This window comes from Camelus dromedarius, chromosome 12 (assembly GCF_036321535.1).
Source record: "Camelus dromedarius isolate mCamDro1 chromosome 12, mCamDro1.pat, whole genome shotgun sequence".
Classification (NCBI taxonomy): Eukaryota; Metazoa; Chordata; class Mammalia; order Artiodactyla; family Camelidae; genus Camelus; species Camelus dromedarius.
In genome coordinates, this window is record NC_087447.1 from 69522264 (window position 1) to 69583211 (window position 60948).

At 40.0% G+C, this 60948-nt stretch overlaps 3 protein-coding genes and 1 non-coding gene across 4 annotated transcripts in view; all 4 read right to left on the reverse strand.

Moving 5' to 3' along the window:
- Window positions 1-6374, reverse strand: part of MMP1 (matrix metallopeptidase 1) — an 8711-nt gene extending 2337 nt beyond the window's left edge. The window contains exons 1-7 of the mRNA XM_010977788.3: window positions 5941-6374; window positions 5258-5502; window positions 5017-5165; window positions 4357-4482; window positions 3477-3632; window positions 3227-3344; window positions 1069-1202 (exon numbers count right to left, since the gene is read on the reverse strand). Coding sequence (XP_010976090.2) covers window positions 1069-1202; window positions 3227-3344; window positions 3477-3632; window positions 4357-4482; window positions 5017-5165; window positions 5258-5502; window positions 5941-6048 — 1036 coding nt within the window. The 5' untranslated portion in view covers window positions 6049-6374. The remainder of the gene's footprint in view (window positions 1-1068; window positions 1203-3226; window positions 3345-3476; window positions 3633-4356; window positions 4483-5016; window positions 5166-5257; window positions 5503-5940) is intronic.
- A 20076-nt stretch (window positions 6375-26450) lies between these two features.
- Window positions 26451-34606, reverse strand: LOC105087168 (stromelysin-1). Its single transcript, XM_010977787.3, has 10 exons — window positions 34330-34606; window positions 33267-33511; window positions 33022-33170; window positions 32736-32861; window positions 30974-31138; window positions 30647-30791; window positions 29663-29796; window positions 29104-29263; window positions 27871-27974; window positions 26451-26860 (listed from the first exon to the last, which is right to left on the reverse strand). Exons 1-10 carry the CDS (start codon window positions 34432-34434, stop codon window positions 26760-26762), a joined length of 1434 nt encoding a protein of 477 aa, XP_010976089.1. The 5' UTR covers window positions 34435-34606; the 3' UTR covers window positions 26451-26759.
- A 1857-nt stretch (window positions 34607-36463) lies between these two features.
- Window positions 36464-36535, reverse strand: TRNAA-GGC (transfer RNA alanine (anticodon GGC)). The gene has a single exon. It is a non-coding gene; the product is annotated as a tRNA-Ala (tRNA).
- A 14240-nt stretch (window positions 36536-50775) lies between these two features.
- On the reverse strand, window positions 50776-60320 carry MMP12 (matrix metallopeptidase 12). The gene is made up of 10 exons (XM_031460649.2): window positions 60167-60320; window positions 59449-59696; window positions 58350-58498; window positions 58132-58257; window positions 55149-55310; window positions 54344-54467; window positions 53425-53558; window positions 52880-53039; window positions 52079-52182; window positions 50776-51240 (listed from the first exon to the last, which is right to left on the reverse strand). The coding sequence occupies exons 1-10, from the start codon at window positions 60269-60271 to the stop codon at window positions 51140-51142; spliced, it is 1413 nt and encodes a 470-aa protein (XP_031316509.1). The 5' UTR covers window positions 60272-60320; the 3' UTR covers window positions 50776-51139.
- Window positions 60321-60948: the final 628 nt, after the last annotated feature.

Consider the following 60948-nt stretch of genomic DNA (forward strand, 5'->3'; position numbering starts at 1 on the left):
ATGGGCTGTGGAAGTTCACACCAGTGGTGCCCTAAAGGCCAGAGTGCTGTAATGAATCGCAATCTGTAACGACTTGCAGCCCGGCGTGAAAATCATTGCATCTGACTAGAATACCGTTCCAAACACTTGAATTTCAGCTGTGTCCACATTCTGCATGTTTATACTTAGTAAACCCCGTGTCACGTAAAACTGGCCTTACATCTTGAAGCCAGGATTGTTCATTGCACAAGTATGCTCATTTATCCCTCAGGGAAGAGCAGTTTGAAGCTTTGTGTATCTACAATCCTATTTAATTTCATTATATAAGCATTAGAAAGCTGGTTTCAATTTTTTTGCCCGTCTGAACTGGATTCCGTTCTTTGCCCTGAGTGTATGACTCGATCAGATGTCTCAGTGTTGGCCTGTAGTCTGCCAAACGTATATTTGCAGAAATACTGGTGTTTGGCATTGTTTCTTCAAAGTCAGGAGCTGATCATTGGATTAGGTTTCATTCTGATAGAATCAGAGACATTTGCCCAGTTCAGTTCACGGTGATTCAGACTTCTCATGCTTAAATGTCCATACAAATTGCCTGAGAATCTTGTTAAAATTCAAGGTCTGGGATCTGATGACATGGGTGGGCTCTGTGGGCATTACGCTAAGAAAGATTCTGTATCCCTAACAGACAACCAGAAGGTGTCAGCGCTGTGGGTCTGAAGACCATACTATGACAGCAAGGCTACAGCGCCCCCATCTGGCTGCCCTGCAGGAGACACCCCCTCTCTCAGGAGAGTTAGTATTGGACAGTGTTTAAAATACATAAATAATTCTCACAGAAAACACTTTCGTAAGTCCAGATTCTCAAACAGGTCAGAAAACGTGTATATCCAGTCAAATGCCTTTCACTGAAAATTATTCAGAAATGCACTCTGCAGTTTTTAACTTAGGTGATGACCTCCCGCTGATTTGGTAAGACGGCTAGATTTTCCAAAGTCCGTGGAAAGAAAGTAGCCAGTAGTCTCATATATCAGCCCAAAAGCAGGAGAAAAACTTAATTTGTAAAAACTGCAAGAAAATTGGAAGCATTACCTTTGAAAAAGCGGACTTCATCTCTGTCAGCCACCTCGTAAGCAGCTTGAAGTCCATTTGGCAGTTGTGGCCAGAAAACAGAAATGAAATTGAGCTCCACTTCTGGGTAGAAGGAATTTGTGCGCATGTAGAACCTGATTTGGAAAAAAAAAAAGGAAGAAGATTTTGATGTAATCCACAGCATGCCCTGGCTGTCACCCAGGTCCTCCCATTGCCGGCCCTGGAGGTGCGCCAGTAAGTGTGGTATCTGGCTCTCTGAGACGGGGGTGGGGAGAGTCCTGGCTGGTAGCATTTGCCCCTTTGCATGGTGGAAATACTCCCACCACTGCAGATTTCAAGAGATTTGCAGCGGTGCACTGCTGTATAGTATTTCCACATGCAGATTTCCACGTACCTTAAGCATAAACAACCTCAGGGACATAAATAGTCAAACGTAGCAAAATAATTACAAAGGGATAATAAAAGCATGCGTTTTGATTACTTTTATTACATTTGGTTTAAGTGTAATTGTAAGTTCATATAATTTCTAAATTGCCACAATCAGCTTGGGCAAGCACGCCTCTGGCTGGAACACTAATATCCTACACTTAGTAAATCCTTCTAACGCACGAGCCCCTAAGCCACGCCCTGCCTCCCAAAAACCGTAGGAGAGAACATAACTCTTATCTCACAGATAAGAAATTGAAGCCAGTCCAAGGCCGTGAAACTGATAAGAGGCAAAGGTTAATTTTAAACTCAGATCCAGCAGCCCCTCCCTTTGTCCTCCTTTGGTTGGTGGTTTAGAAAGTGGATGCTGCAGTCCACTGAGTCCAGGGTGACAAGAAAGCACAGACTGTCATGTGAGCCAGCAGAGGGCCTGCCCGAGTCCAGGCCACAGAAAAGACGAGCCGTGGGAGTCAGATCGGACTTCTAGATCCAGTCCTGCCTCTGCCTGGCTGTGAGACCTCGGGCAAGTCAGTTACCAGGACTGCTTCTTGCCTTCTGTGTCTTCTGGACCTGGGGACATTTAAATGACCTGTGTCCTTTCAGTTCTTGCAAATCCTAGATTTGGTCCTGTTCTTTGGAGCGGTCCCCCAAATGGTTGCTTTGATAAGTGTGTCCTGCTGTATTGAGACCTTTCCTTTAAAACCAAGGATTTTCTGAGCACTCCCCAGCAGTGGGCCACACCCTGTGTGGTCTACGTCCATCCTTGCCTTCCACGGTCAGAAAGAGCACAGCCCAGGCTGAGAAGTAATCAGGAGCCCATACGCTGCTTCCTGGGGTAGATGGACCCACAGGGAACAAGACAACACCAGCCACTCGCCCGGAAAATTGGTAAGGGCAAGGGAGCCTTTCAGAGCAACCCTACTTTCTCCATGCTGTGGACTGGATCATTCAGAAAAGATTATACGATTATTTGGCCTGGTTCTTTATGAATCAGAACTGTATGCAGAGCAGGCCTGTTTCTTGCATGTGGGGGGACCCTGGAGTCCTTTAGGCCACACATTGCTGAGAAAGTTCTGGGACCCTCCTCTGAGGACGGAAACCCTTTGTGACTGAGCATATCACCCCAAGGTAGGTCCTCATGAACTCCTGGGGATTCTTCCCGCAATAGCTCCTACCCTGCTTTGGTGTCCCCCTCCAGGAGAGGGGATGGAGGGACACAGACCTGTCCTGACCACAGGCTTTGGAAGGGCTGTCTTTTCCAGGATGGTACTTCAAGGGGTCTACACAACCCTTTTCGTGCTGCTGTGAGAAGAACTGATTTCTCCTTTAAAAGTACTAATTGCTTATTATCATACAGAGAGACCAAAATGCAAAGAGGCCTGGAGTGGGGGTCAGAAGGCCAGTGAACTCTGTGCCCTGAAGCATCCCTTTCCTTCTCTCTGCCTTACTCTACTGATCTGAAAAGTGGTATTAGATTTACTGATTTTCTACTTCAGTGGTAATTTTTCTGAGAATCAAATGACAGAATACATGCGGGGAAAGAAGTTGTTATAAGTTCATTATGCTGTGCAAGAGCAAGCAATTGCTTACATGTACCTGTAATTATAATTATGCACATGAACAAATGTGAGAGAAATGATGTGGGAAACACAGCAGAGGTGCACGTGGACCCACAGCAGTGAGTCCGGCTATTATTCCAAATGCGAAGCACAGAGAAGAACTGAAATCTTACCTGTCTTTAAGGAACATGACTTCTCCCCGAATGGTGGTTATAGCATCAAACGTCAGCTTACTGTCACACACTTGTGGGGTCTGTGGGCCAGTGGGCTGAGTGGGATTTTGGGAAGGTCCTAAAGGAATGAGAGACCTGGAGTTAGTCCAGCCTGGCTTTGGAAAACTGCAGGCCAATGCAAGCTTCTTAGAGAACACAGCCAATGGCTGCTCTGACAACCCCTTGTCTTAATGCTCTTCTTCATACTCACCGTAAATGGCCTGGATGCCATCGATGTCGTCCTGAGACAGCTGAACGTCACCGCTGAAGATGTAGCTGGGATACATCAAAGCCCCGATGTCAGTGGAATGAGAAAGCCCAAGGGAATGGCCCAGTTCATGAGCTGCCACGCGATACAGGTTATAATCTAAAAGGGCCAACAAACCCATTTGCAATTATTTGCAGTGTTTTCAGTTTTGAGACATTTAATAAGGCTCTACAACTGTACAAGGATTAATGTTTATATTTTCTCGATAGCTTTTTGAAATATATATAAAAAAAACTTTTCTAAAGGTGAGAGGAACACATTTATTAATAGTGAAGAGATGGGTTAAAGTCTAAACTCTATAATTACAATGAAAAAGCAAATTCAGCCAGCCAAGAGCCTAGCCCAGATCAGTCAATCTTGTTGGGGTTAAATAACTGTATTATTTTACAGAGACACAATTGCCTATTAACACAGTTTTTTTTTTCTATTTACAGACTGATACATGCTTAATGCTGGAAATTTTGGAAAACAGATACAGTCTCTCCTTTAATTTCCACATATCTTAACTAACATTGTTACATTTAGATGGGTTCTTCCAGTAAAAAAAAAAAAAAAAAGTAATATGTAGATGCCCACAAGGAAAACATTAAGATTGTTAACATTTTCTCAACAGAAATTTTAGAATGGCTTATTTGTAACCAATAAGATGCTCTTACTAATAGAAATAATTTTTCTCTTACACTTTTCTAAATGTGTCATCAATTTTCTAAGTGGTATACATAATTCTATTAATGCGTTCTTTCAGTTAAATCAACCAATATGACAATGAACCAAGAAGGTGGAGGTGGGGAGGAGTGGAGAGAGGCGAGATTAGTTGACTTACTTCTGAAATTGTTGGTCCACATTTCATCTTCATCAAAATGAGCATCCCCTCCGAGACCTGGGCCTGGCTGGAAAGCATGAGCTAGCATTCCTCCAGGTCCGTCAAAGGGAGAATTGTCACGATGATCTGCAAGAAGCAGAATTCAACAAACGTTCCTCTTGGTTATTATTCAGGCTAACCCAGGAGGGGCCAACAGATTTCCAGCAAATGCTATATAGTTTCCTTCTTCTTCTTTTTTAATTGAAGTATAGTAAGTTACAATGTGTCAATTTCTGGTGCACAGCACAGTGTTTCTGTCATACATACACATACGTATATTCCTTTTCACATTCTTTTCCATTATAGGTTACTACAAGGTATGGAATATAGTTCCCTGTGCTATACAGAAGAAATTATGTTTTTATCTATTTTTGTTTTTATCTATTTTATATATAGCAGTTAATATCTGCAAATCTCGAACTCCCAATTTACCCCTTCCCACCCTCTCCCCCCCCCCCAGTAACCATAAGTTTGTTTACTATGTGAGTCTATAGTTTTCCTTCTTAAGCCCCACAAATCCACACTCCTCTTAAACAAGGAAATCTAGCTGCGAAGCTGGAGAGATGCAGGGGCAGGGTGAAGTAAAGGTGGGAATGCTTTCATGCCACAAGAAGAGCTTACCTCCCCTGACAAAGGATATCATGATGTCCGCTTGACCCTCAAAGACCCTGGTGAAGGTCAGGGGCGAGGCATTGCTCCAGAGTTGAAAGGCCTTCTCAATGGCGTGGTCCACATCTGCTCTCGCCATATCTGGGGTGTAGTTTTCAATCCTTCAAGTGAAATAAATAGAGTCACGTCAAACCTCATTTCTGATGGCTGTGATGGGAAATAGCATTCCCACTCTGATGCTCAGTCCAATTACCTGTAGGTCAGGTTTGTGCGCTCCCACCGAGGGTTCCCCTGAGTGAGAACAAACTGAGCCACGTCAGGCACCCCACATCTGGGCTTCTTCATCACCTGCAGCGTTTCAGCATCTGGTTTCCCAGTCACTTTCAGCCCAAAGAATTTTTGCATTTGCTTTAGTTTTTCAACGACTGGGTTACGGTTTCTCTGCTTTTCAACTTGCGTCCCGTCACTTTTCAGGTTGTAGTAGTTTTCCAGGTATTTCTGACAAAAGACAAAATGATCGGAACACCGGATGGGAACTCTTTCTAATTTTTCTGAAGATTGACAGTATGAACTTACGCTTCATAAACAGAGAAACGACCTTTAAATTGTGCTTGTGCTTAGGTGCATGATGCTGAGTATCCTTATTATTGGTAGAAACTAATTTTGGAGTAGAAAGCTCCCGACTAATCATGACTATGAAGTCAGAATCACAAATTTGCACACTGTTCCTACCACTCTAACTGGAAAAGGAGACTCTAGGCATGGCTAGATATATTTAGCAGGGAGAGTGCCCCTTCTGACAACAATTTCTCTTTGTAAGAAATCCACCCTTAAATAAACTCTATGATTCTGCTGTTATTCCGTTATGCCACAGGAGAACGCAAATAAAGGCTTTTGTATCTCTGGCAAAAGCCTCCGGTGAAACCCAGCAGTTACCTGCACCATTTGCACATCTCGCTCTTGTGTTTCTGAAGTCCCTGCTGGGAAGCCGTGAGCCCCTGAGCTCCAGAGCAGAAGCAGCAGCAGCAGAGGGAGGCTGGGCATGCTGGCGTCCGTCTGTCTTCCTTCTCAGCTTAAGGAATCCGAGGGCTCCCCACCTCTCTGCTGCTCCAGTGTCTCCAGTAGGAAGCTCCCTCTTTATATATAGGGATCCTGAACTTCCAGGAAGCCAGAGGCTGTCTGACTCACGTTTCATAATATCCTCTTGATTAGCAATGAATTGCCTGAGGAGTCATCAGAAATGGTGACTTCAAGCAGAGTATTCGGAATCGTTTGATGTTGCAATCTTATGATTAATATCAAACAGGACGTGGGTGTGTAGGAGACACGGCCACCATGTAAATAGCTGTTTTCTGCAATTCGTGTCTAGCCTATGTAATTATATGCACAGATTGCAGATCCACGGGCTTTTTTTTTTTTTTTTTTTTTTTTAAGGAGGCATTGCTGTTCGATTCTGCTGATCATAAAGTACTCTGGGTGGTACACACACCTTGTTCCCGGAGCAGAGGCACAGCTGCTGACCTGTATGCCCAGTGGCTGAAGTTTAGCTCTGCAGGCACTCCTTTTGGGGTGGCTCTCTCGGGTTCAGGGGGTTCCCTTTCATCCTGCTAAGCTGCCTTGGACACTATTTCCACAGCCCCATAGCTTCCCTTAATCTTCATTCAGGCCCAGGATTTGAGAACCTTGGCTGAAAAGACACCCATCCTCAGCTGGGTTATGAGGTAACTCCCCACCCTGCGTGGACACTGCCCGTGGGCATCATGGGACACATAGGGTCCCTCTCTGGCACCTGTCAGAAGGTACCAGGTGAGCCAGGGGCTAGCAAAAGACCAAGGCTGAGTCTGGACTCTTATTTTTAGTTATCCTTGCTCCCTGCAATGTGAGCACATCTTTGCTGCCTGGGGCAAGGCAGTAATTATTTATTTTTCATGTATGCATTCATTCATATACTTATGCACTCATCCATTCCAAAGATCTTATCTAGCATCTTCTGTGTACCATTCTTATGGGAAGGGATTAATTAGTAAAACATCTTACCGGACACCTTAAGATGCTTTACCAGAAGTCTGTAGTTTTACCAGAATATGGTGGGATAGGAGACTCTAAAGCCTAAATTTCGTGACCTTCCTCCTTAATTTTTCTACCTCCATCATGATTTTTGCCAGATCTTAATGCCACCTCCAGTATTATTAAATTTACTCTCAAAGTTTTATCTCATTATAGGCTATCCTACCTGTAAAATCATGTTTAATGGGTTATTTTTTTGTCTGCACGTTAAACACATGGCTATGGAATGAAAAGTGTACATTCATTATTCTTGTTCCTCATTAAAGTGTCTTGGAGACAGTGGTATCCTCCATTCCACTCTTGATGAGGAAATATGGTCTCAATCCGTAGCTTCCTGTACTCATGCCCCACCCGTCTTCTGTGAAAGTGTCTCTATGTGACATAAAATAGAGAAACATTAGCCCACGTTCTTCCACGTTAGCACTTGACGGCGTCGCCCACCTTTCCCACCATCTCGAGTTTGCTTTCTCAGGGCTTTTCTCACTTTACCAATTGCTGTTTTCCTTGCCACACTAAGAAAAGCATTTTATGCATAAATATTGCTTCCGTATTTGTGGAATCCATGTGAAAGAGTTTATTTCCTCTCTAATCATTTAACCACAAGTTCCTCATCTCAGTGGAGTAACATGGGCGTTCATGGTGGTAAGAGAAATTGGAAGAGGCTTTTAGGAAGATGAAATCCTGTCTTTCTCACAGGCATTAAAGGGAAGGTGAGGTGGGGACCAAAAAACACTCACAATTGAAGGGACTTTAGCACAGGCAAGGGAAATACTGAAAGGTGCTCTTTTTTTTTTATTAGAGGTTGAACACAGACTGTGTTTTCAAAGTCGAGGAGGGGCAGACACACCCTGACTGTTAGGGAATCTGATCAGTGAGGAGACGTTGCCCCCAGCTGCACTGGGGTCTGGGAAATAAGTGTCACCAAGTTAACTCGAGAGAACAGCTTTGTGGCCATCTGGGATTGGGCAAGAAATTACATAAGCATCACCCTCCAGAGTCTCAGTAACTCTTCAGTCTGGCAAGAGTCTCTATAACTTACGGTCTAGAAGCTTTCAAACTTTCGTAAACTACTGTATCATTTAAACAAAATTCCTTTTGGAAAACCAATTTGTAAACCAGATGACAGCAGAGATGCTCTAATGGAATGGGAAATGAGGGGGCCTGGAAGTCCCACCTACATGACTCCCACTTTGTCCCCCAACCCCTCTTCTTTAGCAAAATCCCAATTTCTATGGGACAATGAGGGTTCAGTGCAGTGATGCTCAAAAGCCATGGATCTAATCCAGGACTCCGATTTTCCAGTTGAAACTAAAGGACAGAGTATTTGCCTACTGGCCTGGGGTCACACTTCTGCGGGGATGGGAGGACGAGGATGGAGGAAAGAGCAGATAGAGTTTGGACTAACACCTTCTTCTCCTGGTCTGAGTCCAGAGCTGGTGACTGAAAAGCACTACGTATTTTGTCACAACATCAGGGATGTTGACATGGATTGGAAATTGGATACCTAAAGTACCTTTTTGTTAGATTTTTTCCTAAATTAACAAAGAGTTACAAGTTTTGTTTAAGCAACAAGCCTCAAAGATTCACGTGGTCCTGAATCTTAAAATTTCCCATTAGGTATTCATACCGGAACGCACGCAACTCCTGGGCTGGCGCTAGTGAGTGATCCGAGGGTGAAAAAGAACACATAACAATCTAGAACAAAAAGAGTGATTAAATCCTACCAAAATCCTAGCAATGCTTGCACTCAGCATAGTTTCCAACAAAAACTCAAAACATGTTAAAAATTGTCTTGCCCTTCACATCCAAATGTTTTTTTTTTTCTCTGTGAGCTTCTTCTTTCCCCATAATCTTCTTTTGGATGTAATTTAGTGGAAATTATCCTGCTCCCCTTTGTCCCCCGGGAGATGACAGGCTTCCGAGGGCTCTCATGAGGGTGGCTATGCCAACTGGTTCCTATTCCCGAACAGGCAAAGTATTTCCATGCTGGCTGCTCTGTGGAAAGAGGACTCAAATGTATTTGGATTTTTCCATATTAAACTCCATTTGGGAATTTTACTTTTGCTTTATTTTTTTATGTTGGGAAAGTCAATCTTTTTAATTTTATAGTTCAATTTGAGTGTCAGATATTTTTATTTTTTACTGGTTTTTTTTATTTTTTTCAATCCTACAAGTCTGGAAATGGCCTTTAGCCAGAAGCTTTAAATATTTAATACTGTTTCCTTTTGGGAGCAACATGAGGGAAAGATTTGTCCCACCCCCAAATTTTCTCCCTATCTATGGCCAGGTAGTGGCGTTATGGACAACCACTCTGTCCCAGACACTTAGCAGACACTTTGCACCTTTGGCGACTTCGGTCCTCATGGTTATCCTCTGGATACAAATGATTGACATATCAACCCTACATCACTCACTGATATGTGTCTGTGAGACTCCAGTCCACCTCTAGCAGTCTTCATGGAGCTCTTGTCACCAGACATGACATACACACTCTGGGTATAGAAACTGCCTCCATGACAGAGAGTTAATGTTGTGAGATACTAGGCTGTCTAATGTCATGCCATGTCTACAGCAATGTCTCTGTGCCATCACCCAGTCCCTAAGGGCTGATAGAATCTTCTCCTTCAAGCTACCACTCCATCACCCTTATTTCCTTTACCCAAATTAATGAAATTGCAGCTTATGATTACTATCTCAACTTAGCAACTGTTTACAAATGATTGTTGAATAAACTAATGAATGAATAAATAGATACTCAATGACACAAACAAAAGGGTCATTTCTTTTTAGGCTCAATTGCCTGCAAAAAGTAACATACGTACCCATGATTGGATTTTTATCTCTTTCACTCTCCTAAGATCAAAATGATTGAAAGGATCAGAGGAAACATTTGAACATATCTATTGAGTGGAGATGTTGAATGAAGCACAGCACGGTTACTTTTGGCTACTTGCATGTCATGCTATAACCATTTAACCTCTGATTACTTTGAGCATTTTACTAATTTGTTTGGAATAATATTTCTCCATCTAAATATTTTTATTAGACATTATGGGAAAGGCTTCTCAGGAACACATCCTTCAAACCAGCTTACAGACTTTTGCAGCTGTTGCTCTCCACTGAGGATGCTCAGACCAAGGGCCCTGGAGGGGACACGTGCTGCTCGTACCATGGCTTTGCTCATGTCTGTGATACGGAGTTCAGATGCATGAGGAAGCTCAGGACATCCTTATGAGATTTTGATAATGCGGCAGTGCCCAGGCTATGACTTGCTCATTTGGGAATCTCTGATGTATATGCCTTTGTTGCCTCCCGATTTTTTTTTTTCCCTGTTATTCAGGTTTTAAATCATGTTCTATTGCAGCAGAATTTTTCTGTGTTTTTGGCAAGGTGGAATGTTCACTGTGCCCACAAGTCTTTTATCCAGTTCTTTTTCATTTTTCTCAACTACTCATGCCCCTGCTACAATTCATTGCAAGGAGAGCTGGTTTTCTGGGTCAGTCAACACTTCTAAGTGGTAGGCAAGAGAAACAGCAATTAAAACATTTACTGAGCCCTCAACAACTTTAACACCACGGTAATTTATCCTCACGATAATCCTGTGGAAGAGTCGGGGCAGATAGTACTATTTCTATCTTATGGCTGAAGAAACTGTGGCAACTTTCCATGATTAATCCAGTTCAGGTTGTCCCACTCACAAGTGGAAGAGGTAGAAACGTGAGATTAGGTCTTTGGTTACAAAATCAGGTGGCTCCACTCCATACAAAACATTAAACCACGCAGACATCTTTATATACTTGACTTTGGAATGTATTTTTTAGTTCTAGTAGAAAATTATTTTGGAAACAGCCAATGAGACAGCACAGTCCCTTTTTGGCTAAAGTCCCCTTGTGAGTTCAGCCCCTCTCTCTTCCATGTGCGTGTTTCTTTTGGTACAGATTTTTCCTCCCATCCTGCGAGCAAGTCTGCTCTGAAAGAGCCTGATGATCACAGTGATAACTATGATTTCAACTGGCTGCTCCTCAAGCATCTCTCTTCTCTTTACCATCAGTCTCACCACTAAGCTTAACTTTGACTTTAACTCCTTGTACTGAACTCTCAATGGCTACAAATAACACCCACCATCAAGTCAAACGGTTTTTTCTCAGTTCACATTCTCATTGATCCTTTTTTTGTGTTTGATCTTCAACTTGGAAATCCTTCTTTCCCTGGCTTGGGAGTTTCTGTGCTTTGCTTTTTCTCCCTGTACCTTTCTGATTACTTCCTCACCTTTGCTGGCATCTCTTCCTTTTCCCTCTTCCTGAATCTAGTCATTCACCGAGGTCTTGCTCTGAGTTCTCCTTTTTAATCTCTGGTCATTTTTTTTCCCAGGACAGTTTCATCTACTTCTGTAAATTTAACCAGCATCCTTATTCACCCTGAACTAAAGTTTTTCCTGAACTCCCACCTCAGTTTCAGTTGCCACCAGGGCATCTCCATCTGGACAGATCTGGCATCATTTTCTTCTAACCGGGACTCCTGTTCCTCACTTTCCTACTTCTCACCTGGCACAGAGCTTCCTAAACCACAGACTTGAGCTCACATACCTGCTCTCACAATTACTAGCTATAACCTATTACTCAATCTTCTTATGTCTTGATTTTTCTCATCTAAAAAATAGAAATAATAACAGCCTCTCCTTAGATCATTTTCCTGTGGCTGAAATAAGATAATTTGTGTACAATGTGTTAGTACAATGACTGGAATATGGTGAGCACACGAAAGGTGGATCTCCTCCGCTACCACCTTCGTTTGAACCACCGCCATTTCTTGCCGGGACAATAGGCCTTCTCGTTTCTATTCTGGCTACTCTGCAATGTACGCTCAATGCAGTGAGCATACGCTGCTTTGCTCAAAACACGGCAAGGGGTCCCCGATTTTGATTTTACTCAGAGTGAAAAATGAAAGTCCGTGTGGTGGACTACAGGGACCTTTCTGATCTGGCTCATTTCTTACCTCAGTTCCTACTCTTGCTTCCCTCGCTCTGCTGGAGCCACACTGACCACTTGCTTTTCCTGAATCCATTGTGTCCATCATATCTTTGCCTTGGCTCTTCCTCCTTCTTGAACACTCTCCCTTGGGTGTTCACGTGGCCAGTGCCCATTCTTCCTTCAAGCCTTCTCTGAAGGGAAGCCCCTCAAACCCTCCAGAGTCCTCTGTTTTTCCTCTTTCCTAGGGCCCTGCTGTCAGGTTGTAAGAGCAAATGTATGTACATACTAGGCTGTTTTATACAAGGGACTTGAGTGTCCACGGATTTTGGTAACTGCAGGGAGTCCTGGAGCCCAAACACCTGCAGATACTGAGAGACAACTCTTTTCATTTATACTGAGGGGTTTAAGCAGTCTCTGTATACAGAGGAACCAGCATCTATTGCACATTTTATATAAATGTATCTCACATCTACAAACATATGTATCTATGTAACAATATATACATAAATACCCTTAACACAGTGCCTGCAAAAGAAGATGTACACCTAGTTCTATAGAGAGTATATGTCATAGGGTAACATATTGAGATGTAAAATTGTATTTTTTTTATTCTGTAGTTTCTCCTGAACTTGCCAAGAACTGTCTCAGACATCCCTGCAGGACTATAATCAAAAGCCACTTGATTTGAAGGCAATCTCTCTTTCCAACCTCGGGAAAACCTAAGACCATTTGAGAAGGTTATGCCAGGCGTCCTCAGCTAAGAAGGGAAAGGAAAAGTGTTTGAGGGAAGCATGAGAGAGAGGGGTAATTTCTTTAACCGGAAAGGGGAATTTTGGGGCAGTTCCCACCAGGCGTGAATCTTGCTCCTTTCCCAGCTCCCTGGAAGCTCCTGAGGTGGCCATGGGGTGGGTCTTGGGAGTCCGGATTCCTTAGAGCTGCTGAATCCTTCCACAGTACAAGTAAGGAAAAATGGAAACTCAGACATTATCTTTTCCAAGGCACCAGCAGATGGCAGAGTGGAGATTTAAGCCCAGAGCTGTCTGTTAGAAAGTCATTGCACGTCCTGTTAGAAATATCAGTGCTTTTTGCACAAAACTGTGGCTTTCTAATGATAGTGAGCGATGAAAATTACCTTATATATGGGGAGGGGATGTGTAAGAGAATGTTCTTTCAAGTACTTTCCAAAGGGTGTGGTAGATAAAGCACCAAATTTTGAATCAAATGAGGTAGGTTTGAATCACAGATGAGCAATCTTGGGTGTTATCAAATGCAAAAAGGAAATAAAAGGAAATAAACATGCCCAGCCTATTTGTTTATGATGTAACTGAACTGATAGGCACTTTGTAAATTGAATGACTGCATATTGTAATTATTACCTCTTGACCTTTAAGACTGTCCCTGTGATCAAGTCCTGTATAACAATAAGGGTTCACAGACATGAAACTCACTTTCTGGATTTATAGTTAGTATTTTTTGAAATAAAAGATAAATTTGTCCCTAGAACATTAATTAAAATTCTACACATGCATTACAAATTTAATATACCCTCATCGATTGATATAGGCAGCTTGATTGCCAAAGTAGAATTATCAGATGTACATTAACTCCTCTAAGAGTGCAGAGATATCCCCGATCACTTACTTTAACCTTCTTACATTGCAGATGAGAAAATTGTGCCCCTAACTTTTCATTTGTTTCCTTTCATTGGAAGCAAAACTATTGGAATGGTTGCAACCATAAGACCTGACAAGAATGTATCAATATGCTAAATATTGCTAGAAAATAAATATCTATAATGTAAATTAAATATGATTCTTGAATAAATTGTTATTATGTTATGAGATAAAGAAAGTCAACAGGAATGTAGTTTTTGGCTAAACGCACAGCATAGACCAACACAGTGAGTTGCCTCCTTTATTAATTTTGGATCCTTGCCCAAGAAACAGCCACATTATACAGTGTTGTATCATCACCGTCACCTTCATTGCCGGGAGCTAAACGTGAGTCTAAAGGTAAATGTCAAGGTGGCAAATTACTTAGTTGCATAAATCATGGCCAGGAAGTCATGGATCATACACACCCACCTTTAGTTTTATCTTATCATTTTGCTTTCAATCATGCTGAGGAGTTTTACTGATAAACATAGTTATGTTAAGGATCCGTTGTTACTCTGTGGCCTAACACGTACCAGGATCATACCCCAGGATGGAATTTTTCCTCAAAGCAGCGTTTGTTTGTTTGTTTGTTTTCTGCTGACTGATGGGGATTAAATGCTTAGGTGGATTTCCAGCACCTCTCTTTTGGTAAATCCTTGGACCACCAGGGGTTTAATCCCCCTATATTCTTTGCTTTTCTCTGAAGCACTTTTATTCTACTTCAGAGATACTTAAGAAATTTACTTCGTGTGCAGGAGGTAATGCTTGTTAGCTGAGTGAGCTAATAGTTTAATTTATTGTTTATAGCCTGACTACTTCCAAAAAGGATTTATTGCTGAATTATTCGCTGACTGAATTAATTAATATGCTTTGGGGAGCATTTTCTCAGTTGTTATATTTATTGGATAAAATTTCATGTTTTTTGAAATTTAATGTTAAAATATAATTAGCAAGTTGAATACTTAATATTCTTCCCTCTACAATTTAACTCAGAAGAAAATCTTCTCTTCGCATTAGTCCCCAGATATGGTGTGTTCTCTCATGGTATCACACTTCTGTACGTGCTCTCCCCTTCCTCTCCACACTTGGCCCGAGAGGCTCCTACTGGTTCATGACATCCACAAGGAAGCATTGTTCTTTAAGAGCATTGTTCTTTAGGAGAACAGTGTGAACAGTGTGTTTGTTTTCATCAGGAACCATCTGATTGGGAAGAATGACAAACTGAATTAAAGGGAAGTTTATTTTAAAGAATCAGGGATCACGTAGACTCTGACAATGGGAAGTGGTTTTGAGGGTGGGTTGGCAGGTGGAATTAGATTCCTCCAGCCCCTCCAGCAGCTTTTCTCGGCTGGCCCTACCCCATTTCTCACCAGGCAGAGCCCTGCCTTTCCTGTTAGCGCTCGGCAGAGCAGAGCACCGAGCGGCTGCTGTTCAGCAAGGCGCGTGATGAATTTCTGGACATGTTTCACAGTCCGTATGTGAATAACAGGCTGTAAGGGCTTCTGCCAATAGAGATAGTTACTGTTTTTTCTTATTTTCAGTAAGAAAACCTGGACTGTAATATACCCCTTTCCTTGTAGACTGTAGATGACAAGGTGTGACCAACAGCTTCAGACGCTTTAACTTTTCATCCCAAGACCCTAAAATTTGCTCTCAGGGAGCCCCTGGCTTGAGCTTCAGGAGACAGTTTAACACAGATTAGCCACTGAACAGCTGCTCCGTCTCCTCCCCTCGCAGACTGCTGGCCTCACCTTGACGTGGCGCTTTCCTCTGCCCTCCTGGGACCCCACAGCCAGTTCAACATATTCTCTGAAGGTCTGTTGGCTGCCTGGCCGCTCCCAGCTTATGTCCAAGCCAAGAATTGTTTTGTTGGGAGAACAATTACAGTGGATTTATAATAAGGAACGTGGAGAGTCTCACAGAATCCAGTCTCAGGACAGCCTTCCCGAGAAATGGGACGATCACGGCTCTGTCTGTCTCCGCCCTTCCCTCTCAGTCTGTCTCTCCCTCATGTTCTCAACCTCAGCCTGAATGTGTGCTTTTGGTTCTCTTTCTGTAGGCCAGTTTTGCTTCAAGGAGGGTGCTCCCCCATAGCATCATTCTGAGCAGGACTTTGACATGTCGTGGTCCTGATCCTGGTTCCGACCCCAGGTGATCTTACAGACCCTGTCCACACCATGGCCTGACTGTGTGTTCTGGGTCTGTTGTTTCTAATTCTGGGGAAGAACATCAAACAGACTCTGCTTTATTCTTGTGCCCTCTCTAATCCAATCGGCCTTGGGCGCACCTTTTGAGACTGTTGGTAAAAGTGTTGCCAAATGCAAGTTCATGTGCCCAATGCACAGTGAGGCCAAACAAAACAAAATGTCAGAGTTTGGAGGAGAGAAAGATTTACTGCTGGGCCAAGGAAGGAGGACAACGGGGTAGCTTATGCCCAAGAAAGGCCCAGACTCCCCAAAGAGTTTCAGCAAAGCATATTTAAAGGTCAGGTAAGGGGGAGGCTTACAAGGTGCATGATCAGCTGTGCATGGCTCCCTGACTGGTAGATGTTGAGTTAACAGGGCAGTCAACTCTGTCAAACCCTAGGGGCCAGTAGGGCTGGGGACCATGTGTGCTCCATCATCAAACAGTTCATTTTTTCCCTTTGGTGGTGGATTTAAGCATCTGAAAAACTCAGGAGATGTACATGAGATACTATTATCTGGGTACTTCAGAGAGGAGCTGCAGCAGAGGATATGGGGAAGGGGTCTGTCCCAGGAAGGCCTCTGCAGTGTGCCAGGCAGTGGGTACAGGGAGCATATGGGCTGGGGGTGGGGGCAGAAAGCTTGGCATGTTTAGGGAACTTCAATGGTCAGAGTGTAGCATTCAGGATCGGCCGTAACAAGAGACGTCATAAAGAAGTAAACAGGGCTAGAATTATGAAGGGCCTTGATGCCATGCTAGGGAGCTGAAGGAGGTACAAAGCCAGGCTCTCCCCCTTTCAGACCCTGACAAGTCTCCTACCTTCTACCTGGAGGAGGCGCCGTCCCTCCTGCCCTTCCCCAACTCACCATTTGCCCTGTGGGTTTCAGCTTAGATGCACCTCCTCTGAAATCCTTCCCTCACCTCCCAGATCTTGGGTTGGTCGCTGTGTGTGTCCCCAACTCTGTGTGCTTGGTCTGAGCCGTGCGTGTAACCCACCCTGTGTCCCGACTGCCTGTTCACTTTGCTGTTTCTTCCCCTAGAATATAAGCAGGAAACTTGTCTGAACTTATCTTCATCCCCTACCGTAGTACCTGGCAATCTGGGACACTCGGTAAACATCAGTGTAAGAAATGAATAGATCAGTGCCTGAACGGGGTGGAGATAAGGCAAGCCACAGCAGCACTGCCTTCCTTGCTTGAAGGTTAAGTCTGGGTCAGCGTCTCAGGTAGACCAGTTGGTGCTCTCTTGGCCCCTAGTCTATGAGGAACGAAAGCTCTCCTGTGGACTGTCTGGTCCCAGCCCTGCGACTCTGGATGAGAATTCTCTCCAGACAGCCCTCTCTTCCTTGCTCAGTATCCACTTCCTATATGACCAATCTTGATTACTTTCCTGATGTGATTCTGTATTTCATCATCTCAATCCTTTCCCTTCTTCACTCGCTTCTCCCTGATTTCCTCCCCTGACCTACTTAAACACCCCTCCACTCATCATCTGCTCATCATTGGATCATCCATGAGGGTTCACACATTCCTGTCCCAGACTGTCCACACCTCCAGCACGTCACATCCTCTTTCCTATATAAATGTAATAATTCACATCCTTCACTCTCAGCAACAGCAAGAAGAGGCAATCTATAATTGTAGATGAGGATACACCTAGTATCCGACTTTACCTCATTAACGACTGTCATGCTTCAAGTCAGCACCATGGAAGAGTGGTCAAATACATATCTACCGTGCGTGTGCTCTATACTCGACATCGCAGGGCCCCAGGGCTTGGTTTTGGGGGCCACTTCTCTTCTCTATTCTTACTCCATTGTTAAGCTCATCCAGTTTCAAGACTGTAAAACCATCTATGTGCTGATGACCCCCACATTTGTTTCTAAGCCAGATCTCTTCCTTAAGCTCCAGGCTCATATATCGGGCATCACTGTATGGATGTGATGACAGACATCTCCTCTGCCAAAGCCTGCCCCACCCCCACCCCTCACATCTCCACTGACGGCAGCTTAGCAGCTGCTCCCTTCTAGTTGCTTGGTCTGAAAGACTTGAAGTCCATTCGAAACTCTTCTCTGTTTTCACACTTCACAGCCCATCCATCACTAAGTCCTGCTGGTTCTATTTTCAAATATATTCGGGATAACTTCTCTCCACTTCCACTGCTGGTTGGAGCCACCATCCTCTCTTGCCTGGAACACTGCAGTAGCCTCCTAACAGGTCTCTGTGCTCCCACCTGGCTCCCTCCCCTACAATCTAATCGAATAGAGCTTCCAGAGGAGCTTCTGACCCAGTCCCTCCGATGGCTCCTTCCTTTCACTCAAAGTGAAAACCAAAGTTTCACACCGGCCTCTATAGCCCCACTTTGATTCACTCCCGTCTCAAACCTTACCTCTCTGACTGTATCTCCTGGTACTCCCTTCACCACTTACTTCCCTGCTGTGAGCAGTCTTCTTGCTGTTCGTTGAATATGCTGAGCTCAGGATTCGCCAGAGCAGCTGCTCTCTCTGTCTGGACTGCTCTTCCCCCCGTTCACCTGCCAAGCTCTCTCGCCTCCTTCCTCTTGGTTCAGATTCCACCTTCTCCGTGAGGCTCACTTGACCACACTGTAGTATTTATATTGCAGCCCATCACCACCCCGGCCCTCTTCACTTGAAATCCCCTTACCTCACACTGCCTTTTTTCTTTTTTTAATAGCATGTATCTCCTTCTAACAGTGTATTTACAGTCTATAATTCTAGTTTCTTGTCTGCTCTCTTGTGAATGTAAGTCCTAAGAAGGCAAACATCTCTGTCCATTTTGTTCACGGATGTATCCAAATTTATCCAAGCTCTTAGCAGTGTGCTCAGCATATAGTGAATACTTAGGAAATATTGCCCAAAAGAAGGAATGAGTGAGGAAGCAAATGAATGTCCCTCATCCTGTCTTTATTTCCATGTCGGCGGCGGTATCATCCCCAAACTGTGAGCCCCAGAAAGGGTAGGAGGGGCTCTTGTCCTTCCTTAGCAGAGTTTTGACCTAGATTTCTGCAAACTATAATCTTGTGGTTGTGACTCTCCCTGCAAGTCCTCACTTGCTCACGAGGAGGTAATTTGAATCTGATTAATCACAAATCTGACTTGGGCTGAGAAAAAGACTCTTTGTCTGCCTCGGAGTCAACATGTAATACACACATTTCTAATACATACATTTGTAACGTACAGAAGAGTTGCCGTTTTCAGATGTAGACCTTGTCAGGGATGTTGATTTGATGTTCTGTAGCAGATCTGTAAAAGAATTTCATGCCTTTAAACATTTATTTGTGGTCTCATGTATCACATGCTGTCCCAGGAGTGGGGAAGCCCTCCACAATATTCTTTTATGAGTCACCCACGCCCTTTCCTCCGGTATCAGGTTTTGCAGTGATTTTTTTTTTAAATGGATTAATCCCAATTGAAAAATCATCAAGTATTCTTGAATTATGAAATATCTACTTTATATATTAATAACAAACCATATTCCTATACACTTAGATGCACATGAAATATTTTATTACATGACATAACACTCTTTAAGTGGAAAAATAATAGAAAGTGGCACTTATAGGAACTACTCAAGTTATGAACCTTTAACTTGTGAATGTGTGTGTCATACATCCATTCCTGGGTCACTCCGACCAACTACAAAGTTGCTCAACCTGCTACAAAGAGCCAACCCCTTTCTCTGTCTGTATCCCAACTCCTGCCCTATTACCTCCATCAGTCCTCTCTTTGTTCTCTCCCTTTGCTTTCATCACATTTATAGATCAATTCACATCAACGCTAAGAGTAGGGAGGCAGCAGAGTGGGATCAAACCTAAGCTTGGTGTCGGACAAGGTGAATTCGATCCCTGGCTCAGTCGTTTATTACCTGTGTGTCCTTGAGGACATGGCTTAACCTCTCTGAGCAGCCATCCTTGTATTTGTAAAATTGGTTTCATAGTCTCTATTTTGTAAATAAGAACCAGGTGAGATGGTATATGCAAAGTATTTGTTTCTGCATTAAAATTGGACTAATAATATGTGTCAGATTTTCACTTCGATTTGTTAATGTCTGAGGGCACCTTGTTTACATGCCAATTCATAGTTTTATGTTTTATAATTAATATTCAATTTATTAAATACAAGTCTTCAGGTTTCGTAAGACTTTAACTTTCTAATCTTGTTTATTAATCTAGTAAATGTATATAAAAATAAGTACAATCACTTTCACTAGCTTTTTAATTAACATTTAATTGAATTATCCTTAAACACATAACACTATTTACATTCATAAATAATATTTTCACGAACATTTCAAATTACAACTATGATTTTAATATAACTAATTCTTTCAACTAATCCAAATCTATTGTGCCGACTTAAATAAGCAAAGTATTTCTAAGAAAATTTATTACTGTGGTACAGCAAAGAATTGAGTGCCTTAAATAAAATTCTCATACACTTTTTAAACTCTTTAAAAACTGAGAAAACATATGTGAAAAAGTCAGGATGAGTACAAAGCATACCAGAGCATAACACTGTATAAATAAAATTCCCTGTCTTGTGTATATTATTATCATCTTTATGCGTGCTTAAATACCCATCTTCTAGAATTGGCTAGTTTGCTCCCCAACCAAAGAGAAGCTAATGACTATTTCAGATCTGCTACAGCCACTAAAGTGATTGTAAGTCAAGGACAAGGACGTGTCCGCTGCTTCTGGGACGATTCTACCCACATCCCGGTTAGCAAGCCAAATACTTTCTTATAATTAAGCCCTGCCAGCTTCTTCAGTTTTACAGAAAATTGCTTCCACAAGTTATTCCTGCAGGATTTGGGTGGATTCAGCACACTCTTGCCATTGTTTCTTTTCACAGTGGGATCAAAACGAATCTCCGTGTTGCTTGATTTCTGCTTCTGAGCGAGCAACCCATCTCTTCGCTGACTAACGAGACTCTGTAACTGGGTTAAACCTACCATCCCATGGATTTATTGCCAAGGTCCAGTCTGATTCTCAGCTTCTGCTTTTCTCACCTGCCCGCCTCAGTCTAGTGTCACCAGATCCCTTCCTGTAAATGCAAAAACGTATTCCGCATTTCCAAGGAAAAAGGAGCTAAGGCAGTCCTTGAGCACCATCTGGGAGTCAGCAACATGGCACCATTATTGCTGGACTCGTCCTGACAAGGGCCACGAGTCTGGACTGCGGTTTTGGGCCTCTGGTTACAGTCAAGACATATGAGTGACTGTCTCGTCAGCACACAAATGCATTCCAGCCCTTGGGTACAAGACTGCTTGGGGGAAATTTACAGAGGGGAACAGCAGCGGGTGTGAACTTCCCCGTTGTCCATTATCATCTAGGATTGCACAGGGGAATTTAAAGTGGCCAGCTGTCACATGCAAAAAGAAGAACCCAGCCCTTGGGAATTTTAAATTTCAAGATTGAGAAAGAATTAGCTCCTTCTTACTGTGGTCATATAGCAGGGCATCTCGTTCAGGATGGAGTCAAAGCTAAAAAAGATAAGGTCAACCAGGCTAATTTCCAGTCTGTTACCCTAGATGAAATAAAACCTTTTCTTCATGATCTTTGAAATCAGGAAGATATGAAATGAGATCTTGACTCTGCCACTCACCCTATGACCACGGCTAAGTTACTGAATTTATCTAAACTTCTGTTTCTGCACAACCGAGGCAAATCACCAACTCAATAGTTACTATGAGGACTTAGTGAACAATATACATCAAGCCCCTGTTGTCAAACCCAAGTTTGTGTTCCCAATGAACACGGAGGCCAAGCAAGCCGAAATGTTGGCGTTTGGAGCACAGAAGGATTTATTAGTCGAGGAGGTGCCAACCCCGAGGATAGAAGACCCAGACGGGTCCCAAATCCATCTTGTTGGCTGGCCAGGCTGTAAGAGTTTTGCAGGCAAAAGTGGGGAGGGAGGAAGGGTCTCTGTGATGCCCGCTTGCCAGTAAGGTCTCGGCTGCAGACTTTTTGGCACCACCTTGTGACTTTGTCCCCAGTGGTCATGATTATTCTACATGTTTCTGCAAAACGAGCTTGTAAGTCATGGTCTGGTGACCCTTTACCTTCCCTCTGGGAAAGAGCAGAAGCACTAGCTGAGGAGTTTTATCATTTGTTTAGGGCCTATATGATGCTTCAGGGGTTTCAGTTCTCAACTGACCCTCCCAGTGTCATGAGTTCTTAAGTCCCCTTAAAGACAATATCACAACAGTTTGGGGTTGTCAATCAAGGCTTTGGTTTAAGCTAATAATCACAGAAAAACTTGTGGTGGGCTTGCTTTTTCCTTGTTTCTGCTTTCCCTCACTTCCCTGATTAGTAACTGCTTGAATCTGCTCTTTGAAACTCAGAGATGGTGTAGGAAACCAAAGCCTTTTTCTGCAAATGAAAAACAGGGCACATGGAAAGGATTTTGCGTCCGGGACAGCCCTGCTAGCGTCATGCTCTGTTTCACCCTTACTGCAGCGCCCAACAGAAAACACGCAATCAGGAAGCAAAAAGTCCCTTAGTTCCTTTTTCCAATCAAGCAAAGGCATGTGTAAGAACTATGAATCAGGTCTGATGATACAAAATAAATTTATTTTGTTTCCTTCCTGGCCCACCTTCTCCTAAGAATTATCTGATCTATAATTTCTACTTTCTTGTTTTTTTTTAATTGAGTCATAGTCAGTTTACAATGTTGTATCAATTTCCAGTGTAGAGCACAACTTTTCAGTTATACGTGAACATACGTATATTCATTGTCACATTCTTTTTTTTTTTACCGTGAGCTACCACAAGATCTTGTATACATTTCCCTGTGCTATACAGTATAATCTTGTTTATCTACTCTATATATACCTGTCAGTATCTACAAATCCCGAACTCCCAGTCTGTCCCTTCCAAATTCTCTTCATGGTAGATGGAGAGAGATTGGTGCCTCAGTATATGTTCCTTCACCCTACTGTGTAACAGCAATGTGGCTGGGGTGAAATTGACCCATTCTCCTTGCCACAGTGATTGTTCCAGGATGACCACACGGTCGGAGATGATCCAAAAAAGGGGAGGCTTGTTTGGATCAGAAGTGTGGTTTGATGGTTGAGGGTGGTGATGTATAAACCTGATGACCTACCATAGATCTTACGCTGCCACGAGGAAAGCCAGCCCGAAAGTAAAGCTGACCCAGAGGACAGAGTCAAGACAGGAGTAGCACGGAGGAGGACATGGAACCATGATCACCCTACAACTAAAAACTGCCTGACGGCTGTACTTTTAAATCATATGAATTAATAAACTCCTTCGTTTTTATTACTTTAAAAAACTTTCTCCAGCTTTATTGAGGTATAATTGACAAATAAAAACTGCACATGTTTCAGGTGTGTGGTATGATGATTTGCCATACGTCTACATTGTGAAATGATTACCACAATCAAATTAATTAACACATCCATCACCTCGCATAATTTTTTGGGGGGTGTTGAGAACACTTAAGATCTACTCCCAGCATATATCAAATATATAATATAGTATTATTAACCATGCTTTACATTAGATCTCCAGAACACCTTTCCCTGCACAACTGAAGCTTTGTTACCTTTGACCAAAAACTCTGTTTCTTCCATCTACCTAGCCCCAGGCTAACTCCATTCTACTCTTTGCTTTTTTGAGTTTGACTTTATTTTAAATTTCATATATCAATGACATTATGTAGCATTAGCCTTTCTGTGTCCGGCTTACTTCACTTAGCATAATGGCCTCAAGGTTCATTCATGCTGTTGCAAATAGTAGGATTTCCTTTTTTATTTTTTTTTAAAGAAGGCTTAATAATACTGCATTTGTATATACTCCACATTTTCTTTATCCGTTCATCCATCAGTGAACACTTAGGTTGTTTCCATGTCTTGGCCATCATGAATAATGCTGTAACAAACGTGGGAGTGAAGTTCTCCCTTTAAGATACTGATTTCGTTCCTCTGGATATACACCCAGAAGTTGTTTTGTTGGGTCACATGGTAGGTAGCTCTCTAGCTGTAATTTTGTGAGGAACCTCCATACTGTTATCCACAGTGGCTGCACCAATTCACATTCCCACCAACGGTGCTCCAGGGTCCCCTTTTCTGCACATCCTTACCAACACTTATCTTTTGTCTTCCTGATAAACACTTTTCTTTTTAAGCCAGTTGGCATTTTTTGCTACCTGTAGCCAAAAGTATCCCAACATTGATATTTCAATCCAGTTCAATCAGAATTCAACTCCATCACATCACCAAGACTGCTGTTGTTAAGAGCACCCAGTGGCCCACACGATGGAGAATCCTGTTCCTCCATCTCTGCTCAGGGTTAAACTTTTCACCAGATATGCAAATGTACTCAAGTATATTCAGTATAGCATTGGGAATAACAGTAAAATATTTAAAGTAACCTACTGGTATGTTGAATACTGAAAGTCAGCTATGGATGCACACAATTTTATTTGAGTTATTTTTCATTATTTTAACTTCAGATGTATTATATATTTTTCAAATATATTTTTTATATATCATTAAATTATTATTTTATATGATATTTTAATTTACTTTAAACCTATTTATTTTATTTTCATTTTTATGTTTAAATTGTATTTCTTTGCTGTATGCGCCTACTTAATCACTAATTTAGTGACCAAGATGGGACTGAATAAATAGATTACACATTCATTTCATAGAATGCAGCCAATGAAAGAGTGAAGCAAATTCTACACGTACTAATGTGGATTAGTTGCCAAGCTCTAGTCAGTGAAACTAGCAAAGAGCAGAGCAGTGTGAATTTTCATGCTACCATTTCACTTTAAAAGATAATATTTTTGCTTGTATATGTAGGAAATAGCTCTGGAAGGATTCCTAAAAATCCACTTGGTTGCCTCTGAGGAAAGGGACTAGATGGCGATGATAAAGGTGTGAGGAAAATTAACGTTTCATTGCATAATGGCTTTTTTACCTTTTGAATTTGTGCTGTGGCCACGTGGCACCTATCCAAAACATAACAAACCAAAATAATTTGGTTAATTTTTAAAATAAAGAAATGTTCAATCTCTGGCAAAATATTGCTAGTTAATAGGGCTCCATCTTAAAATTCCCCATATGGTGTCTCTTATCCTCATAGTTTTAAGGATAATCCCAATGCTGAAAAATCCCACATACTTACATCTTCTCTCTTTTTTTTTAAAGAAAAATTGAGATATAATTGGCATATAGCGTTGTATTAGTTTTAGGTGTGCAGCATAATGATTTGCTCTACGTATACATTGCAAACTGAGTATCATAATAAGTTTAGTTGACTTACTGGCTGCGTCACCACACATAATCACTGTAGCTTCTCTCTCAGGTTCTAGACTCATTGCCCTTGTGGCCTTACTTGGGTGTCTCTCAGACAGTTCAAAAATTGGCAAACCTGAGCAGTTCTTCCTAACTCCAGCCCTGTCCTCACAAAACTGCTTCTCTCCAAGTCTTCTCCCATCAACCCTTATTCTCAGGGAAACTCTCTGGGAATTATTCTGGTCACCTTTCTATCTCTTAAACTCCCTGTCTAATCCATCATAGGGTTCTGTGGTCTCTCGTATACGTACAGTCCTGTCTGACTCGGCCGTGTGACCGCTTTAGTCTAAACCACCATCTCCTCACCTAGCTTTCATGTCCCCCTTCAAAACCTTCTCCAACGCCATTCCCACAAAACTTCCTCTAAAACCACCCAGTTCAAAGCAAGTCCTCCTACTATTTTATCAAAGAAATCCATTTTTTTCTTTACAACTCTTATTAATATTACAGTTGCATATTCACGTGTGTCACTATTTGCATGGGTTCTTTCTTGCTGGATTATGATCGCAATGAAGCAGGGACAGTTCCCGTTGTCTCAGGCTCCTATGCCCGCAGCCTAGCACAATGCCTGGCACGTGGACTATGATTAATCAGTTACTCTCAGACGAATTGGTAAGTTACATGTGAATGAGCTCTTACTGTGTAGCCGATACTGTGCTGCACACATTACTTGGGGACAATCAGTCTATTTCAGGATAAGCATTTATGGCCCGTGGACTTCTCGGGGCACAAACGAGTACAAGAGGGTATTTTCGTGTGCGAATCGGGTGACCAGGAGCGTGTTTGTTTGCTAGAGCAAGGAAGGGGGCTCCATTGAGGGAACAGACAAGGAAAATGAAAAAGATGAAGAACAGGTTTGATTTCCTCACCTGGAAAATAAGGTGTGTGGAAGGAGTGATTTGCTACAATTATACCATTCTGCTTCATCGTTTTTTTCAAAACCTGCCCTGCAAGGTGACAACTCCCTAGATCTTTCTCCTTAGGAATGTCAGGAACACAAATGATGTCTGGGTGGTGGAAAAAGCATCCCATTTGTAGGACACCTGGGAGGGGAAAGTGGTAGACTGTCTCTAGTTCTGGAAGAGCTCACTGTGAACCTCCAGCCATGGCCACCCTAATCCTGCCCCCTCCATGGGCCGAGCATCTCAGGCTGTCTGCTCAGTCCACAATGTTCCCAAGACTGTAAGGGCGACTCGTGCTTGAAAGAGACAGACAGTACAATAAGATAAAATAACTGGCAAATCCTCTTTTATTAAATATTAAGCAACCATCTATATACAGTGGCTTGTCTGTTGCAGGACTGCTTCCGCCAGCTCCCTGGGACGCTGCTCCATGGAACCAAAGTGCAAGCTCACAGCCCGTTGTTCGAATGCCCTGCAATACATGAAGCTAACTGGCCAGAAGCCCAGTCCACACTGGAGTGCTCAGTCACGGCACACGCAGGAGAAAATGAACCGTCTCAACCCACAAAGACTTAGGTGAAGAGTGGTCAGCCTCGCTTAGAATATCCATGTTTTGCCTTCTAAGCATCGCCCCTAACAATTCAGCCAGCTGTTACTCTTCAAGACATGTGTCACTTTCTTTGCATTTGGGTCAAACTCCAGCTGCAAAGATCCATTGAAGAAATAGAAGAACCCTGCAAATCCAGACAGGGGAAAGAGTGAGATATTTTTTCGAATAAATAACTTTGGCAACATACAAACCTCAGAATAAGAGATAACCTAAAAATAGAGAGTGTTTATAGAGTTTTAGTCTATGCCAGGGATTCTGTTAAGCATTTCACATAACTTTTTTTCACTTATTTCTGCAACAACCCTAGCAGGCCAGTGTATCTGACTCCACGTTACAGATGAACAGTTGAGGTTCAGAGAAATTCCAGTGTTTGCCCAAGGTCACTCAGCAAGGAAAGGATGGAGACCGCACTCCGCTGCAGCTCTGTCTGACAGCAAAGCCTGGCACTGGGTGAGTGGGTTACTCTGCTTCCAATCAGATACAGTTCTCTGCTTCTTTGGACACTGTGGTGTCTTTGTACACTTTCTCCCCAAGACTCCTCCTCCCTCTCCTCTCGTTGCAGCCTGAGGGACACTTCTGGTCTCCGGGCAGCACAGTGGCTCTTCCAGAACACCAGAGGATCCTTCATGGCTCTGCCATCACGGTACCCAGGTTCCCTTTCAGTAAAGATCATCTCTCGCTCCACCCATCTAACCTTGAATAGGGAAAAAAAAAATCTTTTTTTTAAACTTTGGTCTCACGGAAAGTTAAATATTGGCCACTGACCCGTGTAAGCAGTGCCTGACTCCTCAGGAAAGATGGAGAGAATCACCCTGAGGACCAGCAGGAGCAGTGGGATGGAGGGGACCAGAAAGCCAGTGGCCAGTGTTAAACTTGACCCACCATTCAAGGGGATTCTTTCACAGCTCATTATGTGAAGCAGTCACCTCATTGATACCAAGTTGGTCAGTAGTCACCTAACTGACACAAAATTGTATCAGTCACCTAGCTGATACAAAATTGAAATTTGGGGGAGGGAGAAGGGAGCGGGCTAAAGAAAACCTGTTATTAAAAATGATTTCAATTTTCCTCTTCCCTCTGGTACTGTAGAATGTTTCAAGTGCCCCACTGCCAACAGAATAAGTATCCTCTTACCAAATGCTTCAAAAACTGCATCCACGTGGGGGCCAACCCCTGGAAAGTCTTCCTCTATCTGCCTGGGAAAGCCTGGCTCCATGGATTGTCTCCTCTCATCAAACCTGCACCAGGTGGAAGAAACCAGGTGGAAGAAGAGCTCAGCGTCGCCTAGAGGCCACGTTACCAAATTCGTCAATCATGTTAAACTTAATGTGGAATTCTAGTGAACTTTCCAAGGGCAGCAAACAAATGTCCGACGGGTTTAGCACTGCAGAAATGTGTGACTTTAATGGGACTGCAAACTTAGCTCTTAAAATTGTACCTTTAGCAGAACCAGAGGCAGCATCCTGACCTGGCATATGCTGTCTGTTATCCTATTTCTTAAGTCTGGACAGAAAGAACCTTCGTCATCTCGCTATTACAAGGACGTGATATAATGTGAATTGAATCATTCATCTCAAATACAAATTTCAAGCGCTCTATCATACTTGGCTCACACATGCCGCCCCTGCCCTGCACATCTGGGTTTCCCACGGCAGCCTCCTATGGAAAGGGTCTGGGGTCAGAGGCAAAGCACAGGAAGTGCATTTTTGATGGCTGGCCGGACGTTGGTTGGTGTGCCCAGAGTCTGGGCAGATGGCCCAAGAACCAGGCTCTCTGTGACTCCTAGGTTCCCAAGTATCCTGAGGAATTGCTATCAAACTGGATTGTTTCTGCTCGTCATCCTCTCAGCAGAGGTCATGAATGGGCGAGGTTCAGGGAAGCCCTTGAGAATCATGTAATACAGTTGGGTAAATAAGACAAACACCCCATGAGATGATGAGACAATGGGAGAAGCTTGCTTTCCCCGTGGCTGGGATTCTCAGGGCTTCTTTCAAGAAAGAAAAGCCCAGCTGGATTTGGAGTTCAGCAGGGAAAGCTTCGGGGACCTGGTGGGATTTGCGCCAGGACTTGAATGGGGGCTGGGGTTTGGGCAGGTAAAGGAGAAAGACAGGCACTCCAGGCAGGTGGGGCAACAGCACAGAGAGAAGCTCCAGCTGGCTGTACATGGACCTTCAAACAGCAGAGCGTGAAAAACACCCGTTACAGGCACTGCTCTATTCGAAGTAAGCACTTGCCCACAGTTGTCTGAAGTCCCGTGGCGTCTACTGTGAGGGACGCAGAGCTAGGAGTGAGCCAGGGGATTTCCTCAGAGAAAGAAAATAATTTCCCTAATTAGGCTCATACAAAGTCGTTCCCATCAAATATTACCTCCAGTATTCATCCTTTACGAAGAAGTATGTTTTCTTCTTTTCCTTATCAGAAATGGCTGCATCTATTTTCCTTACAGTGGGCGGAAGGCCCAGGGTGTGGATGCCTCTTGGGTAGCCTGCTTGCACCTCATTCCCTCTGATGGCCCAGAACTGACTTCCTGTTTAAAATAAAAATTCACAACGATGTAGAATATATAACCGTTAAGTCTCTGATTTTAGAAATACTCCCTTAGCACCTCTGATTTTCATAGTAAAGAGGAAGCCAGAATTTTTGATGTAGTCACCAGCTCAAAATAGACATTAAACAAAAATTTGCAGGTTGAATGAATGGACACAGACCAAATGAGGGAACTGACAACTCTGGTCAATTTCTGTTCCTGTGTTCCTGTCATTATCTGTAAACTAGAAATAAAATAACACCAGTCCCAGCTATTTTTTCATTACCCTAGAGTAATAAAGTAGACAAAATTCGTCATAGTGAGGAAATTAAAGTCATTCAATTTTCCTGTGAGAGGCTTTATTTCAGCAAGTTAAAGAAATCATTCTATAATAATTACCTTTAAAGATGAAAACAGTGTCTTTGCTGATAACTTCACAGGCAGCATCTACGTACGAAGGAAGAGATGGCCAAAATGAGGAGATCAAATGAAATCCAGGTTCGAGTATCCTGAGGGATTTGCGCCAAAAATGTCTGAAATATATGTAAAAAGAAATGAAAATTGAAATACTCACCTTTCAGCATCTTTTCTTTGTTGTCCTGCCTCACTCATCTTCCCCCACTCCCACATCCTCTAAGCTCGATGTATTGCCGCTGGGAAAATATTCTCCCTCCCTCCCCTGCCAGAAGGCCACATAGGACCCGTTGCACTGGATTCTAAAGTAATGTCTTCTATGAAAGGAAGGTTATCCTACAGTGCAAATCAATCAGCTGGCTGTAAGCTTTAAATACGTACAATCCATGGAAAAATATATATATTACACCATCATTTAGTTTCAAAAAGGTAGGTATGTGTATATGTATATGTACTATGCAAACATATTTTTATATATACATGGAAAATTCTGGAAGGATATATACAAGTCCTTAACTGTGAATGAAGATGGGGAGAACTGAGGAACTAAGAATCAATGATGTGATGAAGGCTTTCTGTTAACTTTCTTTCCACTGTGCAGTTTGAATGTTTTATCATGTGCATATTCATCCAGCAGTGACTAAATTAATTGATTAAATGTAACGCTATCCTGGTGTCATTTTAAAAAGAAGTAAAGATAAACTTCTCACTCTAAAGTTCTACTTGTGACTTTTGAAAAGCGACCGCGACTCATGGGAAAGATAATTATAGGACAAAAATCAGATCATCCCAAGTCTTCAAAAATGAACTTGACAAGCTTAGGAAAACGTGGAAAATGAATTAGAATGATTTCAAATTCAGAGCAATCTTTTTTGATGTTTAAAAATCGCTATTAAGTTTCTGTTTGTTTTTCATTCTAAATATGTGCATCAAAAGAATAGATAGAAAAATAGAATCTTCCAGTCTGACCTGTCTTTAAAGAAGAGGACTTCTCCCCTCAGGGTGCTGATTGCATCAAAGGACAAAGCGGGATCACACGCGGCTGGTGTCCCGGGTTCTGGAGGCACCGATTCCGTGGGCATCACGGTGTCCTTAGGGGAAGCAGGAGGCGGTCCTAAAGGGAACAGATACAGATGAAAACATTAGGAGACCTGATGGTTCTGTCAACTTATATGCTTTTCAAACATTCTCCAAATGCTCTGAGTTGAGTTGCAAATGATTTGTGCAACATTTTGAAGCTTTCCTGAGGACCATCATTGCAAAGCTATAATGCCTAACTTTTCCCGCATCACTCACCGTACAGGGACTGAATGCCATTCACATCATCTTGAGAAAGGCGGAACCGAGTCAGGTCTGTGAGCGCGTTGTAGATTGGGTACATCAGAGCTTCACTATTGGTTGAATGAAAGAGACCCAGGGAATGGCCAAGTTCATGAGCAGCGACAAGGAATAAATTGGTCCCTATTTAAGAAATCGTAAACAATAGTTACTCATTCCTTAAACACAGATACATTCCACAGGTCAGATATATATATTATATTTGTTTACTGCTTGGAAGCACACAGTTTTTTAGCCTTTTTCTTGTTGTTGTTAATTGATCAATTGTCTGATTACACTTAATGGAAAGCCAAATGTTTTTTAAGGCTCTTTCTTAAAATTAATCTTCTAGACAACATGTCACAAGCAATATCCAGTTACTCCCATCTCCAGCTTCACGAGCCTGCTGACTTCATGAGAGCCAGGTCCCTTGCCTTGTATTCTGAAAGGAATGAACCCACTTGTTAAACACATCAATAATTCTTTCTCCTCATTTGTCAATGAAAAGCTAAACACTGCTTTTCAACGTACTAACATTTGCCAGTTACACTCAGTTAAATGAATCACGGGTTATTCATCTCAATTCTGAAATCCTTAAATAGCAATCTTACTCCTGCTGTTTTCCATTGGAATGCTGCCTGCATAACTTTTCAGCCTCCTGATCATTATTAAGTACATATTGGGCCCAAAAATATTAATATTAATAGATGTAGAACTTGCAAGATTGGTTTAAAACAGCATGCCCAATCATGTCTAGTATTTGTCTCAAAAGAGATTTGGGCCACATAAACACTAGATGCATTAAGGTTTTTTCCTTCATATTATTTTTAAAAACCCATGATGCTGAAATTGGGATGCATTGGGTAATTATGATTGACATAACAAGAGAATCAACTTTACTTTTACAAGTGTAATTTGTGTAACTTGTTCTCACCGGAGATTTTCCAGAAAGAAATCATTAATTCAATCAAACCAAGAATTTCATCTAGCGCTAACCTCACAGGTACACTGTCTCCAGAGATTCTCTTTGCATTTTGATGATAAATCCCAATTCAACTCCAGAGATAGTATCATTTGTCTCAGCGAGTTGTTTGAAAACTTTGGAAGCCATCCCTCAAAGTACCAAGTTATGAGCTGAGTAGCATTCTTCGATTTAAGCAGTTTGGACATTGTATTTGGGAGTTATTTTCCCGTGGATTATTCAGAAAGAAACACAAAAACTTTTCTTAAAAAACTTACCTGAACCTAGAGAGAGTAAAATGTTGATTTAACCAGAAGAACCTAAACAGGAAATTCACTCCCTGGAATTTCATTCTCATTTCTGTTTTGAAAAGTAAAGGAGTAACTGGGGGTAAATTTCTCCCTAATTGGATATATGCCATATCCAGGGCCATGTTACTGTGGCTTCAGGGCAATACAACTGCCCTGTAGATGCCTGCAGTTTGATATAATGAGACATTCTTCTGAATGATGGTCCTAAGATCACACAGGAACCACAGTCCTCAAAGAAATACTTAGTGATGCTTCCTATATTGTACTTCCCAAGACAGAGAATAACCTTTTTTTTTTTTTACATATCTGAAAATGTTTTAAAAAATGATTAAAACAAACTATATTCTGCTGATTCTTGACCCATTGGGAAATCCATACACCCCATTTCTTAAATATTCTTAGTTATTAAGAGCTCCCAAATTAAAATGAAAATCAACACCAAAATCATCCTGAGAGATGTATAACCAACCCGATGTATCCTTCGTCCATCGTTCATCGTCATCAAAGTGAGCATCTCCATAAATCCCTGCCCCCGGTGGATACGCGTGCGCCAAAACTTTTCCCGGTCCATCAAAAGGGAAAAAGTCTCCATGGTCTAACAGAGAAAAAAATCATTGGAAAGATCAGTAATTAAGATTGCTTTGGAATCTTTTCCAATGAAACAACACCTGATAAAATTTTGTTTGGGGTTTTTTTTTTGGTTTTTTTTGGTTTTTTTGGGGGGGGGTTTTTTGCTTGCTTTGTTTTTTTTTTACCTCGAACTGCAAAAGTGATCATGATGTCAGCCTCTCCTTCGGAAATCCTGGAGAATTTAAGTGGAGTCACCTCTTCCCAGACTTTCAGAGCTTTCTTAATGGTAGAATCAACAGCATCTCTTGGCAGATCCAGTGTATAGTTCACAATCCTGAATGAAAAATATTATTGAAAAAGATAATATTTCTCTTGTGATAGTAAAGTATAAAATCTCAATATTGTGTCAAAGCCTTTTGGGACCCATTACCTGTAAGTGAGGTGAGTTTTCCCCCACTTGGGCATGCCAGGAAAGGTGCTGAAGTGACCAATGTCGGGAACCCCACATCTGGGCTTGAGCACCACCTCCAGAGTGTCGGAGTCCGGCTTCCCCGTCACCTTCAGCCCCAGGAACCTCTGCATTTCTTGTAATTTTTTAACAACAGGACCACTGTCTTTTCTTCTAACAAACTGTTTCACATCCTTTTCAAGGTTGTAGTAGTTTTCTAAGTATTGCTAAAGAAGAATAATTTATCGTTTTTAGTCATTCTTACGATTTTTAGCCATTCATAGTAGATGTGCGCAGTTGCTCACTTAATCTATTTGAACTATTCCTCTAGTTTGCTGAAATCAAAGGAAGCGTCATATTTGCTTAAATCCTCAATTACAAACTCCTCCTTGGTTTTATTTTTACTTTGTAACTAAATAAACTATGTAGCTTAGTTTAGTACCAAAGCAGTGAAAATCGCAATGAACTTGAAAACTCAAGGTAAGTATCCAGTGAACTGGAAGGAGAAACACAAAATCATCAAGCTTCCTTGGGCAGAATTGTGTATTTCATCTCTGTTTATTCTGTTCCCTCAATTTTCCGCTTTATGCTTATCACAAGGACCTGGCTGAAGGAACAAAAAAAAGAAAAAAAAAAAAAACTTGGACAAATCCCTGTGCCTGAACATAACACCAGCAATGGAAAGATCTAGGTAAATTTATGTTGGATTAAAACACCTAACAGAGGTTCCAAAGCAAGATACATTTCATACACTCTCCGTTTGTTATTCACGTGCCTCAAGCCCCAGTAATGCTGCTACTAACGTGGTTTTGATCTTAGGAAAACACCTAGTATTTCTGGCCTTTGGTTCTTCCTACATGAGAGGGAGAGTCCTGATACTGTGACACTGGGACCCTTGCCACATCCCATACTTTACATAATTGTCATTGAACTGTTCCTACACAGGAAGGTCAAACAGTTCTGAGTGAGCTCTATAAATGGAAAGCAGAGAGCGTTTCCCCACTCGGCCGTGTCGGCGAGCACGAGGGCCGTCTCCCTCAGTTACCTGAACAAGCTCCATGCTGTTGTCCTCGTCCCTTGCAGCTCTGTCCCGTGGGTAGCCTGAGCAGACTGCCGCACACAGCAACAGCTGAATCAGAAGAGTCCTCATCTCCACCGACTTTTCTCAGCTCTACGTTGTCCTAATGCTTTGCTCTCTGCCTACCTTCTTCTAGAGCCACCGCCTGGAGTCCAACTTTTATAGGGTGACAACGTTTGTTTAGATAACCCGCAGCGTGACTCATAACTGCTTTCATCCGAATGGCAGCAGGACCGTTTGCAAAAATTCCAAATCCAGAGTAGCACAAACTACTTTAATAACTTCTCTCAAAGCAGTGATTAATCTCCCGGAAATGTTTCCTGTCTTGGTAACAAAAAAACCTAGGGCATTTTATTCTGGAAAAAAAAAAAAGATTGGAACTTCCTAGACAGTTTATGTTTATAAGTTTGAGAGGAGACGTAGGCTGACTCGGTGAAGAGTCAGAATTAGGCAGGACTCTTAAGTGCAGCTGTATTTTAAGAAGAGCATCTTTAAAATCAAATGTATTAAGATGTAAGTAAATGCAAAGCGGTACTATTAAATTCTGTGTAAACAGAATAAATGCTATATAAAGTAAAATTTGAAGGGAGATTCATTTTTTTTCAGCCTTTGATTTGAAACACTTACTATCGCTTTCTGGTTGGGTTTGTTAGTCTTTGAGGAAAACAACCCCTTGGGCAGGACAGGAGGAAGATTATAAAGAAGAAAGACATATATTTATTCTCTTTTGATTGTTCTTAATCTTGTACCCAATTTATTCGTAGATGAAAGGCTTGCAGGAGTTACTTCACAATTACTCGTAGAATTGAAATAAATTACTTTGTTCTCTGGACTGAAATTTCCTCTGTCTTTATCTTCAATTCTTTTCTTATTCTCTTTCAATCTCTTTCCTTCCTCCCTAAATTCGAATTAGTAGACAGTTGAAAGTTAAGGGAAAAGCCATCCTAAATTCTTACCCCTTGCTTATTTTTTCTTTTCTCCTCCTTTTTTTCCCTTTCTCCTTTCTTTCCCTTCCTTGTCTTTTCTTTCTTTTTCTTTGCCAAGTAGAGTACCACTCCCATCAATTGTATCAAATAAATGCTTGCAGGGAAGACCCTAAACATTCCCAGAGGAAGAAACTTGGTTAAACATTTTACAGTCTTCCTGCTACCCACCCATCTCCCCACCAACCTCACCTCTTTCACTTTTAGAAAAGTAAATTAAAAAAGAAATACAAAAATGGATGCCAATCAGAGGAAGCAAAGCGTACACTTATTAAGCAGTCCCTAAGAGCACACACATTTCTGTTTATCACCACACTTTGTTTTTCTTTGTTTGTCTGTTTGCTTATTTGTCTACAAAAGACCAGAATATCCTGGGAGTGAGAATTAAGTGAAATGATAAAGAAAAATGTGCATTTAGTGAACATTTAATAAGTGTACGTTTTGTTCCCTCCTGCTTGCAACCCTTTTGCCTTTTCCCTTTGTGCTTTATTTTCTGTGTGTTTTAAAATAAATATTGGTGATATTTTGCTCAATATTTATAGAAGATGTAATAGGATTCCTCAGTGGTAGTAACCTGTAACTGGAGGTTTCCAGATGCCTGAGGATTACTTGGCTGGGGGGCTGTATGCCAAATTTAAGCACCCATCATTAGGCTTGAGCGTGTCTAAAGACACTTCACAACTAGGGCTCTACATTCCTCTGTGTCTTGTTTTATTTTGATTGAAATAAGGGGGAAGTATTTGCCTACACTGACGTCAGGATCACTGAGGGGGTTGGAGTGATGGCAGCGCCTGCACCGGATATGAATTCCAAGAAGAAACATCCACGGTTGTCAATTCCTTCTGAATGAAGGGTTTTCCTTTGCAAATTTTCTCTGCTATCAGAATTTAGAAAACATTTTTAAAGTTTAGAGGGAAGGCGGACGGAGATCATCTTTGTTTACTGGACTTTTCAAGTGTGACTGGCAAAACAGGCTGTGCTTTTCCTGAGAAAAATAGAAAAGTTTGTCATTGAAGAGCTTTGTCACCTTCTAAACAGCTTCAGAAACTTCTTTGAGAAATCTTCCTGCAGCCCTAGTACTGTCCTCTACTTATTTCTTTTTTTCTTTCTTTTTTCAGTGAAGGTACTGGGAATTGAACCCAGGACCTCGTGCACGCCAAGCACGTGCTCTACCACTGAGCTATATGCCCACCCCTTCATGCTACTTATTTCTTAACAGTATCTTGTATCTGCCTTGGTTGCTGATTTTCCACACTGAATTGTGGTGTAATGGTTTACTTGTCTGCCTTCCTACGTCATTGTAAGTTCTTGAGGGTAGGGAATATTTCTCATGTATTTCTGTACTCCTGACATGTAGCATGGTGCCTTGCATATAGCAGGAACCTCAAAATTGCTCAGAGAATTAATTAATATACTAATAAAGCAGGAAAGGCTCCCAGCAAAAGTCAAACAGACAAATGAAAAGGCAAAAAATTCATAAATGATGCATATCTGAATTCCCAGACCTTGTATGTTGCATTGACCAAGTACCCTAGTAACTGAATTTTTTGTTTTATTTTCATAGAAAAAGTTTCAAGCTATCCTCATATGTCTCTCTAATAAAGGAATAAATAAAAGACTTATATATTTAAATTCCTTATTCCTTTGTCTGTTGAATACCCAAACTAAGACTGTAGAATCAGGCTGTTTTCTAATAAGGCATGGGATTGTTAGCTTGAATTTTGTAGGTTAAATTTTGTAAGATAACAGATTAATGAGAAGGAACAGGTAAATTAAAGAGTAACTGAGTGGAAGAAGGAAGGGAGGGAAGGAAGGGAAGAAAGAGAAGGAAGGGAGGAAGGAAGGGACGGAGGGAGGAAGGAAGGGAAGAAGGAAGGGAGGAAGGGAGAAGGAAAAGGGAAGAGAAGGGAAAAAAGAAGGAGAGGAAGAGAGAGTAAATGAACCAAATATAGAGGGAAGCTGTGAACACTAAAAAAAAAAAAAAAAAAGTGGGCTTTTTCGGCACAGAAATGAAAATTACTTCCACAGAACAATGATTTGTTACGTGGCTAGATATATACAAGAGTCAAAATGGTTGCTTTTGGAAATCTGACCTCCAAAGAGTAGAGGTCTAGGAGTAAACTTACATGACACCTGATCCGGACTTAGACTCTAGGCCAGATAGCAGCCTATCTGATAACTTTTCACTCCTGTCTTCCTATTTATCATGAGCTTCTCCATGACCCATCAGATGAGATAACACATGGTCCTTTATCATGTGTCTGAATCTTAAATGCTTGAGAATAACCAAACCAAGATTGTAGACTTGGAGATAATATTTAAAAGAGAAATATAGAGAAAAGGCGACCAAATTAGCTATTTAAAAAGAGAAAAGAAAGAAGGAAGGATGAAATGAAAGAATGAAGAAATGAATGAAGGAAAAAAGGCTATAATCTGATAGAGGAGATGATTCCTGTGTAACTAATTCCATAAGAAATAAAGAAAGAAGTACAAGAATTATGCAGAAAGAAAGGTGTTTATTTTAGAAAAAAAAACCAAAATAAAGCCACAGATGAGTGAAACCTGAAATGATTGGGACATAGAAGAAAATCCAGGAATAGAATAAACAACCATACAGAGTCAAGGAAGTTTAGAGTCTATATGGAAAATTACAGAGTTAATATTCTGCTGAAGTAAAAATTGTATGAAGGTTACTACTGAAAAATGAAAAATAAACTTATGGGAAGACAGACTTGAGTTCATTCATGTAAGGCCATTAGCCTGCAGCTAAGATGTTTATTTTGTTAATGATGGAAAGCCATGTTACTACAAAATATATTAAATTAAAATTTTCATATTTCAATACAATTTTAATATTTTTATCATAGAAAATTTAGAGTATAGAAAAAGGGTAGAAAGAAGGAAATAAATTTATAATCGAGTCTCTGGAGAAAAATACTATTACCATTTCACTGTACTTTATTCTGATTTTTAATACCTGTATATTCTTTTGTATATCATGCTGATCACGGGAAATGTACAAAATTTTATCTTTTTTTTTTTTTCACAATTCTGAATCTCATCAGCCAGAAAGAAGTGCTAATAAGGCAATGTATTGCCTCTGAATTATAGAATATTGCCTCTGAATTATAGAATAAAACATGTTGCTTACAAGCTTTTTAAAATGTATGTTTTTTCATAGTCGACATCAGACCATATATGCTAATTTTTCATGTCTATTTCCCACAGAAACTTTCAAACATTTTAGGTGGAAGGTGAACTAGAGTTGAAAGGAAATTAGGAACAGATAATGTCTATATGTGAGGTGACTGTCTTTTTTTTATTTATAAAAGTGTAATGACTCAGATCACTCAACAAGAGTGGTAAGTATGTCGAAATCCATCATTCAAATTCCTTGGCAATGACAGTGGCCTTTATGTGGCTCCAGGCAACTCTGATTTTATGGAAAGATGGAGAGCATTTTGTAATATCCTTGGCATAACTATTTCAATTGTGCAAACAAAATAACGAAGGTTTTAGGTACTCCAACAGGCAGTGTATTTCATCTGCTTGTAGGGTACAAAATGTTGCCTGGGAAACCTGCACTTTTTCTCATATAAGGATTAGAGCAGAAGCAGAAGGGGATGGAGTGTGAGAAACAGCATAACCGCATGCTGCCAAATCCACCTGACACGTCATCTTTCAGTCAGAAAACTACAAACAGAGGAAGGACAGCTCTGTTAAACTTTAGAGCCTGACCTATGCATTAATTGCCTGTCTTTATGTAATTTTCCAAGGGTAACTCAGGAGAAATTTACTGACTCTAGCGTGTCTGAGTTAACCTCTCGTATGGAAGGCATCATGGATGGCTATGAAATTCTAGGGTCACAATTTCTTTTCTCTCTTCCAAAATCAACACCATCCAATAGAGATGTGGCTTCAGTGTTTTCTAGTTCATAGAAAAATAAATGTCTTGGTCCCTGATCAGACATTTGAGGAACAAAATATAGTTCTGGTTCTTTCCGATGATCATGCGTTCCTGAGATCTCATAACACAAACATACACAAGTCCCCAAATCTTTTGTTCCAACATAGTTTCACTGCCCTTATAAACAGTGGAAAAATGTATTCTAAAACAAGCAATTTTGTTTTCAACGTTATAACTTTTTTTTCCTTTTGGTTTTATGTGCTGTAGTGCAAATTTGGGAAAGGCTACTTCAGTGGCTACTAGTTAGTGTCTTCTTTTCTTAAAAAAAGTTATTAAATTTGCAGACATAGATTTCAAATTATATGTAGTTTTGTGTTTTACATTTAGGTCTGTGATCCATTTTGAGTTAATTTTTGTGAAGGGTATAAGGACTGTGTCTCAATTCATTTTTTTCCATGTGCTTGTCCAATTGTCACAGCACCATCTGTTGAAAATAGTGTCTTTGCGCCACTGAATTGCCTTTGATCCTTTCTCAAAGAGCAGTTGACCACATTTATGTGGCTCTGTATCTGGGCTCACTGCTCTGTTCTGTTGATCTATTTGTCTGTTCTTTTGCTCGTACCACACTGACCTGATCACTGTAGCACATTGCTCTCCTTCAACACTGTGATGGCTATTCTGAATCTTCTCTTTATAAACTTTAGAATTTGTTAATAACCACAAAATACCTTGCTGGGATTTTGACTGAGGACAGTTGTTTTCTTGGATTGAAATTTTTCCCATTTAATTTTTTTTGTCAGATGACTGACCAACTTAGAACTCTCCTCTAACAAGAGTTATTTGGGAGCGGTGGACTAGAATGAGAAGAAAGTAAATTTGACTGATTTAGGGACTGTTATAATCATCCAGGCAGGCTGTAAGGGGCACCCAAAGGATTGCAGATATAAGTCAAAAGAATCGAGAAAGGAAAGAGATGATACAGATAGAAAAGGGACAGGAAGGATTAAAAAAAAAAAATCATGGCATGACATTAATCTTGTAAAATGGGACAAGTTAAAACTAGCGAGTCTGCAGTTGAGGTTAAGTTCCTTTCTTTGTGACTTGGCAGATCTCTGCCTGGTGCGGAAAAAAAAAAAAAAAAAAAAAGCCCAACCAAATGAGAACAAACAATAGCTATTTACTCAAAGCTTGCTATACAGCAAGGGAGTAAGCCACCATAACTTGTATTTTGGCGAGACTCGAAGCAGGCAGACAAATGGGAAGCTTTACAGTGGGGGAGAGGGAAGTCCTCCATAGGAGAGGTTACCCGAAGGGAGGCTCAGACTCGTGAGAGTCAGTAAACTTCTGCTGAGTCACCCTTGGAAAACTACTTAACGCCTACTATGTTATAGTATATGTAATCCTTGCACCCATATTGCAGATTGAAAGGGAAGAATGCCCAAACTGGAGGCTGTGGGTCTGAGGGTGCTGTGGATGGGCTGACGAGGCGTGGGCATCCTGTGCTGTTGGTTAGGGGGTGCGTATTTGAATCTTTCTGATTGATCCTCAGTTGGAAACAAGGACAAAACTTAGAAAGGCCATCAGTTACTCATCAAATTGGCCACTTTGGATTAGTTGTCACAGAACGTACTGTTTGCCTTCCTGGATTATCACTAGCGATACCAATCTGGCTTCCTGCACTTACAACAAGCTGACTTCCTGGGTTGTTTGTTGAAGATGAGGGGATTGGTTTCCTGGGCAGACTCCTACAAGTTCTGGGTCAAAGTTCTACTTTTATATATGGTCCAGTCATTGTCCATTTGTCCATTCAGTCTCTCACTAGAAAAGTTGTCTCTACTCCATGCCTTAAGATCCTCTGTTATAGATGAAAGTTTGGGGTATTTACACTTGACTCAATGACTTTTTTTGCTGTCCACGTATTTTTTTCCTTAAACTCTGGAATTTATAAGTGCTTTATGCTGGGGTTAGGTCAAATATCTGTAACCAGTAATACTCATTGCCCTGACAAATCTGTGCAATGATCCTAGGCACTCTTTGCCATGGCTGAGACACATCATCTTCTTATGAGTCATGATTTGTTAGCACTGACACATCTTTTGGTTGGGTCACATTATGTAAGAATAACAGAACGGAGAAAAAGAAAAAGAGAAAAAAAAAAAGAATAACAGAATGGAATTGTATTGTAGTAATAGTTAAATTAGAGTTGGATATTTATCAAGACAGAGCTAACTCACATAAACCTACAGAGCTGGTGTTGATGTGCCAGTTTATTCTTCATAAAACCTATACTGAACTTTCATTATTTTATATAGTTGTCAGTAATTAATATCTCTTACTCTTCTCAGTGTATATAATGTGGTCAATCTGCTAGGTACCAGAACTGTCCTTTAAGAAAAGAGAAAACCACTATATATTGATCGTTTACTCTGCACTTAATATGTTATAATACATGTAATCTTTGCACCCACATTGCAAGATAAACATAAGTATCCCCACTTCACAGATTAAAAAAATGAAGTTCAGAAAAGTTAAAGCATTTGTTCAAGTCCACATACACAGTAAGTAGCAGAGGTGATGCAAACGTGGTTCAATCAAAACCAAAACAAATAGAAATAAGAGTTTGCAGTGTCTGCAGACTAAATCCAATCCCTGCATTTCATCTGTTTATAATAGCCTCTTAGCCTAGACTTAGCCCCTTCCACAAATGTTCTCTCTCAAATGTTCATATTCGTGAAAACTTAATCCTGAATATGTCTCTTATTCCATTGTATGTCTGGTAGTCTTCAGTTTCGGAGGCTCCTCTCAGGAATTTCTGACCTTCTGACTTCCCTCCCTTCTTTTTAAGCCCAGTCTTTCCTGCCTATTGTCTTTCATTTGTGCTACCCAGATGCGACCCAGTTAGGACACATGTCTATGAGCAGTCACTATGTGTCACTAAGATTCAAACTTCCAAATCCTCCTCATTCACTGAGATTGGTCAGCATTCTAATTCCGGAAAACATCAGCAAAATCTTGCTCGCCAGGAATTTCTAAGTGTTTGTCAAAAAATCCAACTCTAAGGTTCTCAGCATAAATACACAATTCAGTACCTTTGTGGCCCAAAACACATTTCACAATCCTTCCTTCCTTTGAAAGTCACATTTGTGCAATTATGAGTTGGGAACATACTGTTCCAGGTCATGAATTTAGAGAATAAGTGGAAAAACTTCTCAAACCTCACTTATATTCACATCTCCCTTAAGATATTTTATTGTCAACTTGACTGCTGTGAAAAAGAACAAAATTGGAGTAAGATTTTTCTTGTTGCGGATAATTTATTAACCATTTTGTCTTGTCTCTAATGGTTGAGCCAAACAGTATCAGATCATGCTCCTTGTTAGTTAAATGACCATCAATCAGTGGAATCAAAGCGACATAGTAGAAGGGTCTTGAGTTTGGGTGAAAAAGACCTCAGTTAGAATTTTAATTTGCATTTACTAGCTCTGTGATACCAAATAGTTTACCTTCTTTATGATTTTTTCCTTCATTCTTAAAACAGCAATAAACATCTCCATCTTAACCCTGCCTACCAGTGGGCTGACACCAGCCCAGAGGGCCCACAGAACCCAGCCTGTGCAGCTAGCCCCATAGGGACAAGGCCCAACACTCCAGCAAGCCCACAGCCACTGCATGAGGCAGGACCTAGCAGCCTTCTAGGCCAGGAGCCAGCCCACCTTCCAGTGTGCCATAGTAGTTGACCCAGCCACGAAAGAAGGGGGCACACAACCCACATAGGGGGCGTATAGCTTTGGTAACCAGAGAAGAACGTGCTGCTGGGCCCCTGTAGGACATGTCTTACATAAGGTTACTGCTCAAAGATCTGGAAATGCAACCAACCTATGTAATATATAGAAATAAACACAAAGAATTAGGCAAAAATGAGGGGACAGAGGAAAATATTCTAAACAAAGGAACAAGACAATACCTCAGAAAAAGTGGGGATAAGCAGTCTATTCAATAAACAGTTCAAGGTAATGGTCATAAAATACTCACTAAATTCAGAAGAAGAATGGCTGAAAATAGTGACAATTTCAACGAATAGTTAAAAAAAAAACAAACAGAACAGAAGAATACAATAACTGAAATTTAAAAATATATCAGCAGGCATCAATAGTAGATTAGTTGATACCGAGGAATGCATCAGCAATCTGGAAGACAGAGTGGTGGAAATCATCCAAACTGAACAGAGGGGAAAAAAAAGAATTTCAAAAATGAGGATAGTTTTAAGAGACCTCTTGTACAACATTGAGCATACTTAATTTGCATTAAAGGAGTTCCAAACAGAGAAGAAAGAGTGGAAGTGGCAGAGAAATTATTTGAATTAATTATAAGTAAAAACTTCCCTAGTGAAGTGATGAAGGAAACAGACATCCAGGTCCAGGAAGCACAGAAGACCCCAAACAAGATAAAACTAAAGAGATCCATGCCCAAACACATTACAATTTAAATAGCAAAAGTTAAACATAAAGAGAGAATTTGAAAAGCAGCAAGAGCAACTAGTTACATACAAGGGAACTCCTAAACCATCCTCAGCTGACTTCTCAGCAAAAGCATTGAAGGCCAAAAGGGAGTGGCACAATGTATTTCAAAGTGATAAAATTAAAAAAAACATAACCGAGGATACTCGATTTGGAAAGATAATCATTCAGATTTGAAGGAGAGATAAAGAGTTTTACAGAGAAGCAAAAGCTAAAAGAGTTCAGCACCACTAAACTGGTTATATAATAAATATTAAGGGGACTTCTCTACGTGGGAAAGAAAAGGCTACAACTATAAATATAAAAATTATAAAAGGAAAAATCTCACTTGTAAAGGCAAACATACAGTAAAGGTAAGTAGATCAATCATTTAAAACTACTATGAAGGTTAAAACACAAAAGTGGTAAAAAAAAAAAAAAACTATATCCAAAATAAGTAGTTAAAGGATACACAAAACAAAAATAAAATAAAATAAATAAAATGTGATGTCAAAACTAGTAAAACTTGGAAGGAGGGGGGTAAAAAAATGCAGGGTTATTAAAATGTGTTTGAACTTAAGAGATAATCAACTAGAAATAATTATGTATATATGGATTATTATATAAACCTCACAGTAGCCACAAACCAAAAATCTGTGATAGATGCACACACAAAAAAGAAAGGAATCCAAACATAACACTAAATATAGTCATCAAGTCACAAAGGAAGAAGGCAGAAGAAGTAAAGAACAAAAAAGAACAACAAAATCAACCCCAAAACAATTAACAAAATGGGTATAAGTGCATACCTATCAATAATCACTTTAAAGGTAAATGGACTAAATTCTCCAATCAAAGCATAGAGTGGCTCTGTGGATACAAAATCAGACCCATATACATGCTATCTATAACAGACTCACTTCAGATCTAAAGACAAACATGATCTGAAAGTGGGAAAAGGTATTCCATGTAATGGAAATGAAAAGTAAGCCAGGATAGAATACTTATATCAGATAAAGCAGACTTTACAAAAACAACCAATAGGTCACTGAAGAAACCAAAAAATATCTGGAGACAAAAAGCCATAAGAGAATACTATGGACAATTATATGCCAACAAATTGGACAATCGAGAAGAAATGGACAAGTTAGAAACTTGCAGCCCACCAAAGCTGAATTAAAAAGAAATAGGTAATTTGAATAGATCAATCACTAGAAGTGAAATAGAATCTGTAATTAAAAAAAAAAAAAAAAAAAAAACAACTCCTTGCCAACAAAAGTCCAGGACCAGATGGCTTCACTGGAGAATTCTACCAAACATACAAAGAAGAACTTCTACTGATCCTTCTCAAAGTCTTCCAAAAGACTGAAAAGGAAGAAATAATTCCAAAATAATTCCATGAAGCCACTATAACCCCGATACCAAAGCCAGCCTAAGACACTACAAAAAACGAAAAGTCAGGCCAATATCTTTGATGAATATAGATACAAAAATTCTCAACAAAGTATTAGCTAACTGAACACAACAACACATCAAAGTATCATACACCATGATCAAATTGGATTCATCCCAGGGTCACAAGGATGGTTCAACATACGCAAATCAATCAATGCGATACACCACATCAACAAAAGAAATGACAGAAACCACATGATCATCTCAATAGCTGCAGAAAAAGCATTTGATAAAATTCAACATCTATTCATGATAAAGAATTCTTACCAAAGTGAATACAGAGGGAATATATCTCAAAAAAATAAAAGTTATGTCAAACCTACAGCCAACATAACACACAATGGTGAAAAATTGAAAGGCTTCCTGATAAAATCTGGACTAAGATGAGGATGCCTAGTCTCACCACTTCTACTGAACATAGTATTGGAAGTCTTAGCCACAGCAATCAGACAAGAAAAAGAAATAAAAGAGATCCAAATTGGAAGGAAAGAAGCAAAATTGTCATTACATGCAAATGACACGATAGAAAACCCTAAAAACTCCACACAAAAGCTATTAGAACTGATATATGAATTTAGCAAAGTGGAAATACATAATACATACAAAATTAACGTATAGAAATCTGTTGCATTTATTCAGACTAACAATGAAATATCAGAAAGGGAAAGTTTTTTTTTAAATATCCCTTTAAAATCACATCAAAAAGTATAAAATACTTAGGAATAAACCTGACCAAGGAAGTGAAAGACTTAGATGCTTTGAAGGAAATTGAAGATAATTTAAAGAAATGGAAAGATATCTCATGCTGTTGGATTGGAAGAATTAATATTGTTAAAATGGCCATACTACCCAAAGCAATCTACAGATTTAATGTGATCCCTATCAAATTATCCAGGACATTTTTCACTGAACTAGAGCAAATAATCATAAAATTTAAATGAAATCACAAAAGACCCAGAATTGCTAGAGCAATCTTGTGGAAAAAGAACAAATCTAGAGGCATAATCCTCCCAGACTTCAGACAATACTACAGAGCTACAATAATCAAAAGTGTGGTATTGGCACAGAAACAGATACACAGATCAATGGAACAGAATAGAGAGCCCAGAAATAAACCTACACACTTATGGTTAATTAACCTTCAAAAAAGGAGGAAAGAATATACAGTGGAGAAAAGATAGTCTTTTAGGCAAGTGATATTGGGAAAACTGGACAGCCACATGTAAATTAAGTTAAAACATTCCCTCACATCCTAAAGAAAAATAAACTCAAAATGGCTTAAAGATTTAAATATAAGAGAGAACACCATAAAACTCCTAGAAGAGAACATAGGCAAAACATTCTTTGACATAAACTGCAACAATATTTTCTTAGGTCAGTCTCCTAAGGTCATAGAAATAAAAGCAAAAATAAATGGTATCTAGTCAAACTTATAAGCTTTTGCAGAGCAAAGGAAACCATAAATAAAACAAAAAGACAACCTATGGCCTGGGATAAAATATTTGCAAACAATATGACTGAGAAAGGATCAATTTCCAAAATATACAAACAGCTTATACAACTTAGTAATGAAAGAAACAAACAATCCAAAAGCGGGCAGAAGACCTAAATAGACATTTCTCCAAAGAAGACATACAGATGGCCAACAGGCACATGAAAAGATGCTCAACATCACAAATTATCAGAGAAAAGCAAATCAAAATTACAATGAGGTATCACCTTACACCAGTCAGAATGCCCATTATTAAAAAGCCTAAAAATAACAAATGCTGGAGAGGGTGTGGAGAAAAAGGCACCCTTCTACACTGTTGACGGGAATACAAATTGGTGCAGCCATTATGGAGGGACTCTCAATTGGAAAGGAAGAATTGAAACTGTCACTGTTTGCAAATGATCTCATACTATTTATAGAAAATCCTACAGATGCCACCAAAAAAAAAACTGTAGGAGTTAATAAATGATTTCAGTAAACTTTCAGGGTACAAAATTAATAAATTAATAAATTGGACAACAAGGATCAACAAGAATAAAATATCTCAGAGTAAATTTAACCGAGGAGGTAAAAGACTTGTACTCTGAAAACTGTAAGACTCTAATAAAAGCAATTGAAGACAACACAAACAAATGGAAAAATACACCATCCTCATGGATTGGAAGAATTAATATTGCTAAAATGACCATACTACCCAAGGCAACCTATAGATTCAGTGTAATCTCTATCAAAATGCCAATGGAGTTTTTTACAGAACCAGAACAAATAATTGTAAAAAATTTTACAGAACCACAGAAAAACTTAAATAGCCAAAGAGACTTTAAGAAAGAACAAAGCTAGAGGCATCACACTTCCTGATTTCAAACTATACTACAAAGCTATAGTAATCAAAACAGTATAGTCCTGGCACAAAAACAGACACATAGATCAATGAAACAGAATACAGAGCTTAGAAGTAAACATACTTATATGGTCAATTCATGTATGAATAAGGAGTCAAGAATATACAGTGGGGGAAAGACAGCCACTTCAGTAAATGGTGCTGGGGAAACTGAACACACAGAAGAATCAAACTGGAGTATTTTCTCACACCACATACAAAGATAAGCTCAAAATGGATTGAAGACTTAAATGTAGGACCTGGTACCATTAAATTTCAGGAAGAAAATACAGACAGTGCCATCTCTGATATTCGTTTTAACAGTACTCTTAGGTTCTTTCTCTTCAGGCGAGGGAAATGAAAGCAAAAATAAACAAATGGGAACTACATCAAACTGAAAACTTTTGAACAACAAAGGAAACTATCAATAAAATGAAGAATCAGCCCACTGAATGGGAGAATATATTTGCAAACAATATGTCCAATAAAGGACTACTATCCAAAACATGGGAAGATCTCATACAACTCAACATCAAAACAAGACAAAACAAAAAACCAACCTGATTAAAAATGGGCAGAGGACCTGAATAGACATTTTTCCAAAGAAGACACATAAATGGCCAAAGGACTCATGTAAAGATGCTCAACATCACTAGTCAACAGGGAAATGCAAGTCAAAACCACAGTGGGGTACTACCTCACACCTGTCAGAATGACTGTCATCAAAATACAACAAACAAAAATTGCTGATGAGGATGTGGACCAAAGGAGACCCTTATGTGCTGTTGATGAGAATGTTAATGGGTACAGCTAGTATCAAAACAGAATGGCAGTTCCTCAAAAACTTAAAAATAAAACTACCATATAATCTATCAGTTTCACTTCTGGGTATTGACACAAAGCAAACAAAAGTGCTAACTCAAAAAGATATATGCACACCAATGTTCATTGCAGTGTTATTTACAATAGGCAAGATGTGGAAGCAACCTAAGTGTCCATCAATAGATGAACTGAAAAAGAGGTTAAGTATATATATGTATATGTGTATGTGTGTGTGTATATATACGTATACATATATATATATATGGGTTTAGAAGTCATTGTGCCAAGTGAAATAAATCAGGCAAGAAAAAATACTGTGAAATCTCACTTATATGTAAATATGATAAACAAAAGAAACAAACAAAACAAAATGAGAACAGACTGATAGATACAGAAAACAAACAGCTTGGAGGGGTTCTGGGGGGGTGGGTGAGATAGGTGAAGAGGATTAAGAGGTACAAACTCCAGTCATAAAATAAACAACCCATGGGGAAGTAATATATAGCGTAAGGGATATGATCAATAATATTGTAATAACTTTATATGGGGACAGATGATTACTAAACTTACTGTGATGATTATTTCATAATGTATGCAAATTTCAAATCACTGTGTAGTACACCTGAAACTAACATAATTCGTATGTCAACTATATTTTAGTTAAATTAGCTAACCAAAAGTCCCTTGGAGGAAAAAGTCTAACACATGAGCTTGATGTATGTAGTAGGAATATACATATAAATTTCTAGGCACATAATAAACATTATTATTAATAACAATTGAATATTTAGAGTGATAGCAAAAAATTGGGTGACTTTCTAACTTTGGATGGTCTTTAGTAGTTGGGAATGAGGAAAATTTGGAGAAAATGGAAGAGGCGCCACATGGGTCAGAGTGGTAATTGAGGTATAAAAATACCTGTTGGGGAGAAGAGCAACGAAACAGGAATTCTGGGTCAGGAGGAAGTTGAGATGGTAAGAAATAAGCTTCAGGTGAGTGCCTACTAAGTGCTAGGGGCTTCACCCACATTAATCTTCAGAACATACCTAAGACTCATATATTAATTTCCCTGAGACTCAAAGAGGTCAACTAACTCGTCTAGGTTCACACAGTGAGTCACAGTGCAAATTTTCTAACTCATCAATATTATGAACTTTGTACAACCAGTCATGTCCACAGCTCTGCCTTCCAAGATATTTGCAACAGGTCAAGAGGCAAGCCACAACTTTACTTCCTGTAGCATAGCAGATGATATATCCCAAAGGGTCATTTCACTGTAAAACCATTTCGGTCTTAATAAAGCCCACTTTTCAATGCTTTCCTGGGTTTCTAAGAGATAATGGAAATCTCCAAAGCTTTTCTAGTCTCCCTACAAATATGCGTGTGCACACACACATACACACACAGAGTGAGCTGAAGCTAGATTAAGGATGAATGAGAAGCTAGCCAAGAACAAATGGGGAAAAAGGACTTGTCAGAAGGACTTTGAAGATACTAAATTTTGATCAAAATGCAAGGTGGAAAATCTGCATTAAAGGCTCTTGCCACACATCCTAGAACAAGACCAAAGTACTTCCAGATGAGAAAAATCCCTTTGCTTCCTAATAGGAACCAGTATACCAATATGCTTAAGAAAACACCATGTCCTTTACAGACTTTCTAGATTGCTGCAAATTAAGATTTTAAAAAATTGAGCTCACAATCAAAGTTTACCTAATACATAGGAAAATAAACTCTAGGACTGAAAGTCAATTCAAAGAGCAAATTACAGATTTAGACCCACAAGGTGCTTGGATATTTAAATTATCAAATACAGACTAACAACAAAGAATTTAAGGTATAAAAAATAAAAGATGGAATCATTAAAAATAAGCAAGCAACAAGAAACTAAGAAATGACCAGTCAGATCTGAAAATGAATCCAATGGAAATTTGCATTTTTCAACTCTTTGGAGTTGTATGCAGTCTGGACAATGTGTCTGGACTTGAGACAAAGGATTCAGGTGGCCTTAGACCCATGGCCAAAACAAATATGACGTTTTCCTTTTTCCAGTTGCCTTATCTCTTATTTACCCCTTGGTACAGAGACGTGGAGTCTTGTTTTATTTAGGAGTAGGCCCAGAATTATTTTCAAAATACACATTCTGTTTTTCAAGAAAAATTCTTAAAAGCCAAATACTTTCTTTCAAAGTTTTTATTTGAGCAAAAAAATATGTATATAATATAAGATATTCGAAAAATCAACATTGACAACAGAATAAAATTATATTACTACCATAATTATACAATTTACTTATATATTGCTTTCACTAATTGTCATTTTAAAAATTCTAAGTATATTCTGTTTTTACTCCAAAATAATTAAAATGATACCCTTGCTGAAACGTTTAATGGTCATAGAAACTAATCATTCCTTGATTTAGTTAAGCCAGAGAAATAATCGTAATTTCTCATTTCAAGGATGTTAGCAACCAATATATTCTCTTGGCTTTTGAAAGTGTCTCTTTTCAAACTTAGTAGTAGAGTCCAGTAAAAACTGAGAATGAGGTTTTTCAAAATCGAAGAATCTTATTATGTGTTTTGTATAATCAATTCTCTATATAGTCATTTATCTATGGCCTATAAGATTTTACCTTATTTTATGATACATGTCACCATATAATAGTGCTGGGCACACAGCAAGAAGGCAAGAAATCCTTGTTAAACTGAAGTGAACTGACAAGCACCATTAGTTACACCGTTCTTAACAACTAAACTTGGTGTTACTTTTCAGTCTTCTGGTGACACGCTGGGACAGGACATCGTATTCAAGTATGTCAGATCCTTGGAAGAAATAGTAGTGTCCTAAAAATGAAAACAAATTAAATAGTTTAATTCTCTGCTTGTGTTTCTTAAAAACAAAAACACACATCTGTGTTTTACAGGCTATCTAGACTAGACAAGGTCTGATTCAAGATGATAAATGTCAGGCCCCTTGTGCCCCCAGATAACTGCCTCCTGACAGTCATGTCCCTGTAAATATCTTCATTAACTTTATTGAGAAGGTCATTTGATCTCTAAGACTGACTGTTAAAATGCAAATGTTTTTGAGAAGTCACACTCCAGGTGAAGACCTCAGAGTGGAAGGAGAGTGGGCCCAGGCAGGGCACACAGAAGCCTTGATGGGGAAAATGAAAAAGACACCAGGGTGGGAATAAAACCCCCAAAATCTTGGCCCAATCAATGTTGCTTAGGCTGACCTTGCTTAAGGACATTCACAAATGCAGACTCGAGCAAACTCAAGCTTCTTTCATCCCCTCCCCAGCCCCAGTCCAAGAGAGCCCATGAAGGGTAGGAGGGACTGAAAGGAAGGTAAAGAATTCAAGATACAGAAGCATAGAGACTCCTGCTTGCCTGAGTCTTGGCTGCTACTTGCTTACTCACATATGCTGTGCAGCTGGTTGTGACGGGAAATCCCAGAGACTCAGACATGTGGAAGTGGCAACAGTCATATGCCCCCTTTCTTCTAGCCCACCCATTCTGAGCCAGACACATTGTGGTTGTTCCCTCTGTGGCCCTGTGGAGAACTGGAGTCCTTTCTTTCCAGTTAGGAGCCTGGTTCTCTGATCTGAGAGCCTTTATAATCAGTTCAGTGTTTTAAAAAGGGATCTCCAGTATCGTCGTGGTCTTCTGATCTACTTACTCTTGTAGTAGAAGACTGCATCGATTTTGGGCCCAATTCCTGGGAAATATGTGGTAATCAGTTTGGGATAACCAGGGTCCATGGATTGTCTCTTCTCATCATACCTGAGGAAAAAAAATAACCAGCAAAAACTCCATCAGAAAATGGATTTCGTGACATTAAGCTTGACATTTCATGATATGAATCATAAAACCCACCTATTGTCTCCTGACGGGCTCTTCTTGAAAGGATTTAAACTGCATCCATAAGAAAGCCAAGGACCTAATCAGTTCACTGATCTACTCCGAGTTCCTATAGGACTCAAACCCTAGGCTTCCTGACTTGGAGTCAAGCACTTTCCACACTCCTCCGCAATGTTTCCACCAGTGCTGGAGGCTGGCTGTCTCATTTCCAGTTAGTGAAGACCTTGCAGAATCTGCTGTCACTCAGAAGATGGCTTCCTTATTTTAACTTCTTGGATCCAATGGTTATAGAAAGGAATCCGAAAAACCATATACCCTCCAAACTGACTGTAAACACTAGGTCTCACACATCTATACCACTATTTTTCAATGTGTTTCTACTAAGATTAGTAACATGAAATTTTTTTGAAGTGTTACTTTTTAAAAATACGTTGTGTTATCACGTATCATAGTATCAAAAGTACAGAGAAAAGAATTGGTTGAAAATAACTGTCCCACCCCTGTAATCTCTTGATTCCTCCCCCAGGAAGGTCAAGAATCTCTGGGAATTTAAACAGAAAACAACGCCTTCCGGAAAACCCCATTCCCTGCCTGTGTCACAAATCTTAGTAAAGCTCACCTCCAAAACTGGTTATTTACAAAGAAGTAGGTCTTGTCGAAACGTGGGTCGAAAACAGCCGCATCAACTGTTTTCACAGAGTAGGGGAAGCCCAATGAGTATATGCTCTTGGGATAGTTTAACTGTGGTTTTAAATTTCTGATTAGCCAGTACTTGTCATCTGTGAAGACAAGAGAAAGGATACACCAGAACCATACAGAAAGAGCAAGAGAAGTAACAAGTCACTACCAACAGCATCGTTCATCTTCCATGCTTCCAAAACGTGTTGCTCCTTGTTCTTAAAGGTGGTGTGTCTTCTATGGTTCTGTGTGTGTGTGTGTTTTTCCAAAATATTACTGCCTTACATTTTACATACATTTTGTAAAATTTTGCTAAACGTTTTATACTTTCCCTAAGTATTTATGGTGTTTCAGGCTATGGTTCAGAGCCACCATTGATAAAATCTGGAGTGTTTTTGGCCTGTGTTTATCAAAGTAGTTGCAGTTCCTTAATTTGTTCTCTTCCTTGAAAGTCGACTCAGTAGCAAAACTAAATATTGGAATTACCTTTAAAAAGAAAAACGTTATTTCTGGCTCCAGTTTCATAAGCAGCTTGAATGCCGGATGGTAAGTTTGGCCCTAAAGAAGAAATTAAACCTGCTCTGCTCGCCGGACCCTCAGGATGCTTCCACCAGAAGAACCTGACATGAAACATTTAACACATGTTAAAAAAAATCATCGTAGACTCAAGAACCATGAAATGTGAGTGGTAAAGACCTGTAAGAGAACGTCGTGTTTTTTCCCATCATCTTCACATCCTGTTCCAAGGGTGTTGGGTAGGAGCACCACATGGAAAGGCTCTCAATCAACCATGATGATAATAATGATCTTAACAGGCAAACTGGTATATGGAAATACCACGGGGCTTGGAATCGAGGCATCTAGGCTGTAGTCTGACCCCACAACCCCTTCACCAGTTTTGTAACCTAGAGGAAGTCCATCTAACCTCAAGGGTCTCAGTTTCATAACCTCAAAAATGGAGACTATCTGCCCTATCTACGAAAGACTAATCTTCTCCACTGCCCCCCCCTCCAATCTGTGCTCTAAGATGAAAGCCACCAGTCATCCCGGGATTCTCTTCTTTATAATCAAGAGAACCAAGTCTTAAATAGGTCCTCTGCCACAGCTTTAATTCGGGACTTTACCATTTTAAGTGATGATTAAAGTATCCTGGCTTCCCTGCGACCGGTCTTATCTTTCCCCAACCCAGATGCCTACCACAGATCCACTTTTTACACCCCAGTTTTCTCATTAAAACAAATAAAGTCACACCACTCTCCTGTTCAAGACAGAATCAAGTCTAAGTCCCTACTCACAAGTTTTACCTACTTCATTTTCTGTTATTTTCCGCTATTCTCTGACAAAAAAAAAAAAACATACTAAGAGCTGAGCCTTTAATATTTGTTAGACGTGAAAACTATCCTACCTGTCTTTAAAGAAAAAAACTTTGTCTCCCACAGTTGTGACAGCATCAAAACCCAAACTGGGGTCACAAGCCGCTGAGTCTGGGCTATGAGGATCCGATGAGGGTGTTTGTTTTTCTGGGCCTCCTGAAAATACATTTCAAGAAGCATTAGGGGAAAAAATGGCTTTTAGTTCATAAGAGGAAGAGTTATTCTTTTCAAAACGATTTTCTTGATGAAAAACGCATAAAAAGCATTTTAAGCTTTCTATAACATTTACAACAGGCATACAATAAAAGCGTTTTTGTTTTTTTCCCCATATGCTTGCAACATCATAGAAGAGAAAAATCTGATCACTGTTTTCCTATTCTGGTTAGAGGATTTCTCTGTGCCCCTCCCCTTTTTTTAAATTTTTTTTAAAAAAAAAAAGTATAGTCAGTTACAGTATGTCAATTTGTGGTGCACAGCATAATAGCCCATGTCATGCATATACATACATAGATTCGTTTTCACATTCTTTTCCATTAAAGGTTATTACAAGATATTGAATATAGTTCCTTGTGCTATACAGAAGAATTTTTTAAATCTATTTTTATATATTCTGTACCCCTTCTTCAATAGACAGTGGTACCCTAGATAGAAAGAACAAGCATTAACAAACTAGCTCTCTTGTGCTCATCTGTGAAATGAAGATGCTACCTGTGCTGCCTACTTCACAGAATTTTCATGAGGCTCAAAGAGAAGACAGATGTTAATGCTTTACCCAAAGCAGATAGTTACTCATAAGAGTATCTTTCTTATGCAGAATGGTAAAGAAATTCAACTCACCATAGAGAGACTGAATGCCACGTATGTCATCGGCAGCGAGGTGAAAGTTGTTGTGGTCAGTATATCTGTAGGTGGGGAACATTATGGCTTTTGGGTCAGTGGAATGGTCAAGACCCAAGGAATGGCCAAGCTCATGAACAGCAACTAGGAACAAGTTTGTGCCTAAGAGGAAATCAATCAAAAGAGGGAAAGAACAGTGAAATATATTGGCATCTAGAGAACAAAAACACAGCATCTGACAATGAGAAGGAAAAAATCCTTTACTTATGTTCCCTCCTACTTGACACCATTGACATTATAGGACAGATAATTCTTTGCCGTCAGGGCTGTCCTGTGCATTACAGATGTTTATAAATCTCTGATTTTACCTTTACGCTCAAGTAGCAACACCCTTCCCTGCCCCAACTAGTTTTTACAACCAAAAAAAAAAAAAAAAAAAAGTTTCTACACATTGTCAAATGCCCCCTTGGGGTAAAACTGGCTCTGGTTAAGGACCACTGCACTAGCAGACAAATGAAATATATTCTGTTGTGAACTTTTTCAGAATAACTCAGAGCTGTGTTCATTGCTTCTAAATCATTCCCAACTTCTATGACCCTGTTCTGCTTTTACCCTTTATCAGGCTTCACTGGACATGGAAAAGTCTTTAGTAACCATCGTTTACAGAGCCCAAATCTAAGGCCATATTAAGTTCCAGGTACTATGAGTCACTGAGAAGTGCACCGCACTATGTCTAATCCTTATACCACTGAAAGGAACCCATCATGTTTTCTGTTTACAGATGAGGACATAGTATCAGTAAGATTAACTGAGCAAATTAAGTGCTTGAGACAAGATTCGAATCCAAATGATTCTAAAGGAAGTCAGAGAGACTCTGCTTACAGTTTAGACATATTAATGCTACCAAGTTACAGGCACGCCCGTTCATCTGTTTCTGTATGTTCGAGAGATTGCGCCTTGGCAGGTAAGGGAGAGGGGTGTGTCCTTTCTCTCAAATTTCCTAATTCTCAGAAGATAGGGACAATTCCCAGCTGCTATTTTTTTTTTTTTAATCCCAACTGTTCTAGTCTAGTGCCTTTGGTTTTTTTTTCGTTCTTTTTCTATGGCGAAATTGCAGCTCAGGAGTACTGCTTTCCCAGGCTCACACACCACTTAGCTACAGAGCCTGGTCTTGAAATACTTTCCGGTACCTGCGTGAACAAAAAGTTCACACCTGTCTTCTGAGAGGGTGTCCAGGAACCCAGATCCTCCACTCATTCCCTGTAACGCGGGCGTCTGGGAACTAAGCCAGATGCTTTCACTTCTCTCAAAGAATGGGAAAGAAAAAAGCAAAGACCAATGTCTCCACTCTGCCTAAGACTGGGAAGAAAAAACAAAGCCTTTTGCAATTTGGCCTAAGCTTGAATTTATCCTGTTCCCAATTCCTGTAATACTTTGTGCAAAAGACCACCATTGATCCTGATCTCAAAATAACGGATTTGCGTTTGTGAGAATAATGGATTTGTGCTTCCTTTTAGATAGGGGGCTTCTGGAGGGCAGGACTCTGTCCTTTCCATCTCTGCATCCAAACACCCCCACCACCTAACGCCCTAACAGAAACTCAGTAAATATTGTGCAAATTGTTTAATTTACTCCATCAAAATTAGACTAGGAATAAGCATTTTAAGTCAGGATTTTCATAATTTATTTTTTTTGAACGCTTGGATTTCAAGCCAATTAAAAATAAGGCAACACTGACAAGTGGAAAGTCTACCTGAGCCAAGATAAGAGCCAGGAAATAAATATTCTGGCTCCAGATTTTCCCAAAGGTTGCCATTAACCTTCCCTTTTGTCTGTCTATAAAGATTTATATTAAGTGATTTTCCAAGTTTCTTTAGAATTCAAAAAAATTCTGCAAGGCTAACCAGTGTACGTTTCTCATGTCCAATGAAGAGATTACAAACCACCAATAACCTTGCATAAAATTTAGACAAACTTAACATACCTGGCTAAGGATTTGTGGCTTAGCAAGGACGTAACCCTACATCATTTGTCTTTTGACAACAAAAAAGTCCTCTTCTCTATCAGGGATTTTATAAACCTTGGGGCATGTGTCAGACTAAAACAAATAGCCTTTCTGATCTATAAAAATGTTGCCACACAATGCATGAAGTATCAACCAGAGAGAGACGGATGCTGAGCAGAGCATAGTCTTGATGACTTTCTCTTCATTTACTTTCCACTTAAGTCACTCATATAACCTAGGATTTCCAGCACAAAGATTATGAAGGCTTCTGATATGATGGTTTAAATTTCCCAGTGGATAGTGACTTCTCCAAATAATAGGTGAGAGTAGTTATCCTCAACACTCAACTGTCTGGTAGAGATGGTGAGTTACAGCCCCTTTGTAAAAATACACAAGGTGATGTTAAATGATTGACTGGGCATTCTGAAGCTTTTATCCCAGAACCACAAGAGACTATATGAGCATATAACCTTGGGTTTCTCTACAGGGAATCTCTAAATTCTCTCTAATATAACCTCATCTTTCTGTGTCACTGTGAATCTAAGAAATTGTCAGAGTCTAAGACATATAATGACTTGTGCAAATGTTTGCCCTTCTCCTAGGATTGTTGGCACATGTAGAGTTAGTCTCTGTGTTTGCTTGAGTTTATGGATTGCACTGTCAAAAGCTGATCACCTAAAGAACAGTTTTTATCTTTCCATACTATGGTTCTTAGGGTTCCTGAGTTTATATTAGTGAGCTAGTTTATCTACATGGATTCTTAGAGCAGATCTTTAAGACAATCTGGTCTAATATGCCCCGTTTATAGAGGGTGAGATTGAAACAAAGTGTTAAATTCTATTTAGTGGCAAAATTTTTAATCAGATTAAGTTTTCCTAGTTCATAATCCTTTCTCAGAATGTAGCCTTTCAAAATCAGGATATGACTTAGAATTTGTTAAGATTTTCCTGTTGCTTTGAGGGTTGGGGGGTGGCTTACCTCTGGAGTTTTTAGTCCAGTTTTCACCCTCATCAAAATGTGCGTCTCCTCCAATACCAGATCCAGGAGCAAAAGCGTGGGCTAGAACTCCCCCTAGGCCGTCAAAAGGATAGTAGTCTCCATGAGCTTATTTAAAAGAAAAGAAAGAAAGTCAGTCCATCTATACATGCTATAGGTCATGCCAAAGGAGACAGACGAATTTAGTCCCGATTCTCTACCTCCAAGTGCAAATTGTATCATGATGTCAGCCTCGCCCGCATTAGTCCTTCTGAATTTCAGGGGGGTCACATCACTCCATACTTGGAAAGCTTTCTGGATGGCATAGTCAACATCCTCAGGCTTCATGTCAGGAGTGTAATTGTTGATTCTTTATCAGAAAACAAAAGAGAGGAAAATACTTGGAAACCATATGTTAATTTTGTCTTATTACAATACTTCGTTTCTGCTAGCATCATTCGAGAGTGAAGCGCTTCATAAATCAATAGTCCAGATGAGAAGAACTTGCCTCAGTTAGTTACGGGAACATTTATCCTGGGGCACCTGACTCCTGAAACAGAGTCTAACTGGATTTCTACTTGTTTATGATTTATAGGTCATCATTATGAAGGATATACATTTATGGAAGCTTATACCCTTTGCACCTGCTCCCAGACTTCTGCATTTAACCATCTTAACTAATCTATAAAACTTTCTCCTGCTTCTAATTTATGGTAGCTTCAGCTTCATTCTCTTTTTACTTACAGCCTTCCTACTCTGGACTGGTGAGCCAAACAACCCTTCGCTGAGTGAGCAATATTCCCTTTTTTTTTTTTTTTTTTAATTGAAGTGTAGTCAGTTACAATGTGTCAGTTTCTGGTGCACAGCAAAGTGTCCCAGTCATTCACATTTATGTATATTTACATTCATTTTCATCTTCTTTTTCATTAAAGGTTATTACAAGATATTGAATATAGTTCCCTGCACTATACAGAAAAAATTTTTGTTTTCTATCTATTTTTTTATAAAGTATTTATTTAACATTTGCAAGTCTCAAACTCCCAAATTTATCCCTTCTTACCCCCTTTCCCTCCAGTAACCGTAAGATTGTTTACTCTGTCTGAGAGTCTGTTTCTGTTTTGTAGATGAGTTCATTAATGTCCTCTTTTTTCTTTCTTTCATTTTTCCTCCCTTCTAGAGATACTGAATTTTAACACAGAGACAGTGTTAATAATTGAGGGAGGCTTCCTATCTCCTTCCAGATTTCAGGCTATGTCTAAATTGTCCTTCCTGGGAGGCAGACTTAGGGGAAAATCGAAAAATTCTTGGCTACAATGTTACCTGTAGGTGATAAGGCGTTTCTTCCATCCAGGCCTCCCTGGAAATACTCTGAAATTATGAACATCGGGCACGCCACATCGGGGTCTGTGCATCATATCCATAGTGGATTTGTCCAGCTGCCCAGTCACTTTTAACCCCAAGAACCGCTGCATTTCCTGGATTTTATTCTCCACGAGGCTCCCATTGACTTTCACTTTTGTCACTGGGGTTGTTTCCATCTCGAGGCCATAGAAGCTTGCCAAGTACCTCTGGGAAAAAAAAAAATACATTGATTAATACGTGATTGTATGTGAGCAGGTTTCTGTTGGAGCTCTGTATTTATAACTCAACTGCACACTGATGCTTCTTTTTTTTTTTAAGGTAAGAGTTTTGGCTGTTTTGGAGAGTCGCTCAGTTTTCTTGAATCTCTTACATGTATACAGGTAATTAAACTTTTGTTTGATCTTCTTCTGTTAGTCTGCCTCTTGCCAATTTAATTTTTAGACTAGCCAGAAGAATTTAGGCAAGAATTTAGGCAAATTTCTTATTCCCAGATACTTTTTTCTTACATGACTCTTTGGGGAAAGAACAAAAAACAAACCAAAAAAACCTCAGTGCTAAAAGCAAATAGCCTTCTAAAGCAGTTTTCAACAAGTACTTTTCAAAATAAAGCTGATCATTGCAATAAATCTTAAAGACAAAAATCAGGCTTGATACATACCACCGCATCAATACTTACTTGAGCAAACACCACGTCATTTTCTTCAGGGCTTGAATTGTTGGTCAGGGAAACAGCTCCAGAAGCTGTGGCCTGAAAAATCAGTACCAACAGAAGAGACTTCATCCTACGCTTCTCCTGAATGGCTTAACCCAGTTTACCCTGTTCCTTCCCAGCACAAGTTCCTCAAACGTCCCTCCTTATATAGCTCTCAGGCCAGCCTCTGTGGGTATGAAATCCTTTGCGTGACTCACTGTTGATATCACCCTTTGCTTTATTTCAAAAACATTCAAACACGTGTATGACCAACAATGGGTCAGTTACCATAAAACACATCCCTCACTCAAACTGCTCAGAATATATTTCTTCCAAATAAATCAGCTCCAGCTTCCACCTGCCTTACCAAATAAACCGTTATATGAGACATGTCAAGCACCTAAAACATGAAAATGACTTTAAAACGCGTTTTTAGAAAGTTCAGGATCTGAACTTTCACTCAAATACTTTTCACATTCATTATACAGAAAATAGCTTTTTTAAAAATTAAATTTTAAAAGTTAGATAAATAAGGGGTTTTTGGGGTTTTTTTTTTTTTTTTTTTTTTGCTAGAATAGAAGAATAATCTGTAAGCTGAATCTATCTCCCTAGAGAATTGAAATACAGAGATTTCACGCTTAGAAAGAAAAAGTTCATAACATCGTGATGCTTTGATGTTTGTTCCCTGTGTTGGTACAGGTTTAGAGCCTGTGTTTATAACCTGAGAACTTCAGGAGGCCTAATCACAACTGCATAGCTGGGTAGAG

What these genes read in the sequence shown, in the direction of transcription:
- LOC105087168 (XM_010977787.3), bottom strand. Translation starts at nt 34,434, where the DNA reads ATGAGGACTCTTCTGATTCAGCTGTTGCTGTGTGCGGCAGTCTGCTCA. An exon ending in AAAACTCACCTCACTTACAG is followed by an intron (nt 33,171 to 33,266) that starts GTAATGGGTCCC and finishes TTTTTCATTCAG; the next exon opens with GATTGTGAACTATACACTGG. An exon ending in TGCAGTTTTTGAAGCATTTG is followed by an intron (nt 26,861 to 27,870) that starts GTAAGAGGATAC and finishes CTGGATTTGCAG; the next exon opens with GGTTCTTCTATTTCTTCAAT.
- MMP12 (XM_031460649.2), bottom strand. Translation starts at nt 60,271, where the DNA reads ATGAAGTCTCTTCTGTTGGTACTGATTTTTCAGGCCACAGCTTCTGGA. An exon ending in ATGACGTGGTGTTTGCTCAA is followed by an intron (nt 59,697 to 60,166) that starts GTAAGTATTGAT and finishes TTTTTTTCCCAG; the next exon opens with AGGTACTTGGCAAGCTTCTA. An exon ending in AAACGCCTTATCACCTACAG is followed by an intron (nt 58,499 to 59,448) that starts GTAACATTGTAG and finishes TTTCTGATAAAG; the next exon opens with AATCAACAATTACACTCCTG.